The sequence below is a fragment of the Zalophus californianus genome, chromosome 3, assembly GCF_009762305.2.
Source record: "Zalophus californianus isolate mZalCal1 chromosome 3, mZalCal1.pri.v2, whole genome shotgun sequence".
Lineage (NCBI taxonomy): Eukaryota > Metazoa > Chordata > Mammalia > Carnivora > Otariidae > Zalophus > Zalophus californianus.
Genome location: NC_045597.1, coordinates 145,093,881 through 145,165,969, shown reverse-complemented (window position 1 = coordinate 145,165,969; position 72,089 = coordinate 145,093,881). Strand labels below are relative to the sequence as shown.

At 39.3% G+C, this 72,089-nt stretch overlaps 1 protein-coding gene across 2 annotated transcripts; it reads left to right on the top strand.

Annotated features, from left to right (window-relative positions):
* Positions 1-17,968: 17,968 nt before the first annotated feature.
* Positions 17,969-49,734, top strand: FRZB (frizzled related protein). Of its 2 annotated transcripts, XM_027591289.1 has the most exons (7): positions 17,969-18,011; positions 18,737-19,498; positions 25,694-25,741; positions 41,167-41,232; positions 45,489-45,693; positions 46,075-46,138; positions 49,330-49,734. In XM_027591289.1, the coding sequence occupies exons 2-7, from the start codon at positions 19,021-19,023 to the stop codon at positions 49,444-49,446; spliced, it is 978 nt and encodes a 325-aa protein (XP_027447090.1). In that variant the 5' UTR covers positions 17,969-18,011; positions 18,737-19,020; the 3' UTR covers positions 49,447-49,734. The 2 variants fall into 2 exon arrangements, with proteins under 2 accessions (XP_027447090.1, XP_027447089.1); XM_027591288.1 differs by lacking the exon at positions 17,969-18,011 and having other exon boundaries at positions 18,604-19,498.
* Positions 49,735-72,089: the final 22,355 nt, after the last annotated feature.

The window sequence follows — 72,089 nt, the reverse complement described above, 5'->3', positions numbered from 1 at the left end:
TCAAAACTACAACTTACAAATTTATACTGTTTTAATATACACTATCTTATTTCACCCTCAAAATTGCTTTTTGATAAAGAGTGAGAAAGGACTATTAGGCTCATTTTACAGATGAGGACACTGAGGGTCAGAGAAGTTCAATGACTTAGACAAGGTCAAGATATTAGTATGAGATGGAACCAGGACTAAAACCAAATATGCCTTGCTAGACTTTATATTCAGTAAGGTTATTATAATGAATAACTCCTCAATGTTGTTCTTTTCTAGAACAATCAGCAAAGATTCTTTTTCACACTCATTCATTAATCCATGCAACAAATATGTTTTGAGTATCTACTAGATGCCTGGTTCTGTTGTAGGCACTAGAATAAAATGGTCAAATTACTATCCTTGTGAGCTTACATTCTAGACAATAAAATAGACACATATATAATATTGTTTATTACAAGGTGCTAACAGTTATGGAGAAAAATAAAGCAGTACAAGAGGGATAAAGAGGGCCATGGGGTTGAGCATTTACCTTTTTAAATAGGGTTGTCAGGGAAGTCTTCATTAAGAAGTTAACATTTGAACTTAGAGAACTTCAGACAGAGAAATCCACCAATCAGGAGCATTTCCATTCCCAGCATGTTCAAGAAACAGCAAGGAAATATATGTGGCAGGGTGGAGTGAATGTGGCTAAGAGTAGTAGGAGATTAAGCCAGAAAGGAAAGGGAAAGTTAGATCCCATAGAGTCTGGGTGGCCACTCTAAAGACTTTGATGTCTGCTTTAAGTGAAAACGAAGGCCATTGGAAAAGTAACATGATCTAACTTCTATTCTTCATGTATCACCCTGACTGTGGTGTCAGGATTAGACAGTAAGGAGCTGACAGTGGAAGCAGGGAGACGAGTCATGAGGCTCTATGAATAATCTAGACTTGCCCCACTATGCTAACAGTTGAGGTGATGAGAAGTGGTCAGATTCCTTATATATTTTGAAGGCAGGACCGAAAAAAAGAATGGCCCCAAGGATTTTGGACTGAATTACCTGGAAAGATGGAGCTGTCATTAACTGAGATTGGAAAGATTGTGAATGAGCCAACTTTTTAATTTTTTATTATTTTATTTTTTGTGAGGGTTGTTGGTGGTGAAAGATCAGGTGGTGAATATCAGGAGCATAGTTTGGGACATGCTAAATTTGGGATGTGTATTACGTATCCAAGTGGAAATGTTGAATAGGAAGTTGAGTGGAATTCATGGCCAAACTTGGGCTAAGAGACATAAACCTGGCAGTCATCAGTTTCTAGATAAAACATAAAAAGCCATGAGATTGGGTGAGATCACCAAGGGAGTGAATACAGGGAAAAGAATAGAATCAAAGACTGAGCTCTCAGGCTCCCCAACATTACTAAATGAGGGAGATGAGGATTTCTTCTAGGTAGAGAACATAACAAGACTCTCCTACATGTACAAATAGTCTGCCGCCACCACCACCACCACCACCATCATCATTATTATTACTTCCATGACCACATAGCTGTTATGTGATGCTGGTTAGGTGCACTAGATCGCCCATTCATGGTGCTTTGCACAGCAAGAGTGACCTCTTTGCATATCCATGAGAGTGGTGAAATTGCTGAGTGGGGAAATTCCTTAGCCAACTTTCATATGATAACGGATGCCTTTTATTCTACTACTATAGAATATTGATTCACAAAGGGCTTTGCTCTGGATTAACATGCCATGATTAAAGAAGCTACATAAGGTAATTCTAGAGAAAAAAAAAGAATCTGTTCTCATTTAGGTTGCAATACTAACCAGGTACTATGGGAACAGCACACTGGGAAGTATCATGAGATATACAACAGAGTTACAATATAGCTCTCAACCTTGAGGCCTCACAAATTGTTACATGCCTCTATAGCAAGGGGTAATCTGATTAAGTGATATGGTTGTGAATGAGTCACTTCCAGCGGCCAGGGTTGGGGAAGAGTTCATGAAGGTCATGCTTATACAACAGCCTTCCTGGAACAGAGCATATGGATTGAAAGGCAGCTCTGTGTTGACTTGGAGAGAGGAGTAGGTAAGATCTAAGTAAGGGGCATGAAGAGACTGGGACCAAGGAAGTCTTGGGGTGGTGGTAGTTTGGAGGGGAGCATGGCCTAAGCAGTGGGAGAGGTGAGGGGTCTGGCCATCCTGGGCCAAGTGTCTAAAGGGTTTTGATTAAAACTTCAAAGGGTAAGTCTCTAACCACTTACACTGCTTTAAAGACACATGGGTTTGGGAAAGCCAGGACATCGGGACTCTGGGCACTTTCTCATACTGGGCATGGAGGCTGAACAGCCTCACTGACCTTCTGGGTCCTTCCTAAATCTCAGCACGTGAGGGGCACAGGAGTGACTTCCAAAGATTGCTTTCTCTCTTCCCTTCACCCCCACTAGTGTTAGGTTTAATTTCACTAGGAAAATGTGTTGTGAAATTTTTAAAAACATGATTTTTTTTACATGAAAACATTCTTAAAGAACAGAAAGTTGCTATACCAGACAAAAGTGACACATATTCTTTTGTCTATTTTTTCATTCCCTCTCTGCTTTCACAGTCTACATTTATTGAACATGTATATAAGACATCATGCTGAGGACATAAAATGGATGGAGCCTAATTTCTGCCTTCTGTGGAGGTTCTGGCCTGTGCTCACATCATATTATGTTATAGTTGGAATACTTTCTGGTAGAAAAAAAGTCATTCAAGCATGTGCCCCATCACATCCACTCTTCATAACCTCAAATAGTGGGTTTAGTTTAATTTTGCACCTGTGTGCCTCAAAGGAGAAAGTAATGACCAAGCATTTTGTTAAATAAAGCCAAACTGTTCTTTTAGCTGCAGTCATCGTGTGCTCTCCTTGAAGGTTAAGAGCCTACAGAAAAACCTAGTGCTAAAATTATTGAGTTTTATAATTTTATTCCACTAACAATTGATGGTTTTCACTAAGCAGGAAAGAGGCATAAGGCATTTAGTGGGATAGGTGGTTTCAAGACTTTCCTAGTCAAAGGATTTTTATTTCATATTAACAACATCAGATTTTCTCTGAAAGCTTTCTTTTGGAAAGACCATATTGAACCTCAGAATGTATTTTAAGTGCCTTAATCACTGTAATAAAAAAAGATAAACACTGTGGCTGTTTTCATAAATTTCAATGTTCATTTTATGTCTTTGCTGCAGAAGAAAGTCAAGAGGGAAAAAATGAACTCCAGCACTTTGGTATAGTTCATCTAAAATTTGTTTTATTTTTGTTTGTTTCCTTAACAGTTAGGGCTATATTTACCATTTGGGACTGGGTAGATTGCAGCAACAATGACTTTGGCAGAAACTTTTTTTTTTAAAAGAAACTGAGAATTTTGGAACATTTCCAAAACATTACACTAAGGAACCTTTAATTGGTAGCTGTAAAGTTTTGTTTAAGCTTAGCCACTTGGTATTTTATGCTTGTCTGAAAAAAGTTGCCTAGTATGAGGCTGCCAAAGAGCATACAATACACACAATAAGTTAAATTTGTAGTTCAGTATGCCATCTTGAAACAAAATGGTGACCGAGGAGAATTTTCAAATCAATGTAAAATTTTATGGGTTTCTGGGAAATATTTAATGTAAATTATTGTAGTCTTCTATTTTAGATTAGCAAATTAATCAAACTGTAATGGAAAGTCTCATTCTAAAGTTTTTCTAGTTCGTTTGCTTTAAATCAATGGATTTAAAATTTGTTGGTGGATATTCATAAGTTGGAAGAGCTCTATAAATTAAAAATTGAAAATCTTATTCTTTAGAATAGAATGGAATGCCTTTCCAAAGAGTTGTATTTTTCTCGTGTTTAATCCAATTTCAAAGACTCCTGTCTTCTTATCAAGCTGAGCTGCACAGATAAAGGCTATGGGCAGATCTCGGCTACAGTTGACAGCGTTATCACTAGTGTAGACTGTCTTGTCTTTGCTAGATGCCCTAATAATGAGACACTGAATCTAATTCTAACCTATGGTGCTTCATTTGTCAAATCAAGGCCATCTAAATCAGAGCTGGAAAGAGGGAAAGAGGTGGTGTTGAGAAATCTCTGAAGAAACTGGCTCAGAAGGCTCTCCTCTCCCTCTTCCTGCAAACTGATTCTGAACCCTAGATATTTTCTCTGCATATCTCAATGATCTGGGTTTTTTCTCCTTCCTCTTTCTCCCCTAAATTATCATTATCAATAAAATAATTAGTATGTGCTGCTGATCTAACAGAAGGATTTAAGTTACATAAATTTAATTGAATTTTCTTATCATTGAAAAAAGGATTAAAAAGCCCCAACCCCACCAACAACCAGATAATTCGAATTTCAATTATATTCAATCTGGCTTTTTGTTCTTAATTAGTCAAATTTGTTTGTTAATATATAGATTCAATCATAGGGATGGGTAAATTGTTTCTGTTTTTCTATGTGCTTAAAATGTAGGCATAACATTGATCTAAAAATAAAATCAAGTAGGGGCGCCTGGGTGGCTCAGATGGTTAAGCATCTCCCTTCGGGTCAGGTCATGATCCCAGGGTCCTGGGATTGAGCCCCGCATCGGGCTCCCTGCTCAGTGGGGAGCCTGCTTCTCCCTCTCCCTCTGCCATTCCTTCCACTTGTGCTCTCTGGCTCTCTCTATCTCTCTGTCAAATAAATAAATAAAATCTTTAAAAAAATAAAAAATAAAATCAAGTATATAGATATAGTACATATGTGTATGTATAATGCAAGAAAGAAAAAGGAGGGAAGTGGGAGAGAAAGGAAGGGAGAGAGGGAGGGGGTAGAAGGGGAGAGATCTCGAGGGAGAGAGAGACAGAACTTTTGGTTTGGTAAGGGAATGGGGTTTGAAGGTCACAAGGTGGAGAAGTTAAGCATTCTATGGAATATTTGCAAATATAAAAAGTTCCTAGACCCTGTCTGCTCTTAAGTACAGAGATACATTTTGAAGTTTTTTTTTTTTTAAGATTTGATTTATTTATTTGAGAGTGAAAGAAAGACAGAGAGAGGGAGCACAAGCAGGGGGAGTGGCAGAGGGAGAGGGAGAAGCAGGCACCTCAGTAGGGAGCCTGACGCGGGGCTCAATCCCTGGACCCCATGATCCCAGGATCATGATCTGAGTGGAAGGCAGACGCTTAACCGACTGAGCCACCCAGGTGCCCCCATTTTGAAGTTTTTCATTTCATTTTTCTTCTCTGCCACTCCTGTGTTTTCCCCTTTATTAGTTTGAAAGTTACATTTGTAGTGGTTACCTTAGATACTTTGAAGGACAAATTTAACCTAATACAATCTAACGTTAATAATTAGACAATCAAATAATCCTTCCAAACAATAAAGGATTTTAAAATGCTTTAGCACTAATCAGTACACCTTTGGAATTACATGTGTTGTTACCCAGTAAATAGGTACCTATGTGTGGACATTCCTTAAAAAAAAAAAAAACAAAGAAAGAAAGAAAAAGAAATTGGGACACATCAGTTAAGGGGTCAACAGATGTAAATTTTTATAAATAATTTATAAACTAATTAATAATGGAAATGTACAGGAATTTTTTATCCCTAAGACACCCATAGTTTGTAACCATTCCATATCATGGCGGAACATATTTATGTTCTGACTTGAGTCTTTGTTCACAGGCTCCTGTGAACATACTCATTGATTATTTCTATCAATGAAGGGTTGCAAATAAAATAAGCAGGAGAATCTTGGTGACAGGACATGATAAAGCTGGTAGGTTATATGGTAAATTACAAGCAGATTACACAGAAGCTCAGTGGTTTTCATGGATCTTGCCTCAGAAACTTATACTATTTTATGGCTTTAGCTACAGTACAGATCAGATTCCTGAACAGTACTCATATTATAAAAAGGTACGACATAATTTTGGCCTTATAGAAACATACAATATGCTAAAAGCACCTTCAGTCCTGGGTTTTCTGGGGAGGGGGGAAGTGTTATTGAGCACACCATCTGTTCCGTCTTATATTTATATAATGCTTCATCCCCAGGGCATTTCTGTTTATAGATAGGCAAAGAACAGGCAACATGAGAGAAAAGTTAGTGGGAGGGTCATGGCAAACATGAGAAAAATAAAAATGGTGAGAGTTGAAGGATTGGTAAACAGTATATTTTTCATCTGTGACCTATTTATTCTTTATAATCCTATTTATAAAATTAAACAGTAATATTAATAAGAGTAGTACTTTGGCATCAAAACATCTTTTTGGAATCGTACCCTTTTTGGTGGTGTATTGCTGAGGGACCACACAGAGGTCCCATTACCATCCATATTATAGGGGAACTAGATTCCAGTGGCATACAGTTGTCCCTTTGGCTGATGGGGTGAAATTATACTTCTGGTACATCTTGAAGGAGTCCAATAAACAAATCCCTCTCTTACCAATTCAAATTAGGAACCAGTTGGAAAATACATTCTAGCAGAGAAACTAATGGATGTTATTACCAACAAAGTTGATTGGGGAATGTGGCTTTAGGTATATGGCTAACAGGACTTGCTAATTTTTGACTCCCGGTTTAGTAAGAATTAAGTACCCATTCACAGTAGTGCTGGACCACCTGAGGCGAAGTCTCCCTGCAATGGCTGAGCCACCCCTAGCAGTGACCACACGGGGCACCAGAGAGAGTGGAAGAGCGCCCAAGGGGAGGGGGGAAGCCTGAAGCATCCTTTGCTCAAATTCACAGGTCAGAAAAACTACTCCTTGTCCAGGTTCCTCCCATGATTTTCCAGCCTGGAGAGAAGAGTGGACATCTCCTCCTCTCTGTCGAAGTATCTTCTTGTCTCGCTGCTAGTATTAAGTTCGTCCCCTGCATCCTTCCATCTTGTCCTCCTGTGCTTTCCTTTGTTCTCATTAACCTCCCTGGGGTGAGTAGGGTAGTTGCCTGCTGTATTGATCCTGCACAGCCATCAGACATTTTTTTCTGCATTTTCTCCTAATCACTTATTTCAATCATGTATTGTAGCCTTAAGGCTATAGTATTAACATTAGTTATATCCATTTAAGATGCAAACATGGGAACACGTATTTTATGTATTTTGAGATCTCTATACGAAATGACACAAATCTTAATTATCTATATTCAGGAGAGAAAAATTAACTTTTTACTTTGGTTAAAAACATGGAATGTGTGAATGCCTAAGGAACATTACATTTGTTAAAACTATAGAATAAGTTTATTTACATACAGAACCTAGATGTTTGTTTCCCTAGAGGTAGCAATAGCTAGATAGAAGCCATTGATTGGCTATCTATTTGGGTAATTTTTTCTTTTCTAAATGTGATTGAATTCTGTTCTATGTAAAGTAGTTTCTTGATTGCCTTTGGTTCCTTTGTTATAATCTTACTAGGAATTACGTGCTACAGTTTTTTTTTTTTTAAAGATTTTATTTATTTTATTTGAGAGACAGAGAAAACAAGAGATAGAAAGCACAAGAGGGAAGAGGGTCAGAGGGAGAAGCAGACTCCCTGCCGAGCAGGAAACCCGATGTGGGACTCGATCCCGGGACTCCAGGATCATGACCTGAGCCGAAGGCAGTCGCTTAACCAACTGAGCCACCCAGGCGCCCTAAGTGCTACAGTTTTTGTGGTTTTCTGTTTGGTTCTTCTTAAATACTTTAGGGAAAATCTTAGCCTTTTCTTGACCACAATCCTCAGAGAAAAACAAGTTCTAAAACAAAATGCATCAAAGTTGCTGCAAAGTTTCCCATCTAATCTTTTACTATAAATGATATTTGTAACACTAGGCAGCACACACTGACTTATTGATGTGGTGCTGGGTGACTGAGGGTTCCTCGTGGCTTATGCAAACCTGGCAATTAGAGTCTTACAGATACTTCTGTGAACATTTTTTATATCTAGATGAGAAAATGCAGTTTCTTGCAAAAACAAAACAAACAAACAAAAAAACAACCAACCAAAAAAAAACCCCCAAACATATCCACAGATAATGTAGGAAAAGAAACAAAAATAAAAAGAATATATGGACTTTTAATTTGGTGAAATGAAACATTAAATGTCACCTGCAGGACAAATAATCATCTCCAGTGTACACCCTTAGGGTATTATAATATGCAAGGTGACTAAATAAATAGATACACCAACATGACAACATGTCAGTGAAATGTAAGCAGTTTTTCAAAAGCTGTTTATGTGCACTATCAAAAATGCCTAATCATTTTCAACCTGCTAGTTCTTTCTAAACCTCACCTCCCACTCCTTCTGTCTTCCACATTAAGCAAAGGACCTGTCTGAAGATGAGGAAAATTTGTGGCTTGGTTTGCAGGTGGAGTCATCTATACTCTTGGAAGGGAAAGATATTCTGTCTTTCAATAGTAACAATTTTTAAGGGAACTCTTTCAGGACTTCACCAACCTCTACCTTGAACATTCTTTAGATCTATTGTAACTCTTTCTTGCTGTAACATAATGTTGTAACTGAGTCTTTCCTCAGTTAAGATATAGGGCTGACCATTTACGTTCCATTTTGTAGAGAAAAATTTTATCAGAATGCACATTTTATGATGGCCCTGACTTTGCTTTGTTTATTGTGCTCTTTATTCCACCTAAAACTATCTGGAACCTAACAAGCCAGCAGTAAGTGTTTAGTAAATGAATGGATGAATTTTCTTCTTCAGAACAACAATGTTCTTTTAAACTTTTTCCAGAGATTACATTCCATCCCTGCTCCCCAAAGAAGATGTTTCATATTTCCTCTGTATCTTGTCCAGTTTGGTGCTTTTGGACACAGATTTCTAGACTTTAATAGCTATGTTGTCATTGTGTTAATCACCATCTTCATCACTGTAATAAAAAACATGAAAACATTTATATTGTTTATAAAACAGTGTAAGTGGATGCCAATGGACATTCCCCTCCAAGGCCCTCTTGAAGATCTATAAACTGTTTTCATTTAAAGGAGATTATATTATGCTTACAAATTAAAATCACTTTAGTTTCAAAATTGGTGAGAAAGAAAATCTAAGAAAAGAGGTACTGTGGCTTACTCTTGCAAGATATTTAAAGAATTCAAAATGTTTTTGTTCGGCAGTTACTAGTGAAAAGTCAAAATCTGAACTTCCATCAAGACAGGAGGTAGATTTATAGAAATTCTGTACTTAGAAAGTATCTGGATGGCCTTAACTGATCTTCATGTGTGTTGTTGTTTTCATAACTTTGCAGGTTTTTATTTTTGGCAGGCCAAGAGGAAGGATGGCTGATTTTTTGGTCCCCATTTCCCTTTTCACCTCAGATGGAATAATTGATGTTAACTCCGTATAACATCTTTCCCTAATTCTCACTGGGAAACTTTCCCATGTACCCTGCTGCCTTTCAGAGGACATGTAACTAGGGGGAAAATATGGTTTCGCAGAAGACCTGTGTGCAAAGTCCTATCAAATCCTAAACCTCATCGGGTCAAGCAAGGAATTGGAGAGACTCTTACTTTTCTGTTCCTTTAATAATGTACATGATCAGACTGACAGCCAATATTGAGGATCAAAATAAGTATTACTTATTATGAATTGTAATTATTAAATATATTCTAAGTAAGCTTAGAATCTATTTCTTATAAAGGATATAAGTAAAAACAAATTTTTATCTAGATAGAAGGTATAGAAGAGATAGAAAGTATTATTCTCCCCTAGAAGTATTTTGGAGGCGGTCATGTATCATAATGTTATAAGTAATGGGCTTAACCAGATGTTTTTCCTCTGGGTTCAAAAAATTACTTGCTACTGTGTTCAATTAATAATATTGTATTAATAACATATCAGTCATATATTCAGGATAGGATTTGAAAATTATAATCTTCCTGTCTTGCTTTATTATTTCTGAGAGATTGCTCAAAGAAGACAAGTTTTACCAAACAAATTTCCTAAGATAAAACCAATCTTGGTGTTAAGGTCTTTGCTACTTATCATCAGAATGAATCAGGATATCAAGAGAATCAGTGGAATAGAATTGAGAATCCAGAAACACCCTTTACATTTATGTTCACTTGATTCTTGACAGAGATGTCAAAACAATGAAATGGGGAAGGAATAATCTTTTCTACAAATAGTGCTGAGACAACTAGATAGGCACATGCAAAAGAATGGAGTTGGACCCCTTCCTCACACCACGCACAAAAACAAGCTAAAAATGGATGATAGCCCTAAATGCAAGAGTTGAAACTATAACATTTTTAGAACAAAGCAGAAGAGTAAATCTCGTGATCTTGGGTTACTCAAAGCCTTCTTAGATATAACACTAAAAAGCACAAGAGACAAAAGAAAAAGGTAGATAAATTGAACTTCACCAATATTAAAAACTTTTGTGCTTCAAAGAACACTATTAAGCACATGAAAAGACAAACCATAGGCTGAGGAAAGGTATTTGTAAATGATATATCTGATAAGGGACTTGTGTCTAGACTATGTAAAGAATCCTTACAACTCAAAACAAAACAAAACAAGAACAAATCATCAATGACAAACAACCCAATTAAAAAATGCAAAGGGTCTGAATTGAGATTTCTCTGAAAATGATACATAAGTAGCAAATAGGACTTGAAAAGATGCTCAATATAACTAGTGGTTAAGAAAATACACATCCAAACCACAACGAGATGTCATTTCACACTCATTAGGATGGCTATAATAAAAAAGACAGACATTTATAGTAAATGATTACGAGGATGTGGAGAAATTGGAACGCTTACACATTGCTGGTAGGAATGCAAAATGGTATAGTTAATTGGAAAAGAGTTTGGCAGTCCCTCAAAAGGTTAAAAATGAAGTTACTATGTGATCCAGCAAATTCACTCCTGAGGATATACCCAATAGAAATGAAAACATATGTCCACACACAAAAAATGTGTGCACAAATGTTATAGCAGCATTATTCATTATAGCCCCAAAGTGGAAAAAAACAGGTGCCCATCAGCTGATGGGTATTTGGTTTTTTTCCACTTTTTGGCTACAACATAGGTTAACCTAAAAACAATACAGGAGGTGAAAGAAGCCAGTCACAAAGAACCCATATTGTATGATTCCATTTATAGGAATATGCACATATATGTTTAAAATAGGCAAATCTGTAGAGATAGAATGTAGATTAGTTGTTATCTAGCGCTGAAGGGATTAAGGGGGAAATGAGAAGTGACTGGTAATGGGTTTGGGTTTCTTTTTTGGGGTGATGAAAATGTTCTAAAATTGATAGTGATGATTGTTACATAACTCTGTGAATAAGCTAAGGACCACTGTATTGTATGCTTTAAAAGAGTGAACTTTATAAATTTTATGTGAATTATATCTCAATACAGCTGTTATTAAAAAAAGATATCTGAGGAATGGCATGCAATTTAGTAGGTTGAGTATTTACATTATATTAAAGCTTCCCAAACTGCTCCTTGTGGGCATTGTGCCTAGGGGAGGAGTAGCTTCTCATGCAAAGGACTGTCTGAATTGGAATCCTGATATGACCTTTTGTTAAGTCATGGGATCTTAGGAAAATGATTCATTCTGTGGCACAGCTTCTTCATTCATAAAATGGGAATAATAATGCTGCTATGGTATAGAGTTGTTGTGATGCTTAAATGAGTGAGATGCTTTAATAGTGCTGGGCATGTAGTAAATCAGTCAGTGCTGTGTAAGCACTTGTTATTATGATAGAGTCTACAAAATTCAAAATTTCGTCCTCTGGTGCTGACTGAATTCCAGCTTGTCCTGTTTCCAGCTTAGGGAATAAATACATTGAAAAAGGAGCCCAACTTTGAGTAAGGAAAATAGATTTCCTGGGACAAATTTCAGACAGATAGCAAAACAAGATATGGAGGAAGAATAAAATAACATCTGCATTTGCCTCCTCATGATCCAGTTCTTTATGATGGAAAAATGGGGAGAATGATTGAGAGAGTATCAGCCAGAGGTAGAGTTATTAGCTAGTGATGGGACGAGTAAAGTAGCTGAGGGGACCTTGAGGGTCAAGGGCATCAGTTAGAAAGGATCGGGGGAAAAACTGAATAGGATGATTAGTATTCTTGGGGTAGCAAGAAGGTCAGCAGGCCAGGATCCCGACATGGGGTAATTTAGCTTATTGGTGAAATAAGGGTAATAAACCTAATCCCAGGAACGGTTCTGTTAACACTAGGAGGATCCCTGTTAAGATTTAGGCCTTAACATTGGCTAAATTATTTTTGAAATGCCTCATTTTGACCCTAGAAATTTTTCAGTCGCCATTTCTGATATTCTGATGAACATTGACTCTTCAAGACCGAGGAAACAAAAATTGACTTAAAAAAATTCATTGGCTTTAGTAACTGATATATTTGCCAAGTTGGCAGATTCATGTTCTCATTATTTATATATCCATGGAAGAGAACAATTCATCTTCCAGGTTAAAGATGAGATGTACGACTCACATTTAACAATCCACAGGTGACTGAGGACTAGCTGGGTTATTGCTTCTTATTGATTGCTTTGCAGGATTTCTAATATTGTGGGGATTATTTTAAGGCTTTTCTGACTTGGCCTTGATGGTCACAGTCAGTTGCTCAGTTGTTCAGCCATAAGCCTAGAGCCCACGTTGGAATGACCTGTGTGCCTCTTGATCTCCCTTCACCAACAGAGGGGGAACTAGGGAGGAAATCAAAGACTTTTAAAGGTATAAAATGTAAGATGTAGCAAAACACGTAGGTCTATTGTAGAGTAAGATGGCAAAAGGGCATTCTAGAAATCATCTGTAATTACATATTGTCAAAGGGAGATTAGAAAGAAATTCAGGATCACCTGAGTTTCAAGTGTTGTTAGATGGGGGTTCACTACAGTCTGGGGTCCACTCGGATGTGTCCCATACCTCTCCTTCTGGAGCCCCAAATCCATTTGGGCTATTTGGAAGATTTGGATGATTTTATGTGATTATGAAAATGCAATATCATTATGTTTAATTATCGTACATATTGTATATAGGCGTTGGTGCTTCCAAATGAAAGAAAAACACACACTTCCAACGAAGAAGGATGGTGTAAATAGAAAGACCACTGAATTGAGCACCCATTAACTGCCATTAGCTGACTCCATGATTTTGCAGAAGTGATTTTTCATCTCTGAGTTTTTTTCAAAATTAGGTTAGGGAAGGCTGGGAGGTTAGAGAGGGGAGGAACAGGTGGGTGGGCCAGACTGCTGAGGTTCATTCCATTACTAAGATACTCTGGTTACTCCTGGAACTTCTTTGAAGCTGGATCTATTGTTCTTTTGTTGTCAGTGGGGGTGGAGTGGTGCTATTTTCCTTTAGGAAAGTACGTGAGGGTCAGATTGCCAGCTGGTTTTATCGTCAAGTCTCACTGGGGCTCTGAGGTTTGCCTTTGAGTAACTAGCAGAGAAATCTAGTCCTCTTTCCCTCCCTAGACCCCCTTGAGAGTGTCATTTAGCTGGTAGACTGCTTTATTGAAATTTTGTTTCTAAATTCCTCCTAAGAAAAGATCACCCGGAGATAAAATAATGGAATCTTTATAGTACGCAAAGTTTACTAAGGGTAAATCAGGGCTTCATCTCTTGTTCAAAAGAGTGATTCTCAAAGTGTTGTCCCTGGACAGCAATACCAGATCACCTGGGAACATATGAGAAATGCCAAATCTCAGGCCCCACCCCAGACCTACTCTACCAGAAACTGCATGGGGCCCAGCCATCCACGTTTCCCCAAGCCCTGCAGGGGATTTTGCTGCACGCCACAGGTTGAGGGCCCCTGCCCTGATGCTGATGAAGCTCACCAGCCGGAAGCTTTTATTGGATTGTTTGCAGACTGGAAAGGTAATACCTTCCTAAAGTGGAACTTGAGGAATTATAAGGTCCGCAGAATAGTTTGAATGAGGCCACAAAGCAATAAGATCTCCTCCTCCGAAGAGTAAGGCTTCACATTCTGTTCCTGGGAAGGCAAAGCCAGTGTCTGACAACCAGTGTGGACAGGGTTCAGGCCAAAACCTAGGTCCACAGAGAGCCCTGGTCCATCCTGGTCCCAAATCCTCTCTGCCTAGGAAGAAATGTGATTGTCGGAGTTGGGAAAGGAGCATGGATTCAAGTCCCACCTCCGACGGGTCCTATTCTAGTCGAGAGAACTTTGGGAAATTCCTCCATTCCTCTGAGCCTCGGTTTCTTTGTCTTTGCAACTAATACCTCCTGCAAAGCATCGAATGGCTTAGGTGGCTCACAGATAGTAGGTACTCAATAAACACTAGTTCACTTGCTCCCTGGGTATGTAAGGCTGATCCCCAGTTGGTGCAGAATGGGACTAGCCTCAGTCATTCAGACTGATCCATGCCCATGCTGTACTAGTTGATAATTATTTCACAGATCAGCCCTGCCTGTAGAAATATAAGCACATTTTCTTAAGGGACAGATGTCGATCCTCTTTTAAACGCAAACCCAGGGTAAGTTTAAAGTGTGCTTAAACAGATGAAAAAGAATGTTGGACACTTAAATTATTGTCAAAAACAAGACATTACAAATTCTTTTTTTTTATTGGTCAAATTTAAATTTTGGAAAGATGGCTATTTCACAGTGAAAACCTCTAGGAAGATCTTTTTTTTTTCTGTTTGGTATTTTATTTTTTATCTCATTTTATTTTTAAAAAGAGATTATTTACTTATTTATTTGGGAGAGAGAGAGAGATTCAGAGATAGCGAGAAAGAGGAGAGGGAGAACCAGGCTCCGCATTGAGCAGGGAGTCCGACTCGGGGCCATGACCTGAGCCTGAGGCAGATGCTTAACTGGCTGAGCCACCCAGGCATCCCTGGTATTTTATTTTTATCTTCTTAAATTTTTTTTTAAAGATTTTATTTATTTATTTGACAGAGAGAGACACAGTGAGAGAGGGAACACAAGCAGGGGGGAGTGGGAGAGGGAGAAGCAGGCCTCCCAGCTGAGCAGGGAGCCCGATGTGGGGCTCGATCCCAGGACCCTGAGATCATGACCTGAGCCGAAGGCAGATGCTTAACAACTGAGCCACCCAGATGCCCCATCTTTTTAAATTTTAATTCCAGTGTTGTTAACAGCCAATGTTCTATCAGTTTCAGGTGTACAATATAGTGATTCAACAATTCTATATAGGAAGATCTTTTCTTGAAGTCACTACTGGAACCCTTGTTAGGAAATTAGATGAAATGCCAATGACCATAGTGCCATGATGCATTCTGAGAAAGCTTATTGGCCATGCATAGGTCTGGGGGCAGTTCCTAAGCAGCTGAGAGCCCAGAATTGACTCACAGCCCAAGTAGGTGCTGGGGGCGGGTGCTATGCTCTCAGAGAGTCAGGGGCCACACACACGAGGTTACTTTGAAGTGCCCTCATCCCCTGAAGAGGCACTGGATATGCTTTGGCGGGGGTGGGGGGGTGGGGAGCCTTTTAAGGTCCTGGAATCTGGCTTCATAGATGTTTTTCAGTATGGTCTTGGTTCATTAATAATTTGCATTTGCCACCTTGACAACTTTCTCAAATGTAAAATCCACTGCAAAAATCTTTGATTTTCCTCCTTAGTTCTAAAAAGTGAGTTTTAAAAGATCCCTATTGCTGTGCCCATCAGAATATCACTTAAAAAGCTTCAATTCTCCAGCCACTTATGTGTTGCCTGCAAATTCTTTAAGCTTTCTTCGGCAGATCTGGGGAGATGTCTAAAGCAGTCCACTGCTTTCATGCAGCCCAGTCCCACTGTTACAGAAGGATTCAGTCAGCTCAACACCGGTTAAATAAAACCGTGCAAAAATAACATCAGAGAAATAAATGACCTATGACCTATTTCCTCTGAGGAACCAGGTTTCAACCTTCCCTTAATTTTCTCTAACTGTGGGGCTGTTGGAAGGGCATTAATTCTTAGGGGTATGGCTCATCCACTAGTGGAGACTGTTTGTCATATCTAATTGGTGTTTCCTTCAGGATCACATGGCCTATTGTTCAAACTTCGCTATCACTATTTGTTCAAATTGTATTTTATTTCTCTTTCAGATGTTTATTATTTTTTACTTTTTAGACATTTATACTTTAATATTTAAAATATTGCATTCTAAGTATACCAGTTCACATTTCTCAAATGTCTGTTTAAAAAAAAGAGAAGATGAATTCTCTTCTTGAAAAAAATCACATGTGCCATTTAGGAAGGCAGAGCACACCCAGATGAAATAATAAAAGAAAAAAATTTTTTTTTAAAGATTTTATTTATTTATTTGACAGAGAGAGACACAGTGAGAGAGGGAATACAAGCAGGGGGAATGGGAGAGGGAGAATCAGGCTTCCTGTGGAGCAAGGAGCCCGATGTGGGGCTCGATCCCAGGACCCTGGGATCATGACCTGAGCCGAAGGCAGACGCTTAATGACTAAGCCACCCAGGTGCCCCAGAGAAAAAATTTTAAAGCAGTAAATTGACAGGTGCTAAAGAACAATTTGCAAAAATGAACAAAGTTCAAGAGGAACTAGTTAGAAAAATGAACAGACCCAGGCAGTGTACTCAAAAAGGCTTCTGGGAGGCAGTGAAATTTATTTTGGGTTTTAATAAAGACACATCTGGATTAGAGAAAACTTGTGGGGGGACGTTAGACAAAATGGATAAGTAACTTCTGTGAAGGGGAAGGAAAGCAGCTTTTATTTCAGATAGTTGTGGAACCATAAAAACAATTAGCTTGTTTCTTCTTACATTGTAAGACTTAGGATGAACAGGAGAACATATATATAGCAAACAATCTATTACAGCTACTCTTCGTTTTTTCCAATTTATTGAAAATCCCAGCCACATTTTTAGATGCAGATTAGCCCGCAAATGCTCTAATATTGACTGTTTTCAATTTTCTTCTGGCAAATTGTACTTGCTATATCATTTTTCATCTAATTCATGTCTATAAGTTTTGGCTTTGTTCTCTTACATGACATTAAATGACTGTAGACCAGGCAAAGTTTGTATACTAACTCAATGACTCCCTACCTACCATCTGTTTTGTTCTTTTTTCCCCCTAAGTGGAACAAACTTTCTTCTGCAAAAATTTAACTTTAGTCACAAACTGGTGTTTATGGTCATTTTAGAGATAAAATTTCATAAACCCAAGTGAGCACTGCTGTTTTGTTAGTGCCATCAGGTCAATGCTGGCGAGTGGAAACCAGCATCTCCCTGTGTGCTCTGAAGTGGGGGCATCTTTTTTTTCGGCTTCTCACTGACTGTGAGAAATGGCTGGATTAAAGCAGCAAAATATTTCAATGATGCAGAGCAAAGGTGACTTCCTGTTTTGTTTTAGGGTTTGTTTCCTTCTCTTCTCAATGAAGGCTGTGTTTTCTGATGGGTCTGCAATCCTTTTGCTGGGTGAAAGGGCAGGGTGCAGGGCCTCTGTAGGTCATTCCATTTACAATATGCCCTGAGAAGGCAGAGGGGGAGAGGAAGGAAAAGGGGCGGCTCATTAGTGGAAGGAGCAGAACAGGAGGGGATCTGTTTTCCATTTTCTTCTCTAGATTGAGTTAATTTGGATGGAAAGGGTTTTATTGTTGTCATCATCATGATTATTATTACCTGTATGTAATTTTCCTACGTGGTTCTCTCAAGTGTTAGGTGAAATTGTTGGTGACCAGAGATAGTGTCACGTTATTGTAGTGAGTAAAATCAGAATAAAAAAATCTAAATACTTCAAAGCAGGTAGTTTTTTACTCTTAACCTTAAGAAGCAAAACTCAAAAATTCTAATTCTGCAGGGCAAAGAAAAAAAATTTAAACCCGTTTCTTGCTTCTGGTGGCCCACTTGTAATTATGAACAACATTTCTTTTCTTTCTTTTTTTTGAAAGGCAGTCTCCCCCCCCTCCCACTTTGTTATTCATAATGGAGACTCGCGTAGACCTGACCTCTGGGTTGATAAGCCTCCACTGCTGCATGCAGGGCGCTGTGCCTTCTGTGACTTAGACATGTAAAGCGACATTACTGCAGTCCATCCTCCTCAGGTCTGACTTTGCGCAGAGCTGGTGATCCGCAGAGGTAAAGCTTAAAGAGCCACCTCCAGGGAGCGAGGGTGCTTGGGCGGGCTCCCAAGTGGGGAACTTGGGGTACTCCTCCATGAGGGATTGTGGTTGGCTTTCAGCGAGGGGCTGGGGGCTCTTCTTTGGAGCCAGTGTGGGCATGGGGAAGGGATGCACGTCTCAAGTCAGCGCCGTGTGGGGTTGTAGCGTCCGGGCTGCTTCTCCAGGCTGCCCTCCCCTCTGCCTCCAACCCGCAGACCTTCTCTCCTCCATCCCCGCTCCCTTCCCGGGAAAAGGAGCCGGCGTTGGAGGGCTGGGACTGCACCCGGCGCGGGGGGCGGGCAGAGCTGCCTCTCTGGCCAGGAGGTGGGAAAATGAAGAGCACCGGGTCCGAGGCATAGACCTCGCGTCGGGGCTCCTGCGGCGGCCGGGTCCTTCCAGCCTGCGGCGGTCGCTGCAGCCGCGGCAGCTCCTACCAAGAGCTGGATCTTTTTGCTCAGTCTACAAGACTTGAAAACTCTTACTGCACCCTCCTCCCCCATTTAGAGTCTTTTCCCTCTGGTTTCCCCCTCCATCCCCCGCACCCCTCCCCCCTTGGAGAATTTCCTGCTTCTGTTAACACCTTTTTCGTAATCCAGGGGACGTGACAGTCCAGAGCTCCAAGTGCCTCAGCTGAATTCTACTTTTGTTTTTATTTCTCCCTCGCTTCCTCTTGTTTTCCTCTAATCTGATTCATCTGCGAAGTCTGACGCTTCTGCCAGAGGGAGCAAGGAATAAAGAGATGCTGCTGCCCCAGAAGGCTTAGACGTCGGGAAAGAAGAGCCAGAGCGGCAGGGGCGGCGGCGGCAGGAGATCGGCGGAGCTCGTGGGACCCCATTGGGGGAATTTGATCCAAGGAAACTGAGATCGTCGGGGGAGGAGAAGCTCCCAGATCATTGTGTCCATTTGCAGGGGGGGAAGAGGGGACCGCGGAGCGGGCCTCTCGGCGTGCTCGGCACTACTCCACCCTGCCCCGTCCTGCCGGGATCATGGTCTGCGGCAGTCCAGGAGGGATGCTGCTGCTGCGGGCCGGGCTGCTCGCTCTGGCTGCGCTTTGCCTGCTCTGGGTGCCCGAAGCTCGGGCTGCAGCCTGTGAGCCCGTCCGCATCCCCCTGTGCAAGTCCCTGCCCTGGAACATGACCAAGATGCCCAACCACCTGCACCACAGCACCCAGGCCAACGCCATCCTGGCCATCGAGCAGTTCGAAGGTCTGCTGGGCACCCACTGCAGTCCCGATCTGCTCTTCTTCCTCTGTGCCATGTACGCGCCCATCTGCACCATTGACTTCCAGCACGAGCCCATCAAGCCCTGCAAGTCTGTGTGCGAGCGGGCCCGGCAGGGCTGCGAGCCCATCCTCATCAAGTACCGCCACTCGTGGCCCGAGAGTCTGGCCTGCGAGGAGCTGCCTGTTTATGACCGTGGCGTGTGCATCTCTCCCGAGGCTATCGTCACCGCGGACGGAGCTGGTGAGTCCTGACCTGGCCCGGCCTCTCTGCTGACCTCCAGCCACCCCGCTTCTCGCTTCTGGGAGTTTTTGTTACTCGCCTTTTACTTTCTAATTCTGCCTTTTTTTCTTGGGATCGCTTCTCTGAATCACTCCTCTGTGGGGCACCACTTCTTTCTTCTCTCTTCCAGACTGATGCACTCCGTGCCAGTAGGTAATCTGTCTTTCTACAACACGCATTTCTTTCCACTCCGGTCACACTTGTTGTCAACACTGACCTTGCACTTTTCATCCTTTACATGTCTGCGCAGCCTCATCTTGTATGAGTGATGCTCCCTTCTTACTGTCTTAATTTGTTTACAGTCATTGCACTTTCTTCCCGGATTCTCTTGCATTCTCAAGCATCCGTTTTCCATAGCTTTGCTGTTTTAGCCGCTTGTCAAGATTGTGTGGTGAAAACAAAACCGAAGCACCCTTTTCTTCAAATCATTAGAAATGCCTAGATAATTCCAGTAACCTTACTCCAACCCACAGATGTTAGTGGTATGTGTTTGCTCAAAGTCCAATTTGAGCAATTACCTTCACCTTAAATTTCCCCCTCCTTTCAATGAGATAAATTGTTCTTCCATTCCGGACTGAAACAGCTGTGAAACATTGCTATGCACTGCTAATTGGCTTCTGTGACTTGCTCCCAGCCACAGAGCTGGCGAAGTGAAATTGCTGGGCTCTTTTCACATTCCCACATGCCTTCAAGTCCTTTTGTAAGTGACATATGGATGAAAGGAGTTATATTTAAGGCGTGTTATCATCGTTCACTCATGTAATGTTATTTTGAATCTCAGCCCTTATCCCATTGTTAGGATCTGCAAGTATGTCTTTAATATCTTATTTCATGCCCTTTGTTCTGTGTGTGCATCAACCATACATTCATCTTAATCTTTCCTTACCGGAAAGCTGGATTGCTGTTCTACATTTAATGGAATCAATCACAAGTTGTTTTCTCACTAGTGTTTGGTTTAATTTTGACACTCCTAACTCTGAAGATCTCAGCTAGACCTAGTTCATTATGGTTCATTTAATTCTTACTAAATGTCACTCTTACCAGTTACCCCTGAACTCAAATTTCACCCTCATAGAATTTCATATTTTTTATGGTTGGTCCTTTTTCATACCCCCCCGCCCCCACACCAAGGAATTCTGTTATTAGATGTGATGACTTGATTGCCTCTTCTGTTCATTTCCTGGGCATCAGTTTTTTTCCTCCTTCTGCCTCTCCACTTGCTCAGCCTATGCTCATGGCCTTAGTCCATTTCTAGGTAATAGTTCTTGGTTTCAGAGAAATGACGTGGGGAAAATTGCTTTCTGTGCACATTGACCTGCTTAACAGAAAGTGAGTGAAGAGGCAAAAAGTACAAATAGCTGCAAAACCAGCACTGAACAGAAAGATTCCAGAAGCTTAGAAGCTTTTCCATCGTCCTCTCACTTAGCGAATTGGTCTTATATAGACCTATTGTCTTCTTGATTTTAATCAAGAGCTAAGAACTGGTTGTATACTATAAGCAGAAAGGAATGTACTTCCTATTAATCTTTGGGCTAAAAGAACACTCTTGAGCCTTTGTACTCACTAACGTCACAGGCTGCATAGAATCTGGAAGAGCTTGGTCAGTTGCTGCCCTGGTTTGCCAGGCACTTAGAATCAGTTAAATGCTGGCGCTTCGCTCAGGCCAAGGACTAGGAATGAGGTGGCTGTGGTTCACTCTGAAATGCTTTCCTCCCCTTAAAGGAAAAGACTTGCTCTGAAACCTCTCTTGGAGATGGACCTCAAATGAGAGAGGCTTGGCAAGGGTAACAGCTTTCAAAAGCCATGGTCAATATGGATGGGAAGCAGTTTCCTTAAGTGTCCCTGAATTACCTATCATTGGGGACCGAATGCAGAACAGTTGCCTCATTGAAGCACTCAAATAGGCCATCATGGAAACAATTTGTCAGTACGTGGGACCTGGTTTCTGAGCTGCTTTAAAATGCCATAATATCTGCTTTGTTGACAGCATCCTTGCTAGAAAAATAGGGAGGGTTAGGTGGCAGTGGGAACCATATTTTTTGTGACAGTCTCCCTTTACCACAACCTTCAGTGTGAGTCTGAGAGACACCAGCGGCAGGAGGCAGCTGCAGGGGAGGTGGGGATGGGGAACGGAGAAGGTGGAGTCTACCCCCAAGGGTCTCCTGGCTTCCCAGGCCAGCTTGCTGAAAATTGCATTCCCTATCCTGGGTCAAACTGTCAGGCACCTGGAATTACTTAGTAACTACCATATGTGGCCAGTTTAATTTACGATGCAATATACTCTTTGGTTCAGTGGGATATGATAGTTCACGAAGCCCCTTTTTTCCCCTTCCTTTACGTATAAACAGAATTATGTTTTATGATTAGAAACCAGTGGAATACAAAAATGAGGTCTCCCTGAATAAAAGGGGCCACCTTTCACAATCCTTCAATGCCAAGAGGATTTTTAAATCCTACCATTCACAGGGGTCTGTTATCTCCACAGACAAGTTTAGGCCCATTTACAAAGCAAAGTCTTATTGAAATGGAGTAGTGCTTCAAACTATGTTTTGCTTTCAAAATACTAAGGGCCAGCATACATTAAAAAAAAAAAAAAAAACAAAAACCTCCTATCCTGACCATTACCAACAAATTCCTATGACATTTGTTCTTTTTCCACATTGTCTATTTACTATGGAGCTGTGGCTTCATGTACAACTGCTTCATCTGAGAATTCATTTCGGCCAGTTCAGACCTCGAGTCCAGGCTTCAGGATCGTGTGGCAAGTCAGGAGTGTGGGCTGGGAGCCCGGCAGACCAGGCACTGGCGCTGAATCTGGACTCTGCCTCCTCTTGAGTGTTATTATGGGGAAATTCTGTAAGCTCTCTGATTGAAAGTTTCTGATCTGTACCATGGAGACAGCCCACCTTTACATCCCCCCGGGGCCTGGTGAAGATGAAATGAAGCAGCATCGTACCTGGGACGTAGTCCCTGGCAGATTGTGCAGCTGCTCTGCTCTTTTCACCACTTTTGCTCGTTCTAGCAAAGTGAGGTGTTCTTTTTTGAAGTGGTATGCTGGTCAACGCAGATACAGCTTAGAAGTTTGATCACTTCAGCTCTGGAAACCAAGCTCTACGCCGGGACCCAACTGGAAAAGTGGATCTTCCTTCTGAACACATAAGCTTAACATTGCATTTTCCACAAATGGACCTGGACCTCGGGCTCAAGAATAAATCCCTTTTGGGAGCACCAGGAAGAAGGAATGAGTCTGAGGGATGTCGGTCAGTTACAAGTGGTTTATCTTGGAAATGTAGCGATCAAGAATTTAAGAAAACTTATGGTATGATATTTACCAGCTATTTATTCAACACCCATGGTTTGCCATGCCAAGGGCTTTATAATCATTCCTCAGTCACCACTGCTTTCCGCGGCTGTGTTAGCTCGTCACCCCAGCTAACACGTCTCCACATCTCTCTCCCCTGCCTGTGCCGCGCCAGCTTTCGGGTGCAGGCACCGCTGTGCAGTCATTTCTCCATGCTCTGAGGAACAGGCAGCCTTTTCTTTAAGCCCTGGTCTGCAAATATTTGAGGGGCCGAATACCAAGAAGGAAGAATTATTTAGTGTGATAGGAAGGCAAATGGAGTGGAAAGGAGAAATGGAAATTTTAGATTAAGGCTGGAGAAAACCCAGTTCTAAGGATCCCTCACTCCATAAAATATTGAAAGGCACTCTGGACGGGGTAGGGAAGAGGGTGTCTCCGCGAGTTCTGGTATTTCATTATAGCTAACCTAATTAGTGGTGATAGAATCTTGCATAGTCCCCAAATCCTATTTTAATAACTTCTTTTCTATTTCATTCCTACTACCAAACTTCCAAATCGTTGTTGCTATAAATAGCAAAATCGACTCCGTTCTGTTTGGCCTTTGTCTTTCCATGAGGTGTATAGAAAGAAGAGCTACAGTTTTGAATAATTAAGAATTGGTTCTGTTTCTGCAGTTTCACAGTTTTAGAGGTAGGTGCCCTAAGTTGGAATTCCAGTTTTGCCATTAATGTTAGACCTTGAGCAAGTCATTTGAGATTGACTTTGGGAATAGAGAAGAACAAAAGAACTCTTCATGTGAAGTGACTGACAAATGGCCAAGCAGAGTGTGAGTGTTTAGCAACAACAGTATGCCCTCTCAGGAGAGGGATCTTGGGCAGCAACAGAATGTACCAACATTGTCTGTCTGCTGTTTTAAGTGTGTTATGCATATCGACTTATTATAATAACTCCGTGGTAGGTATTTTGAAGAAAAGGAAGCTGAGGCGTACAAGTGACTTGTGCAAGTTCATAAAGCTATTAAGAGAAAAGATTCAAGCCAGAAGCCGTTCTCCACTACACTTCCTGTCTCATGAAGAGAGAGGTGATTCATAACTTTAGAAAGAATCGGCATCTTTTGACTGTCAGATTGCAGTTAAAGGATCAAATTTTGTCCATCGTATTTTGAAAGCCCACTTATATGTAGCTTAAGAGAATAAAAGACAGCCCTGGACAGGGATTCCAAGAGATTAGGGATAACTACCTCACTGCCCTTTTGAGATAACAGAGTGCATTCCAGACTCTCACATCTAACCCAGAGCCCTTCCATCTCATCATGCCACAAAGTGCACTCTTCATTTCCTTATCCTCATCGACCTATACTCTTCTAGTATCTTTTCTATGGCTATGAGGCCCCAGCATACCCATGCTCCAGGCCTGGGAGTCAACCTTGATTTTTACCCTATTTTTTTTTTAAGATTTTATTTATTAGAGAGAGAACATGAGCAGGGGGGAGGGGCAGAGAAGGAGAAGGAGAAGCAGACTCCCTGCTGAGCAGGGAACCCAACACGCAGCTTAATCCCAGGACCTGAGATCATGACCTGAGCCAAAATCAAGAGTTGGATGCTTAACAGACTGAGCCCCCCCAGGCGCCCCCAGAGAGATCATTTTTGTATAGATCATATGTGTGTTATGATTATTGGACATATTAAGGAATAAAACAATTGGCATGTTACTTTAACACTTGGATACATTTATCATGAATAAAGGCTTTGAATAGGATAAAAGTCATTAAATTAATAGCATATGACTGAGTTGAACTAATGTTTTAGAATCAAGTTATTTGTTGCCTATTTATTTGGTGGTTACTATCTTTCCTTGTGTATAGCTTTTTAAATACCAGATGAATAAAAATGAAAGATAAAAAAAGATCAAATCCCAGATGATGATTACTAAGCCTGTGAAAGTAATTCATTAATTGTAATTTTGAGTGCTATTGTCCTAAAATGGTATTCAGCCACTCCTTTTTAATTTATTCATGATACATCCTATAAGGAAAAAGGACAGGGGAAGAATGTTATTTTCTGTTAGGATAAACAGATATTAAACTCATTTAACAAAGTGTTAATACAAAATTAAAACTTATATAAAAGTTTGGAGTTCAAGTATCAATAAAAATAGATAGCGAGGTGCAGCAAGTCTCAGCATGCTATTTTGCTGAGGCACTCTTATTCACTAGAGGCTACGTTCTTAAATAGAACACAGAAGAATATGTAAGTACTATTTACTGTGTATCACTACCATTTTCTGGGATTATGGTAGAGTCATTGGCAATTTCCAGTTATTACCATGTCTATCGCACTGGCTTGAGTGGTCCTTGCATGGTATGCTTGCTTTCTGCTGAAGAACTGTTTAGTTTACAGGTAACAAAGGGCGTGAGAATGTGTTCTGAATGCTTTCCTGACGCACTAAGAATTTAAATATATGCTAGTCATGTGTGATACGTCTATTTATTGAAGAGATGTGTTTGCTTCTTTAGTTAAGACACAAGCGTTAGGTGAATGCTTAATATGTACGTGGACTTTATTGTGTCAGAAATTGCATGAGACTCAAAAACTTATTAAATCCTGAAATTTTATGTGCAGTTGATGAGGATTCAAGAAAGTGTATCATCTCTCAATCACATGAAAGAATAGATCTTGTCCTTATTTGACCTAGAAGTAATAGAGTGCCAAGCTCAGGGCACTAATAAGAATCCACTTCCTTGAGACTCTTGGGTTCTTACCCAAATTAAATTCATGACTGAGTTGGATTTTTATATGGGAACTTTTGAAATAACAATGACTAAAGTATAATTCTTTTATTCTATCACCTTTCAGATTTCCCTATGGATTCTAGTAATGGAAACTGTAGAGGGGCCAGCAGTGGTGAGTATATCACTATCTTCCCCTAATTTTCATTTGTTTTCAAATTAGTCTTTGTAACCTAGATACTCAACTCTTATATGGGTACGTTTGTGCCCTATGTTTTAAAAGTAAACTTAAAAAATGATATTTTATTTTAAAAATTAGCATATAATAAAATTGACCTTTTCTCTTGGTCTTTAAAAACTGTGTGGATTTTATGAGTTCTGTGGATTGTAATGCATGGATAGACTTGTGTAACCACTACCACGATAAAGATACAGAATAGCTGTAACACCTCAGAAGGAACTTCCTCATGCTCTCTCTCCATAATCTTCTCTCACCCTTAACCACTGGTCATCACTGATGTATTCCCCACTCCAGCTTTGTCTTTTTGAGATGATCTTATAAATGGAATGGTAGAGTATGTAACCTTTTGAGATTGGCTTGTTTCACTTACCATAATGTCTTTGAGCTTCGTCCAAGTTGTTGCTGCACGTAGCAGTATCGATTCATTTTAATTGCCAAATATCTTATGACTTGAGTCTATTACCATTTGTTTAGCCATTCGTGTCTTGAAGGATTATTGGTCTGTTTCTAGTTTTTGTCAGTCATGGGTAGATCTACTATAAATATTTGTGTAAAGGTTTTTGTATAAACATAATTCTTCATTTCTCTAGGGTAGATATCTAGGAATAGACTTACTGTGGTTATATGGTAAGGGTATGTTTAACTTTGTAAAAAGCTGCCAAACTGTTTCCAAAATGGCTGTTCAATTTTACACTAGCAATGTGTTAGAGTTCCAGTTGTTGTGCATCCCTTCTGGCGTGTGGCATTTTCAGGTTTTTATTTTTTTAATCCTAGCTATTTTAATAGGTTTGGAGTGATAGCTTACGCCTATGAAAGTAGTGCTGTATTCTGGGTATAAAGAACCGTGTTTTGGTTCCATTGATTTTTCTCTTATTGTTTCTCTGTTTTCAATTTTATTGATTTCTGCTCAGTATTGCTTTCCTCTGCTTGCATAGGATTTATTTTGCTGTCTTTTTTTCCCCCCTTAAACTGGAAGCTTAGATTATGATTTGAGACTTTTCTTCTTTTCTAGTATAGTAATTTAATGCTATAAGTATCCATCTAAGGATGGCTTTGTTTGCTTCTCACAGAGTTTGATAGGTTTTATTTTAATTTTTCTTCTGTTTAAAATTTTATAATTTCTCTTGAGACTACCTCTTTGACTCATGAATTACCTGTGCTGTTAAATTTGCTGCTATTTGGAGATTTTTCTCTTTATGTTGTTATATTTTATTCTAATTCTGCTATGATTAGAGAATATACTTTGTATAATCTTGATTTTTTTAAATTTGTTAAGGTTTATTCTGTGACCCAGGATATGATTTATCTTGGTGAATGTTTTATTTGCACTTGGGGAAAAATATGTATATTCTGCAGTTGTTGGGTAGAATGTTCTTTATTTACTTGAGAGAGAGAGAGAGAGAGACGGAGATAGTGAGAGAGAGCACAAGCAGGGAGGAGAGGGAGAAGCAGGCTCCCCGCTGAGCAAGGAGCCCAGTGCAGGGCTTGATCCCAGAGCCCTGGGATCATGACCTGAGCCAATGGCAGACACTTAAACGACTGAGTCACCCAGGCGTCCCGGGTAGAATGTTCTTTAAATGTCAATTAGATTAGTTAATACTGTTGTTTAGTACTTTTATATTCTTGCCCATTATCTGTGTGCTACATCTATTGATCACTTTGAGATTAATATTTAAGTCTCCAAATATTGTAGACTTTTCTATTTCTCTTTTCAGGGCTGTCAGTTTTCTTTCATGTATTCTGAAACTCTGTTATTTGGTGCATTCACAGTATTTTTATGTCTAATTGGGGAATTGACCCTTCATCAAGTAATGTCCCTCTTTATCTCGTAATTTTCTCTGCTCTGAAGTCTATTTTCTTTGATATTAATATATAGCTTCTTCAATTTTCTTTTGATCTGTATTTGCAAGGTAATCTTTATCCTTTTATTTTTAACATAACTATATTATTATGTTTTAAATAAATTTCTTGTAGACCTGTATAATTGGGTCATTCTTTTGTTGGTATTGTTTTTTGTCCATTTTACCAATCTTTGTCTTTTGATTGGTGTGTTGAGACCATTTACATCTAATGTGATTATTGATATGTTTGTATTTAGATCTACCATTTTATTTGTTTTCCGTTTGTTCCTTCTCTTTTTCATTCCTGTTTTCTATTTCCTAACTTATTTTAGATTATGTGAATGTTTCTCTCTCACACACACACGTATATATCTGTGTTATATATAATTTTTTTTCACATGATACATGTATCATGAGAATATGTATCTATACTTTTTCTTTCAGACATAAAAAGTGTTTCTTTTAAAGATTTATTTATTTATTTTGGGGGGAGGGGCAGAGGGAGAGTGAGAGACAGAATCTCAAGCAGACTCTGTGCTGAGTGTGGAGCCTGATATGGGGCTTGATCTCATGACCCTGAGATCATGACCTGAAACCAAGAGTCAGATGCTTAACCGATTGAGTCACCCAGGCACCCTGACATTAAAAATGTTTTAAACAACTCAATAGGAGAATAGCCTACTGTGTTGACACAGATATTTTTAATTTCTATCATTTTTCCCGATTTCTAGTATTCCTTCTACTTGAAGAGCATCCTTCAACACTTCTTTTTAGAACAATTCTGGTGGCAACAAATTCTCTTAGTTTTCCTTTATCTGAAAATGTCTACCTTTCACCTTTATTCCTGAAGGACATTTTCACTGGATATAGAATTTTGGGTTGGCAGTTCATTCAGGCTTAAAAAAGTTATTCCATTTACTCTGTCCTCAGTGTTTCTCATGGGACACTGGTAGTTATTCAAATCATTGTTCCCCTATATAATGCATCAGTTTTCTCTGGTTGATTTCAAGAATTTTTCTTGGTGTTTAGTTTTCAGGAGTTGGATTATGCTATGTCTGAAATTTGATTTCTTTGGGCTTATCCTGTTTAAGGTTAACTGAGTTTCTTGAGTCTATAAGTTTTTGCATTTGTCAAATTTGGGAGGCTTTCCGCAACCATTTCTTCAAATATTTATTTTTATAGCACATTCTCTTCTACTTCCAAATCTATGATGATGTGAATGTTAGAGCTTTTGTTATTGTCCCACAGGTCCCAGAGGCTCCGTTCATTCCCCTCCCGATCTTTTCTGTTTCTTCAGATTAGATAATTTCTTTTGGTTTGTCTTCAAGTTCATTGACTCTTTTCCTTGATCATGTCTGTTCTGGTGTTGAGCCCATCCAGTGAATTTTTTTACTTCAGTTATTGCAATTTTCCACGTTCAAAATTTCCACTTGGTTCTTCATTGTATCTTCTATTTCTTTCTTGAGACTTTCTATCTTTCCATTCATTTCAAGGGTGTTCACTATAACTTTTGGGGGAATTTTTATAAAAGCTGCCTTGAAACTGTTGGGTAGCTTTAACATTTGTGTCATCCGATTTTTTTTTTCCTGTACATATTGAGATTTTTCTGATTCTTCATCTGTAGAGTAATTTATTGCATCCTGGTCATTTTGATTATTATGTTCTAAGAATTTGGGTCTTATTTAAAGTTCTATGAAAAATGTTGATATTTTTATTTTAGCAGGAGTCAATCTTGCTGGGTTAAAGTAGCAAATTCTGACTTGTCTTCTGTGGGTTGTGCTTTCAGTATCCGTTTCATTGTCAGTCTTTGCAATGCCTTTCAGATCCATTCCATGTGTATCCTACCCAGTGGCCAGTGTGAGATCAGGGCAATGATCTATCCCATAATTTAGTTTTCAAAGTCTATGGTATACTGCTTAGTGTCAGATTCATATATATACCCACAGGTGAACCTACCAGTTCATAAACAATTTTATGGAATTTTTTCTAAGTTCCTCCCTCTCTGTGGTCATCTCAGTACTTTTCAGTTTGTTGGGGGCTCCCCAGCTTTGGGCTTTTGGCCAGAAAGCTGGAGCCTTATTTATCCCACTTTCTGATGTACTTCCTGTGACTGACTCTGCATCAAGGCCACATGGTGGGAGGACAAAGCAATGGGACTTTGCCCCAATCTCTTGACACTACATGTCCAATCAGAAAAAAAGTTCTTTAACATCGCAGTTTAGGCTTCTGAGGGCCTCCCTTGGTGCAGCTATTGTCAGTACTGCCCCAGGATTTCTTGAGGGATACAAGAGAATGGAGTGTTAGAAGACCCTTTCCTACTTCTTGAGTCAGAACTAGAGGGCTTCTCCTGAAGAACTCTGTCTGCATAATGCCCACTTACAGGCTATGGGCTGTGTTGAAACTAGGCTGGAGGGTACCAGAGGGGAAAATTTGATTATCCTACTACCAGTTTGATAGTACTGGTTTTCTTTCCCAATCTTCCTGCTACTATTTACTTTTTGGAGCCCTTAAGTAGTTGCTTCATGCATTCTCTGTGTTCAGTGAGAGAGACAGGGTGGAGGCTAGTTACTCCATCTTACTATAAAATAAGCATTCAAATGAAGTATGATGTATATGAAAAAAGCACAAATCATAAGCATGCAGCTCAGTGACTTGTCACAAAGTAAACACTCTTGTGTAGCCACTGCACAGATTAGGATATATACCATTACCAGAGCTTCAGAAGCCTCCTTGTGCCACTTCCAAATTTCTCCTTCCACCCTTCTTTCCAAAGGTAACTACTAGCAGAAATTCCAATAGCATATATTAATTTTGCCTAATTTTGATCTTTTATGAATATATATATAGTGTGTGTGTGTGTGTGTGTGTGTGTGTGTGGCTTCCTCTGCTTCTTATTATGCTGTGTATAGTAGTACTTCTGAATTTTCATTGCTGTGTAGTATTTTATCATATGAATATACCACACATTATTCTAATGTTCTTGGATATTTGGGTTTCTAGTTTTTATTTCTATGATTAATGCTGTATTTGCTCTTACAACATTATAACTACAATTAATTACCATATACCTTTTCTATTTCACTTTCCTCTAGGAATTTGCACTGGTCTGGGTCTGTGTGTCCTGCCTTGTAAGGTGTCTTTTCTTTATTTTTAAAAGATTTTTTATTTTTTTTTATTAGAGAGAGAGAGGTGTCATTCCCCTCCACAGCCTTGAGATTAGTGGGAAGTTCTTTTCTACATTTGTTTTCATTTCTGATTTAGCCTCCACAGCCCACACATTCTTTCCTTTTGGACTGGACAAGCTTCGCTGAGCACATCCTTTCCTTCTTTATAGCCCCTTGAGTTCTCAACACCCACCATTCAAAGTAGAAACAACAAATAACGGTTGCACTTTACCCCCCCCAGAAAAAAAACCCAGCTTTAGTTGTCTTTCAATGTGTTGAATCCCTGTCATAATAAAAATATTTAATGAAAGAAAAGCAGGAGGAGTTAGGTTTTCTTTCTTGGCTGTGGGGGATGCTGGTGGTGGGAAGGCTTAAGGGAAGATCTAAGAATGGGAAACAGGACTTCCCAGTGGAAAGTAGCCAATCTGGTTTTATTTGTGGTAATCAGTCAACATTCAACTTTGAATTCCAACTTTCTTCCTGACTTTGTTAAATACTATTAACTCTATACTTCTCTCCAAATTCAAGGGAAAATGGAAACTTAGAGGGAAAATACCATTCCTTTTCTATTGAGAATCCTGTATCTTTAAACTATTAATGTCAGAACAAAACAAACTATTAATACCAAAAGAATTATTTTAGTTGTTAATTTACCTGCTTATCCTCTATAAGAACCATTCCACTGAAATGACCTGAGATCATGACCTGAGCCAAAATCAAGAGTCGGATGCTTAACCGACTGAGCCACCCAGGTGCCTCTGCCTTGTAAGGTGACTTATATGTGGAAGTGGAATATTTATTTTATTGAGTTGTAAATAAGTTTAAGATATGAATTTTCATTAGACTGCAGCAGTTTTCACTGTTGATTTCCATTGAATCTTGTCAGAGTGACAAGGGTTTGGCCAGAGGCAATGTCTGCCAAAGGTGCCCAACAAACATTTATCTTGTGAAAAAACATAAGTGAATGAAAATGACTTATTTAGAATTATTTCATTACCTTGATGCAATTGAGAATGTTTTGGCAGTGTCATAAAATCAGCTGGAAATTATTGGTGTGTAGCCCTGGTTCTATTTTAATGATCACTCCTACTCTATATTTGATCAAAACAAACCACAAGGCTCATTTGTATAGTATAATTGGTAAGTCAACATTTTTGGCCAAGTGCAGGCATGTGCTATCAAATTGTCCAGAAGTTATGGTTAGAATAATATAGCACTTCAATGTGTCAACAAAAGAAGATGGCATAAATAATATACAAAAACAGTTCAATGTGTAAAACTACCTGGAATGAATGTCATTTCCTGGGTTTAGTGTTTACTGTTCCTCCTTTATAAATGTTTCCCTGTTCCCTGGTATAATGGGAACGATGAAAACCAACCAACAAACAGGCAAAACCAAGATCATTCTGCTTGCAAAAAAAATGCACTGACGTAGTCACATGTTCTGTAAAGAAAATATAAATTATTCACACTCAAAATTTTATGTTTTGGAAAAATGGAGCAGCCGAGGTTGATAAAACGGGGAATGAGGAAGGTACAAAAACATTGTAACCCACATAACCTCACTTTAAATAGTGTCAAGCTGTTTCTGCCCAGAATTTGGAAAAGAAACTCCAGTTAATTTATCCTTTGTCTGGAAGTTTAACAATTCTTTTCTTTTCTTTTTTCTCTCTTTTCTCTGTTCTCTTATAGAAGCATAACCAAATTACTTTTCTGATTTGTTTCCAAATACAAAATCAGGCTGTATTGACCTCTGAGTTTCCATCGGATGTATTTTCGAATCACGGAAACATTAGCAGTATCCCCAGTGTAAGTTGGGTGCTCTACAAAGTTTTCACTAACATCTTCCTGCCCCTATCTCAGAGGTGCTTCAGAGAAACTCTTCTGGGGGGCTGAGGGGCAGCTGCTGAGTAACTGGATTCCTGATTGCCTGCACCTGCCAGGTCTGCCCCAGCTACCCCTCTTTTGGGGATGGCCTAGGCCTGGCTTGGGTAGTATAGATTCATTCTCTCTCTCTCTCTCCTTCTCCAAACTTCTTTCCTCCCCTTTCACTTCCTCCTAATTTAGAGAAGGAATTTGTTTTTTTTCCTTTGGTGCAAATGTTTATTGACTATAGCAGCTGAATTAACTTGGGGGCAACTTCTGCCCTTTGCTGGAAAAAAATTAGGGTAGATAAAAAGTAGTATATTTACAATTTTACAGTAGCTTACAAGTATATGCGTCCTTTATTTTATTACTTTGCAATATTTGACACTTTTGACTCCTTTTTATTCATAAACATTCTCCTTCTCCAGCTGTTACCCAAATCTCCTGGTGCTTCTCCTGCCCCCCCCGCCCCGCCCCTGGCAATGGGCATTCCCTTAGGCTCTGTGCTTGGCCTCTGTCCCTATCTCTCTGCAGTGGTTTCTTCTCACTGGAGTGCAGCCAGCTCCATGGGCTTAGTTATCACTCTCGTGACTCCAGGTTTTATCACTGCCACGGGGAGAGCACCACATTTCTCCTTTAGTAAACACTTCTATCCGGGCCACCTAGTTGTACTTCAAATACAACCTAGTTAATAATTAAAGCTATCTTTGTATCACAGATTTCTTCCTTGCAACTTTCTTTTTTAGTATGTGGCACCGTTGTTTTCTCAGGTCCCCAGTATCGAAACTTCATAGTCCGCTTATTGGTCCATCCACCCCACTGTTCTTTAGAAATGTCATGGCTGCCTCTTCTTGCCAGGCATACTGTATGCCCGGGACATGGGGTGAGGGAGTGAGCAGTGACCGCACCTCCCTTTTCTGCCCTCTTTTCTATGTGCTTGAGAGGGCTAGATAGATACCTGATTTTTTTTTTTTTTTTAAGATTTTATTTAAGAGAGCAAGCACGCGAGAGAGCCCAGGTGGGGGAGGGGCAGGGAGAGGTGCCTGGGAGAAGCAGGCTCCCCAGTGAGCAGGGAGCCCAGATGCAGGGCTCCATCCCAGGACTCTGAGATCCCAGGGTCCTGGGATCATGACCTGAGCCAAAGGCAGACGCTTAACTGACTGAGCCACCCAGGTGCCCTGATACATGATGTTCTAAAAGACTGTGAAGCCCACTTAGCTTTTGTTAATTGAGCTCTTTAGTGTATATCGCTGAACATGATACTTCAGCTCTCACAGGAGAAAATGGGCAAATCTCATTGATTATATTTTGTATATCCTGAATGACCCTTGGATCCAGAAATGTTGTGAAGGACAGTTTATTTAAAAATTTCCAAAGACCTAAATCCTAAAGAATAAACTAAATTTCCTTTTCTTATTAATACAGTGTTAGTCCTCTCAATCTTAAACAGTTCCCTTTTACAAAGTACAAATTACTATGAATAGAGACCTTTATTACAATATTTGAGATTTGTTTTTTAAGCTAAACTGAGCAAATGTTATTTTTGCTTTTTAAAGCCTTATTACCTATGTTCACCAATCAACTGCATTGCATTTTCCACATACTGCTCTTATCCAAAATAAAATCTAATAGATTCTTAGCCTTATGCTTATGATTGGGAAATAAATATTATTTTAAACATGTAATGAACAGCTGCTAAGTCATGGCACACTTCAGTTTATGGAAAAATGAAAGGAATGTCTTATGAATTTTTATGTTATTGGTACTTTATCGATGTATAATTCACTTACAGTAAAAGGCATAATTAAGTGTATGCCACACTGAATTTTGGCAAATGTATACATCTGTGTAGCTATCACTCAGATCAAAATAAAGACATTTCCATCATCCGTGAGAATTCCCTTGGGCCCAATCACCCACCCCACTGTGAGGCAAGCACAGATGTTATTTTTATCACCATAGATTAATGTCTGTTTTTCAGATTCATGTAAATGGAATCATATAGTACAATATTCTTTTGTGACTGGCTACTTTTGTTTTTGTGTAACGTTTTTGAGATTTATCCATTTCTGTGAATCACTTCATTCTTTTTTGTGAAACAGTATACCCTTGTGGGAGCATAATACAGATGTGATTTCTCAATTCTATTTTTTTTATATAGTTCTCCCCCCAAACTAAATGTAATATATATAAAAGTTTCTATCTCTAGGAAAAAATTTAGTCAATTTTTATCTTTAAACTTAAACCTTTAAGTATAAACTTTAAACTTTAATTTTTAAATCAACTTGCAGATGATTTTTGGTTAGAAAATCATCTGTTTCATCATCTGCTCTTGAATTTGCATAAAATATCTTCAGATCTTTTTGTTTATATATTACTGCTAAGAGCTAACATTCAGTGAATGATTTACTAAGTAATAGGCTTTGTGCCAAATTCTTTAAGTGAATTATTCTTTAAATTCTTAACAATAACCCTATGAAGTAGACAGTATTAGTTTAGAAATAGGTTTTGCTGAAGGTAACTTGCCCAAGGTCACACAACTGGGAAGTAATGGAGCTGGGATTCAAACCCATGTGCCCTTAATCATTTTGTCATATTCTCTTGCATTCTAATACTTATTAGAATGGTCATATATGTGATCATTTTGGCTTGCTAAGTTTGATTCTTCCAATTTTGAATATGTACATGACAATTCAAATGGACTCCTTACATCAGGACAGAAATTAGCTTGGTCTGCCTGAATCAAAATAGCAGAATCTGGTACTGTTGAAAAGCCTGATTGCTTAATTTTGGTGGGCACCACAGTTCTGTAGGTGGCAAGGAACCTTGGACAAATAGTCCTTCTCTTATTCATTAGGTGGTCTTTATATATAATGGATTAAAAATCCCAGTGAATCTTGATTAAATCTGACATTTATGAGGCAGGTATACCAGGTACTGTGGTAAGTATTTTATGTGTATTCCCTCATTTATTTCTCCCAGTAATTCTATAAAATATAAGTCCAAATTATACCTAAGGGTGTACTTATCAACACCTCTTATAGGTGAGAGCTGGATCTCAGTAAAGAAGTCATAGTTAAGAATATAGAGGTTCAAATTGTAAAAATTTATTTTTTATGTCTGTTTTAAAATTTGTGGTTTCCTCTTGTTTCTTAAAATGGAGGGAAGAGGGCAAGTGGGCTTATAGGGTCAAATGCCAAGATATAAAACATATAATACATTTGGTACAAATTAAAATTACTTAAACTCTAATTTGATTAGAATGAGTCAATCTTGAAAGAATTACAGTGGAAATTGTAAAACAAATAGAATTATATTTTCTTTAATCCCCACATACTTTTTGACAATAGATCCTGCACATAGATATAAGATGTCTTCTCCTAGAAAAAGCAGAAAAATACTAATTCATAGATAGTAGTATTCCAAAGTCATGGTACCTGAAAAGCTATAGGGGTTTTAGAATCCAGCAAAGGAAGTCAGTTATAGTCTTATGGCTCTGGATAGGGCCCAGCAGTAGTGAATCTCAAGCAAAGGTCAAGAATAGAAAATTGTATCACCCTTAAGCATGAACTTGAACAGATTGCATTAAGTAGTGAAGGTCCACCAAGAATCAAATTTCATAGTTTTATCAGGTACTTATAATTCTTTAGATCTTATGAAACCATATGACTCTAAAAATACTATTATCATTGTTTTCAATAAATGAGCCCATTTTTATGAACAAAAATTCGAATAAAGGAGGATGTGATTACTTTCCTCTCTGAACTATCTTTATAAGAAGCCTCATTGTTGAGACAGTGCATGGTGGGTGTGCGGAAGGGGGGGTATCTCCTCTGAGTGGCAAACCAGATTCCGTGGAGCTCAGGTATGTTAATTTCACAAACTAATGTTTGCATGAGGGTGATAAACTCATGTTTGTATGAGGATGATAAACAGTCTTTAGTTTCATTAGCAGAGAAGTAGGAAATCATTGATTCTAGGAGAGTGCCTGAGAGAACCAAGCAAAAACGTGAAGGAGAGCTGCCAGAGGTGGTTTCATGATGGAGGCCCATGGATGCTTGTGGGATATAGGACGCCATGCTGTTCTGCAATTCAGGATGTTATATTTGATCCTAGATGTTGAGGCGAATGAATTATTAATATAAAACCTCCCCCACATTTGAAGAATTTTTTTGTCTCTTATTTTTGTTGCAGCCAGCTCCTTTAACTTGTTCATGTATTTTTTTTTCCTGAGATAAAAACACCAAGGCAGTTCCTTTACAACCTTTTCTTCTCAACCAAATCAATATCTAATGGTTTTTGGAATGCAACCAGATCAATATCTAATGGTTTTTGTGCAAAGCTCAGTAAATAATAGATTTTATTTTGCCACTGTAGAAACCAAAATTTAAGAACCTTGTGCAGTTGGGAAGCTGGGAGAGGGACACTACTAGCAACATTATTAATAAATTAAAGTAGAAATGATGATAATATTACTGGCTCCATAAAAAGTCTGAGAAATCAACTATTTATAGTAAAAGAAGAAAAAAAAGGCTGTTACTCTGATTTAGGGTGGCAGGTACAAAAAAACATAATGAATAATGCATGTACTATATCCCTCCATGATTCTTTGCAATTTCTCAGTTCTTGGGCCTTCAGGGATAAAATGTAGATGTGAGTAAAAGTACTTTAGAGGAAGAAGAATCAATCTAAGATATATTTTTCATGAATACACTCTCATATAAATATGTTTGGTTTGAGTTAGCATAAATAAGTGAAAGGAAGTCCTTCCATATTTGAGACTTATAAATTTCCACTTCTCCTTTTATTCTGTTGTTTTATTGAGCTATTAGTTCAACCAGGCAGATGTTTGTTGCAAGAGCTACACACTGAAGCTGACAAGGGTCACATTTATGGCATGGCCTTGCCAACTCTGAGGCTAACAGAGATACGTGCTCTATAGATGAATCAAATCTAGTCCCAAGAATAAATTGCTTTGCTCCTTAGCTATTAGGAAATGGTCGAGCTATGTATATGTAGTTGTGTATATATAGGTATGTAAATATCTACTTGAAATCTTCCTAAATCACTTTATGATTTAATTTTTGAAAAATCTCTGCTTGGGAAGGTTATGGAATCTTTGTTTATGCTTCAAGCAAAGTTGTATGCTAACAACATCCTATTAGACTCAATTCAGTGATGGTTGGTATAGTTTTGCCAAGAATTATTATTAGAGTATGAGCAAATTTCTAAAGAATTATAAATATATAGATAATTTATGTACATGCATTATGTTTGAGAAATATCTATTTTTAAATGCTAGAAAAGCACAAGTACCTATGTGTATATCAGTGAGGATAATTTGTAAATCAAAGACAATAGCAGTTATTTCTTCAGAAATGGTCTCATCTCAAGAATATTTCTCCTTGGGGCACCTGGGTGGCTCAGTCATTAAGTGTCTGCCTTCGGCTCAGGTCATGGTCCCAGGGTCCTGGGATCGAGTCCCACATCAGGCTCCCTGCTGGGGGGGTGGGGAAGCCTGCTTCTCCCTCTCCCACTCCCCCTGCTTGTGTTCCCTCTCTCTCTGTGTCTCTCTCTGTCAAATAAATAAAATCTTAAAAAAAAATCTCTCATTTTTTTAAAAGATTTTATTTATTTATTTGAGAGAGAGTGAGATAGAGAGCATGAGAAGGGGGAGGGTCAGAGGGAGAAGCAGACTCCCCACTGAGCAGGGAGCCCGATGTGGGACTCCATCCCGGGACTCCAGGATCATGACCTGAACTGAAGGCAGTTGCTTAACCCACTGAGCCACCCAGGCGCCCAAAAACATCTCTCCTTAAAAAGGAACCCTTGTGAGGGGCACCTGGGTGGCTCAGTTGGTTAAGCGACTGCCTTCGGCTCAGGTCATGATCCAGGAGTCCCTGGATCGAGTCCCTGGATCGAGTGCCGCATCTGCTTCTCCCTCTGACCCTCCCCCCTCTCATGTGCTCTCTTTCTCTCTCTCTCATTCTCTCTGTCTCAAATAAATAAATAAAAAAACAAAAACACAAAAAAAGGAACCCTTGTGAACTGTTCATGGGAAAGTAAATTGGTATAGCCACTGTGGAAAATAGTATGGAGGCTCCTCAAAAAATTAAAAATAGAGGGACGCCTAGCTGGCTCAGTCAATATAACATGCAACTCCTAATCTCAGGGTTGTGAGTTCAAGCCCCACACTGGGTGTAGAGCTTACTTAAAAACAATTAAAAATAGAAACCCCATATGACCCAGTAATTCCATTACTGGGTATTTACCCAAAGAAAACAAATACACTAATTCAAAAGATATATGCACCCCCTTTTTTATTGCAGCATTATTCATAACAGCCAAATAAGGAGGCAACCTAAGGTTCCATTGATAGATGAATGGATAAAGATGTGGTATGTACACACACACACACACACACACACACACACACACCCAAACACACTGGAATATTACTGGACCAAAAAAAGAATGAGATCTTGCCATTTGTGACAACATGAATGGACCTAGAGGGTATTATGCTAAGTGAAATAAGTCAAACTGAGAAAGACAAATACCATACGATTTTACTTATATGCGGGATCTAAAAAACAAAACAAATGAACAAAGCAGAAATGGATCCATAAATACAGATAACGAACTGGTTATTGCCAGAAGGGATGGGGTAGGCAGGATGGGCAAAAGGAATGAAAGGGAGTGGGAGGTATAGGCTTCCAGTTATGGGATGAGTAAGTTACAGGGATACAAGGCACAACATAGGGAATATGGTCAACATATCCCAACATAACACAGGGATAAAAGGCATAACAGGGAATATGGTATTCTAATAGTGATGTATGGTGACAGATGGTAGCCACAATTTTGGTGAGCATGGCATAATGTATAGACTTGTTGAATTACGGTGTTGTACTCCTGGGACTAATGTAACATTCTGTGTCAACAATATTTCAGCAAAAAAAAAGAATATCTCCTTAAAAAATTTGTAACATTTCAGTACAAAATAAAGCAACAATACAATAGAACTAGATAACTTTCCTTTTTTGACAAATAGGAATATAAATGTTTTGCAAATAAGAAAGTTATTATTGGAGTGGCCTTCTTTAGAATAGCAACCAATGCTGGAATTACCCATAATTTATTGATTTGAGATCTTTATTCCATGGAAATTGTGTGTTAAAAATTATCTGCAGAACAAGGGAAGTGCTGTGTGTAGTGTGAGAAAATTCTCAACTCTTTCATGGATGAGAATAATGTTGCCACTACTGCTTTGTAGAATAGCACCGATCCCCAGTAATGGTGATTTCTAGAACTTAAACGCTGCTAGGAAGGGTGCTTGCCACTCTTCTTGGGATGCTACTTTAAAGCATGTTATCCATAAGTTCAACTGGAAGTAAAATTTATTTTGATTAGAAAATATCAGCTGGTCATCAAAATCTTCTGCCTTTTATTGGTCTATACTAATATAAAACATTTCTTAAAATACTTCTGTTGGCTTTCTTTCTGTGATTCATGTGTTCTTTTTTCCTTTTTCTGTGTCAAAGCATAAACAGATGCCATTTATCCTTAATGAAGCTTTCTCAGGGACACTAGTTTAAAGAAATCTTCACATGAATTAAATGCTTCCTGAGATAATTATGTATTTTCTATTTTTATGTTGGCTTTAATGACTAACAACTTACAGTTATGATACATATGTGACCTATATTTGTTAGCTAAGTAATCTATAAACAGTATAGTAATCCACTTTCCAAGATGTTAAGTGATTTATCCTATATATGAAACATTTTGAGACAATTCAAATTTTAATTACATATACTTGTCTTATATGTAAAAATGTATTCTTGTCACTACTCACCAGATTTGAAAAACATGGAACTTCTCATTTCAAATTATGTATTAGTAATTTCTTCCAATAACCTTAAAAATACCATTGAGTTAAATAGCGGTTACTCAACCTCTAGATGGGACTTGTGGCTGCTCTTCATTAAGTTCACTGGGTTGTAATCATACCTGCTTGTCTCATTGAGTTGCTTCTTTTAGATCAGGAACTAGGATTTGGAAAAGTGTCATGTGATCTGTAAGGCATATATGAATGCAGGTGGCACCCCACAGAGGTAAACCAGTTACCTGAGCATCAGCAGGAAATTGCCTTTCAGTAGGCATTGATTCTACTTCCATAGGCACTAAACATGCCTCTTTCGGGATTCGGGGTTCATGCTTTCTTCATGCGTGGTGGTGAACAGGGTTTCCTCAGGATTCAGGTGGTTTGTTGAAGACTAGGAGCTTATGAGCATATTAACATTAAATAAGAGTCTGGGTAAATAGAATAAACGTGAATGTAGTCCCAGGAGAAAGAGATTAGACACAGAATTATGAAGAGCCACCTCACCACCAAATTTGGATCGAATCTTACCAACAAATGTGAATGAATAAAAGAAAGCTCATGTTGAATTTTTGCTTATAGTTAAAATGTTGTATTTTTCAGAACGCTGCAAATGTAAGCCTATTAGAGCTACACAGAAGACCTATTTCCGAAACAATTACAACTATGGTAAGGATAACTTCATGGTTGACCTATAAACTGCTGTGCTAAGAAAGGGGTGTGTGTGTGTATGTGTTTGTGCGCATGTGCCCGTGCATGTGTGAATTCGTAGAACAGTTTAAAAATAAGGCTTAAAACCAAACAAGGACAACTTTTAAGCACAAGTGCCCTGTTCCTCCTCAACAATTAAAATATCTCATGGGCAAAATTCTTTTTTTCTTTTTTCTCATGGGCAGAACTCTTAACAAATGCTTGGTTTTGCAGCATCTTGGGCAGCACTCCTGCTGTCTTAGCACCATGTAATTAAGTAAGTACCCAGAGCTGTGTTTCAAATGAGATGGGAGGGACTCTTCCTCCCCTGACGTGCTAAAGAGGGTTTGAGCTTGAATGTTTGGAGCTGCCCGGGTTTTCAGTCGTGCTTCAAAATCCCCTTCACTGGGGTAAATGGAGGAGCGCTTTGACACATCAGGGAGGGATGGGTAATAGAGTACAGCTTGGTTTCTCCAATGAGTCCATCTCATAGAACACATTGGCAGAGTTGGAAGATAACATTGACAGAAGTTGTTAGTATTTCAATTAAGGAAATGTTTTTTGTCTAGCTTGACCAAGAAAAGTGACATTCTGTTAAAATATTGATTGAAGAACCACCACTCCAAATGTAGCTGGCAGACTTAACTGCAGGAGGAAAAGCCTCCTGTCTGTACCAGGTACTGTGCTGGGTGGTTCCTATACACTCTCCTTTATAGTTTTCTCAACTTCTCCAGGAGATGTATTGTTATGCTATTTTTATCAGTGGTTATTGAACCCAGATTGTCCTTTCTTAAATTATTTAGAATGTATTTTTGGGTACTGGCATGCTTGAGAGTCACAGATATCAATTACTATTATATTTGGAAGGCTCAGTTAGAATTTTTGAGCTGATAAAATAAGGGACAAATCAACATCTGTTGTAATCCATAGGCATTTTATTGTGATTTTTTTTCCTAGCATCTATGAGATTAATAAAGGTCGTGTGACTATCTCTGAAGAAGATTGTTGATGCTGAGTCAATGAATAAAAACATGACATAGAGGGGCACCTGGGTGGCTCAGTTGGTTAAGCTACTGCCTTTGGCTCAGGTCATGATCCTGGAGTCCCGGGATCCAGTTCCGCATCTGGCTCCCTGCTCAGCAGGGAGTCTGCTTCTCTCTCTGCCCCTCCCCCCTCTTATGTAATCTCTCTCACATTCTCTCTCCCAAATAAATAAATAAAATCTTTAAAAAAAAACAAAAAAAATGACATAGATTTTTAAAGGAAACTTTATTATTAAAATGAGAATTTTATTTAATTTATGTGCCTTATTTTAGAGGACAGAGGACATATAGCATAGATTTATTTTAATTCTATACTGTTGGGAATTGGAAGGAGAGAAATTGGTAAGACTCTGTAAGAGTAATCTTTGATATCTATGAAAATACTCTGTATTAAAGGCATAAAGTAGAAAATTCTCAGTGTAAATAAATTTCTTTGAAATAAATGTACTAGTTTCCCAAGTTTTTCTTCAATGGAATCAATTTTTATTTTTTGCTTAAAACTCATCTTAGGAGGAATCTAATTTCTCTTAGCCGGTGGTGGATGCACTTTCCAAGGTTGAAAGGTCATGTTTTTCTGAGAAGTCAAATGCCGGGCTGCTCATCTGAGAACCCATTCCTCTAAAAACTGATGTGAAAAATCACAGGGAAATGGAGGTCTTGATTTTTAGGAGATTAGGTTTTTCAAGATTGAAAAATGTTATGTGAACTTTTAAGTATAGGTATCCTAAAAATGAAATCATAATAAAAATGTTATTTCAAGGAAATTTAGTTGACTTCATATTTATTTTACTTCTATTATAATCAATTTTTACTTTATCTCACTTTTTTAGTGCTGTGACGGTTGGTGCTGCTATTTTGGTTAAGAGTTAAAATACAAGTGGTTATAAATCCGAGTGAATATTATAACGTAAAATGGAATACAGGTCACAATTAGTGGGAAGGAGATAATTTCTTCCTCATAGCCAAACAATAACCAGGTTGCCCGTAGTTGAAGGATTTCATGTATCTGTTGCCTACTTAGAGCTTCTTTGGGGGGAAAGCAGGCACTCAAATGATTAAATAGAAGGAAGAACTCTGAAAGGAAAATGCAACTTAAAGTATAAAATATGTTGATTTTTATCACTAGTCTCTGCCTGTGTCTCATGAGAAAACAAAGTGGGAGTGAGGGTAAATGATAATAAGATGAAGCAGAGGTTGCTTCATTCAGATTAATTCAGTAAAAGCTCTTGAGCTTTAACAGAATTACTTGAATAATAAAGTAAGTCTTGTAGAGAGATATTTATTTTGGAGTGGGTACATGTGCTAAAAATTTCTAATGAAAATAGTAGACACACTGGGTAAATAAATCATTAGTTTGAGAACATTTGCACAGTTTGCTAATCTCGAAGAGTTGATGGATGCTCTGAGGCACATTTACATAAACCAGGACACACAAAAAATGTCTGCTAGCTGGGCTTGTCAATTTATCAACTGAATCTCCCAAACGACATTTCAAAAAGGCAATCTTATTTTTTTTTAAAATCAGACTTGAGAGAACACGAAGAAGGGATTCCTTTGCTCACAAGTTGCACCAAGCAGGGACAGCTGGGTTGTTCTTTCATTCACGGTAGTCCTCACACTTTCTCCGAAAATTGAAGTACCTGTGGAGCGAAAATGAGGTTTTGTCCTAAAGCTTTTAGAACCAGGAAGTTAATTTCTATCATCCATATGTCCTACTGGTGGAATGTTATTGAACGTTTCTGTATGAAGTTGGGGCATTGATAGGAGGAATGGTTTATCAGCTGGCTTTATGTTTTCATGGGTTACTTTTTTCTATTCCTTTGTAGTCCAGAAGACCCTAAAATCCATGGGAAGGGACTCAGACCAAAGTGGTTTGCAGATATGTGCCTAAGAGGCTTTCAAAAAGTGGATTCATTTGGATACATTGTGTCTTCCTCTCTGTAACGTCCCTGGATATTGGACTAGGAAGCTGGGCCAAAAGCCACTGGCTTCTTGCTAATTGACATTTTTTACTTCTTTGCAGGCTTTTTCAAACCCCTCCTTAAAAAAAAAAAAAAAAAAAAAGACAAGCTCATTTATCAAAAGGAGGAATCTAAAACATTTGGCTCTTCCAGAGGACAGAATATACAGATTAGAAGCAGAACTGTACTTTGTAGATTCTGAGTCAAATACTTTGACTTTGCAGCTGAATTGGTTACTTTAAAGCAGTTCATCTTCATACTGAGAAGTGAAGCTGGCTTTTGTGAGCTACATTGTGTGCCAGTATTTCCACTGAGAGAGGTACATCATGCAGCGAACATAGTAGACCGTGTTCCATAGCACATGAGCGGAGGGAATGTTGGAGGGTCTGTCTTCAAAGCACATGGAGGAAACAAGGTCTCATGGTAGCAGTTCTTTTTTTTTTTTTTTAAGATTTTATTTATTTATTTGACGGAGAGAGACACAGCGAGAGAGAGAGAGCACAAGCAGGGGGGAGTGGGAGAGGGAGAAGCAGGCTTCCCGTGGAGCAGGGAGCCCGATGCGGGGCTCGATCCCAGGACCCTGGGACCACGACCTGAGCCGAAGGCAGACGCTTAACGACTGAGCTGGAGCCACCCAGGCACCCCAGCAGTTCTTATTCAATAAGAAAATGTAGTATACCTATAGGAGAATACAAAAGATAATCTGTACTGAGACGAAGGAAGAAAGAAGCTGTTGTCTGAACAGTCCCTAAGACGAGCAAGATGGAGAGATCGCAGAAGCAGCTGGGGAACCCTGTAGAAGAGATTTTAAAACACTGAAGGGGCTCCGACCCTTTAGAAAATCCGTTAATACATCTGATAGAAAGAAACAAGGCATATTAAATACCAGGTCTTTACATAAGAGTGAAATTAATAACTGAAACCACATATGTACACATTCAAAATAAAATTTTGGAGGAAAATCCCATCAGATTCATTCAGCCTTTGATTAAGTGGATTTCTCACATACACACAAATACACAAATATGTATGTGTACACGAATTGGAAGGGGATCAGGGCTGAAGAGTAAAGGGGCAGGTGTGTTGTGTAGTGTGTCATTCACTACCATCTAAGGCAAAAGTATCTGGCTGACTTCTACGAATTGACTAGAAAGGAGCCTACTTGTCTTTTTTGAATGGGGCATCTATTGTGTTTCATATTACCACATCAACTTTATTTTCTTTTATCCAGTCATTCGGGCTAAAGTTAAAGAAGTAAAGACCAAGTGCCATGATGTGACTGTAGTAGTTGAAGTGAAGGAGATTCTAAAGTCTTCTCTGGTAAACATTCCACGGGACACCATTAACCTTTACACCAGCTCTGGCTGCCTGTGTCCTCCACTTAATGTTAACGAGGAGTATATCATCATGGGCTATGAAGATGAGGAACGTTCCAGGTAATTCACTCCCTAAGGATTCAGAACAATTGCTGTGCCTATCCTTTATTGCATTTCTCTAGACCTCTTACTCTGGGTTTCTTACCTGGGGCTCTGTCTACCTTCTAGGGGCTTATAGTTAGATTTTTGTTGGGTCCCTCAATATCGTGTATCGGATAGAAAAGTGTGTGCAATTTGTGGGCGTGCATTTTTCTGGGGAGAGGGATCATAACATTTCTTCTTAAATGAGTCCATGACTCCCAAATTATTAAGAATTACTGTTCTAAAACTTGGCTGTGCTAGTCTAGAGTAAATAGTAAATCTTTCTTGACAATGATTCCTTGTGTTTTTCAGTAATATGTTTTTATTTTTCAAAAATTGTTGCTTCTTTAAAAAATACAGATTACTGTTGGTGGAAGGTTCTATTGCTGAGAAATGGAAGGATCGACTTGGTAAAAAAGTTAAGGTAAGCCTGTATTCTATGTTCAAAGTGCTACATAAAAGTAAAAGTAGGAAACCAGCCATTTGTCATTTAAACGAAGAGTTGCCCTTAAGAGCATGAGAAATACTTAAACCTGAGATGTGTGTGTCTGTCTGACTGTGTCTCAAATTCTAAGGATGGAGTTTGTTTTTAATGTCAATTTAAGAAGTGAATTCTCTCTCTGTAAGTGCATCAGAGATACAACCGTAGTTGCCTCACTTCGCACAATGAGAAATCTGGGGTGGCTCCACATTATCATTAGGGCTCCAGGATCCTCCTAGCTTCCTGTTCTGTCTACCTCCAGCATCACACCTGTATTTCAGGGAGAAAGAAAGGGAGGTAAAAAGGGCTTTCCAAGGGGCGCCTGGGTGGCTCGGATGGTTAAGCGTTTGCCTTCGGCTCAGGTCATGATCCCAGGGTCCTGGGATCGAGCCCCAGGGAGCCCGCTTCTCCCTCTCCCTCTGCCTACTGCTTCCCCTGTTTGTGCGCACTCGCTGTCAAAAATAAATAAAAATCTTTAAAAAGAAAAGGGCTTTCCAAGTGCCCCCATCTGTCAATTTACACTTAGGTTTTAGTCTCCCATCCATCCCTAGCTGTAAGAGAAGCTGATAAGTATAGTATTTTAGCTGGACATGTTGCTTCCTTGAACAAACTGTAGTTCTGTGAGTCAAAGAAGAAGGGGAGAGCAAATGATGGGCAGAAAACTGCCGATGTTGCCCCGGTTCATAGACACCGATTCCTCTGTACAGGATGCAGCCACATTCATCTGTACGTAAGAGATCTGACCGAATCGGGTCCTTTAGAGCAGTAATGGAGCTTTATTTTTAAGCCAATGATTCTTAGATTCTGGAAATGTTGCATTTTTAAAAAGCACAGTAAATGACCTTATTATAGAAAGTTAGAAGGTTTCATTTCTTCTTACTCTACTAAACAAATCTGTTTCAAAGAAAGGAATGTGTGCATAGAATGACAAAGAATTGAAAAAGGTGTGTGTGTGTAGTGGGCAGGGAGGGAGAAAGAAAGAGTGGGAATTGTACCAAACATAATACATGCCCTTCCTTCTGTGAGTTTGAAGGCTTGGGAAACATTTACAGGGTAAGTTAAATACCCCTGGGCAGTTTATCTTCTACATCTGGCACTTGACAGAGCAGACACATTTGAGTTTAAGTGACCTACAAAAATGTAAAGGGCATTATTTTGGAGAGAGAAACTACCCTTTGGTGGTTCTTTTTTCCCCTAGTATATTTGTCAAAAGTGAGATGTATTTCAAGTTCAGACTTGTGGGAATTCTCCATTTGTATCTCTTTTCAATTACTTTGGTGTTTATTAAAGAGTGTCTCTTCTTCAGGAAATTGGAACCTCTTACTGTCCTTTTAATTTGGTTTTCTGCTTGCTAATGCAGAACAGGAATTTGTCCTAAATTCCTGTACCAGTTGGAAGAGCTTACAACATCCCTGCTACAAAGCATGTAACAAGGTTTGCTGCTTCTCTTTTGGTACCAAAACAATGACCATCATGTAAAGACCCAGGACACACGGCTTGTTTATCCTATTTCTCAGGCAAATGTATTTTCCATTTTCTACAGGAGACTCACAGAGTTACTGTGAAATCTTTTATATTCTCAGTCTGGATTTAAACATGGTAAAGGGAAGAATTAAATCAATAACGTGAACAATTTTTAATTCATATGCAGATACTCATGGCTAAAGATCTTGGATAGAAAAATCTCTTTTGGCTAGAATTATTGAGGTTCTTACTTTAGTTTTCCAGTCAATGTGAGGATGTAAAAAAGAGTTTTATGGAGGATGCCAGTTTTGTTTTTTTTTTTTTTTCAAATAAGAGTTGCCCTTTTTAGCTGATTTTTTTTCTTTTTGCTCAGTGAATAGAATAAGAAATAAAGAACTTCTTATGGTTTTGCCATACAAATGGTTGTTTACCTAAGTCTCTGATATAGCAGGTTGTTCAAATCAAAATATTTGGTCTGCCTTGGGCAGCTGAGAATCAGACTATTTTTTAACAGGAAAAACAGTAAGACTGTGGAGTAAAGTATGCTAAAATGAAGAATTATTCACAGTAATTGAAAAATGATTATTAATGTACTAAGCCCTTTATGTATTTTTATTTATCTTCAGAACCGTCTTGTAAGTATGTTCTATTATTAATTCCAATGTGTTAATGATGAAAATGAGATTTAATAAGTTCAAGAAACTGTGCACAGTAACTGATGGAATTAGAATTTGAACTTGGGCCATCTGACCTTAGTTCCTTGCTGCTCAAAGTGTGGTCTCCGGACCAGCAACATTGGCATCACAGGGAAGCTTACTAAGTATGAAAATCTTGGGCCCCATCCCAGACCTACTGAATGAGAATCTGTAGTTTTAACAGTATCTCCAGGTTATTTCTATCTTTATTGAAATTTGAGAAGTGCTGCAGTAGTCCTTATTCACTACCTATAATACCTGAAATGGAACTTCCTTTTAATTTATCATTTTACATGTAGACACTCTTGGCATTGTTAATATGAAATATTAGTGAGCTTGATTGTGGTTATGAGAAACATTGGTAATGTCTGCTTTGTCCAACTTTGAGTGCAGAACCTTGTCTGTTGTGATTGTTGCACTTGGTAGAGATTACTTGGAAATATATTTTTAAGAGATCCCATTTGCCCCCCAAATTTCCATTTTTTTCACTGCTTAAATCACATATGTTTTAAAAGGCTATGTTCTGATGTGTCGTCAGAGAAGAAGATGAAAAATAGCCCTTTGAATTCTGTGTGTAAATCTTCCATTTGTTGATCACCAGGGGCATGCCGGACTGTGTATGTTACCTCCAGAAATACCCACAGATTTGGAGAGATATTTGTGTCACCATTAGACATGGAAATTTTAAGTTTGAGGTTTGCTATGAAAACATGACTGACATATTCTAGGTGGCCACTGTTGTGCTTTTTATGATCAGAGAATTATGTCCATATAAACATCATCTGATGACAAAATTTTATACTTTTTTATGATCAGAGAATTATGTCCATATAGCATCACAGGATAACAAAATGTTATACTTTTGGAAAATGCTTTTGAGATCTGACTTTGTGGTCTCACTAAGTTGTTAGAATAATAGAAATGATGACCTTGGCGATATGTGCATGCAACCATTTTCTGTTTTAAATTTCACAGCGCTGGGATGTGAAGCTCCGTCATCTTGGACTGAATAAAAGTGATTCTAGCCATAGTGATTCCACTCAGAGTCAGAAGTCTGGCCGGAACTCCAGCCCCCAGCAAGCACGCAACTAAATCCTGAAATGCAGAAAGAACATCAGTGGACTTCCTATTAAGACTTGCGTTGCTGGACCAGCAAAGGAAAATTGCACTATTGCACGCCATATTCTATTTTTTACCACAAAAATCATGTGGTAACTGATATTACTTCTATTTTCTCTCTTGTCTTCTATTTTTCTCTTCCCTCCCCCCACCTCCTTTTTTTGTGGTCTGAGTGCAGATCCTTAAATATATGTATTCTGTTTCACTAATCCTGGGAAAACTGTTCTTTGCAATAATAATAAATTAAACATGTTGATACCAGGGCCTCTTTGCTGGAGTAAATGTTAATTTGCTGTTCTGCACCCAGATTGGGAATGCAATATTGGATGCAAAGAGAGCTTTCTGGTATCCACAGAAAGCTAGATATGCCATAAAACATAGTCTGCTCATCTAATTACCATTGCCTCATTTTCACATGCCTTTTGGGCATTCTCCTCATGCTTAAAAGTTCTGAATGTTTATAAAGGTAAAATGGCAGTTTGAAATCAAATGCCATACAGGCAAAGCAATCAAGCACCAGGAAGCATTTATGAGGAAACGACACACAAGATTAATTATTTGCAAGATTGGCAGGAAGCAAAATAAATAGTGGTAGGAGCTGGGGAAAGAACATTTCGCCTGATTGAGAAGCACCACTGAAACCAGTGGCTATTGGGGTGTAAACAGTAACATTTTTCTTTGGGCAATACATTTGATTTGTTTATGAATATATTAATCAGCATTAGGGAAGTGAATTATAACTAGACATCTGCTGTTATCAGTGTGGCTCTGTTCAATTTGCTTCCCTTTAAATAAACCCATTGGTGTAAGTCTTTTTTTCCCCATCTTTTAAAATAAATCTTGACTTGCTGCATCGACCAGGGAAAGAAAGTATGTATGCATGTGCACCGGGGTATTATTTTTAAAAGATACATAGCTCTATAAAGTGCTGTAGTTTGCAGGATGGCAAAATGTGCGAGGGTGTGTGTGTGTGTGTGTGTGCACGCGCGTGTGTGCACTCACACCCAAGCTGTACTGAATTACAGGCCTGTACTTTATCATTTGGATTTGTGCTGTTTAATGCTCAGTAAAATATGCCTAATAAAAGGAATTCTGGTTGTCAGGAGAGAGGTTTTTCTGACTTTTGAACCAAATGCACAATCTCACTAGCCCAGCTGCAGTATCCCCAGGGACCTTGGGGGAACAACGGATACTTTTCCTTCCTTCCTCCCGAGGGGTTCTTCCCTTCAATTTACATATTTGATATGAGCAGAATCAAATTTCTAAGCTATGGTATGCTGAAAATAAAACATTTATGAAGCAAAATGGTGCTGTGCCTCCTTCTACAAGGGTAGTCGTGCCAGAATGAAATTCATTCTGGAACAAACATTTCCCCAGTAGTAAATAATTCCTCTAAATTCTCCCTTCTGAAGGTAAAAGAACATCCTGACTTTCCAGCTGATGCCCGAGCCCTTGCGGTTTCTGGAATTCCAGAAGAGTTCCCACCTTTGCCTCCGTGAAGACTGCATGCTCTTTTGAGCTGCCCGATGGTTGTTATTGGATAATTTGGCCACCTGTCCTTTGGGCTTTATTCTCAAATGGCTAGAGCAGGTGCATCTCTTTTTGATGCTGCTGTCATAGCCTTAAAATGGTGAGTTTGGGTGTCACAGGGTAGTCGTGAAGTGGTACAAGGGAAGAACTGCACCTTGGGATCTCTCATCGTGATATTGATGCCTCAACTTGAGCTTCAAGGATTGAAGACTAGAAAGTTGTGCCGCTTGTCCTGTTTCTCTATGCGTTTTTCATGTTCACTATGGGCAGAAGGGCAAGAACGGACCGTAGGAGATTGCAAAGAATCGGTTTCTCAAATCCACAAAATGTCATCATCTCTTCCAAAACATAGTAAAGAAGACATTTTTTGAGAGAGAGAGAGAGTGAGAATGGGGGAGGGGTAAAGGGAGCGGGAGAGTGAGAATCTTAAGCAGGCTCCATGCCCAGCGCGGAGCTGGACACAGGGATCGATCTCACACCCCTGAGATCACGACCTGAGCCAAAATCAAGAGTTGGTCACTTAACCAACTGAGCCACCCAGGCGCCCCCCAGCCCCATAGTAAGAGGAGTCTTAAGTGATGAAATATTTTGATGTACAACGAAAGACCCAGATGGGTCCAGCCCCTGCAGTATTTTCTCGGGGCTGGGAGGTAGCGGTGGCGGTAGTATTTAGTTTCCGTGTAGAGATGTGACACAGTTTATGCTCAGAACATACACAGTTGTATTTATAAACAAAAGAGCACTCCATTTTTGGATTCAGCTGTGATCTTTGCCACCTTCCCTTTAGTGGTCTCTACTGGTAATGCTTGATTTTGCTTATCTGTGTGGGATTCTGTCAGTTAAAGTTTCCAGTGGCATGAGGTCCATGAATAAGATGCTTTTGGTATTTCAGTTTGATAGTTGCAATACCTTCATTAATAAATTATGTGCAGTCCTCTTTTGGGAGATAACATGATTTTCATCATGATGGTCGTGTTTCTAATCAGACTGCAAAATCATTTCTACTCTGCAATTGCCATAATACAAATGCATCTTATTAGTGCCTCTGTACAGGCTTTTCTGACAGGTACTCACTTTCAAAGCCACTAAAAATTCAATATATATGCACCCTTGTTGGTAAGCTTGAGACTTAGAGTTAATTTAAAATTTCTTTGAAAAATTTTGTTCACCTTCAGGATTTTAATTTCTCCAGCCAAGTAACAACACCCAAATATTAGGTGTGTGCTGAATAGACTAGCACAAATTAAATAACAACAAATTTGGATTCTCTGTACAGATATGTGAGTATTTACTGTGTCACATATAGAGTGTAATCTGGTTCAGTTCCATATGTTGCACTGAGCATTTGGGGGTGGGGTGGGACAAATCCATGGCGTTCCACATCTGTTCTGTATTAAGAAGGCAAATACAAAAATTACAATCACTGTGAGTAAATACCATTACTTATTGCCTTCTGTAAGAAATCACTTGCTATTTTTTTCAGCAAGTAAAATGACAAGTATTTCAAGATCGGTGTTTGTTCAGACTGTAATCTTTAATATTTAAATAATATAAGCATTCAAGAAGATGGTAAAAATGAGATAGAGCAGAGATTTCTAATACTGTTCCGGAAATCCAACTGATAGAATTTTTGAATATGGTTCCCAGCTGTATCAATAAGAAAAAATGGTAGAATCAGACCTTTCTTTAGTTATCTCTTCGGGTGATAATATCTAACAGTGGCTAGAGCTTTATAGAAAACACCTGTATGTGTATTACCTCATGTAATCCTTGAAAGTCTGTGAAGTAAGTATTATTTCCATTTTACAAATGCAGAAATCAAGGCCTCAGAACTCCAAGTTTTGTAAGTAGCAGAGCTGGGCCTCAGAACCTCTTATTTTATTTCCCAAGTTATATGTTTTCCACCATTGCAAATGCTGATAAAAAGATCAATGCATCCTGACATTGTAAAAAAGCATAGGGTCAGGCATGGAGTGGGCTACTAATGTTTTTTCTTAAACTGAGTTCTCCTGACTGCATGCCAGAAAGCACATATAATATAGTTCCAATTCTGATCCCAAGTACTGTCGTTTTTGCTTTTCAGTTTTCCTTGCCTACCAAATTAAAGTTTCAGTGGAATGATTTTTATAGATGGCAAGCAGATAAATGAACAATTAAAGTGATTCTTTTGGTATTAATAGTTTGGTTTGTTTTGACGTTAATAGTTTAAAGATATGTGATTCTCAGTAGAAAAAAAATGGCATTTTCCCTCTAAGTTTCCGTTTTCCCTTGAATTTGGAGAGAAGTGTGGAGTTAATAGTATTTATTTATTTATTTATTTTTATTTTTATTTTTTTTTTTTAAAGATTTTATTTATTTATTTGAGAGAAAGAATGAGAGAGAGAGCACATGAGAGGGGGGAGGGTCAGAGGGAGAAGCAGAACTCCCTGCTGAGCAGGGAGCCTGATGCGGGACTCGATCCCGGGACTCCAGGATCATGACCTGAGCCGAAGGCAGTCGCTTAACCAACTGAGCCACCCAGGCGCCCGGAGTTAATAGTATTTAACAAGGTCAGGAGGAAAGTTGAAATTCAAAGATGATTGTTGACTGGTTACCACAAATAAAACCAGATTGGCTACTTTCCACTGGAAAGTCTTGTTTCTCATTCTCAGATCTTCCCACCACCAGCGTCCTCCACAGCCAAGAAAGAAAACCTAATTCGTCTTGTTTTTCTTTCATTAAATATTTTTATTGTGACAGGGATTCAACAGTTGAAAGACAACTAAAGCTGGTTTTTTTTGGGGGGGTTGGATAAAGTGCAACAGTTATTTGTTGTTTCTACTTTGAATGGCAGGTCTTGAGAACTGGAGGAACTATAAAGAAGGAAAAGACGTGCTCAGGGAAGCTTGTCCAGTCCAAAAGGAAAGGATATGTGGACTGTGGAGGCTAAATCATAAATGAAAGCAAATGTAGAAGAGAACTTCCCACTAATCTCGAGGCTGTGGAGGGGAATGACACCTCTTGGTAGCAGAGTGGTGCTGGGGCTGCCCTTCCAAACAGCACACCTCTGCACACACTTAACATCGCGAAATGGGATTGAATGGGCTTGTAGTGTTGGATCTTAGGAAAATTTAGGGCATCAGCAAGTGTAGGTTGGGGTGATACATGAAGCTTAGGATAGCTCTGAGATGGTAAATAGTCTGTGAAACAGAACAAAGTATTTCTTGTCTATACTGGATGGCAAATAAAGCTAATAACGTTGATGTGGTTCACTCTAATTTTATTCTACATTATTTTGGTGACTCTGGTGGGGGGGGATCAGGGCTTCTCTAAGATAGGATCCCTATATACTATTAAGAAGAGAATTTGTAAATACTTATGACTTAACTGGACAAAAGAATAGAAGAATATAAACAAAATCTCTACTGCAGAACTCTTTCCCTGTGACTTATAACTCAAATGATCTATCAAAGCTTTAAAAAGAAGCATGGGGCACAGAAATATTATACCCACAGAGATTGCATTGTCCTGTCTGCGTACATTTATCTCTTTCCTCTTGTTCATTCTCCCCTATTCTGCTTCTCCTCATATTGCTCTGCTCATTAAATGAAATACAGGCCTGTAGGAAGTAAATGCAGAATTGCTAGAAAATCAAGCATGAAACAAACAGAAGAGATTGACATTCTTTAAGCCCATTGATCAATATCCATGAAGCTCATCTGAATTTCTTTCAAATTACTAGTTCAGGCAGTCTTGTCTTTAGCTTCTCTTATATACCCAATACCAATGGTCTGAAACTAGAGGTGTCAGCACTCCTTCCTTAGAAACATTCGATCATTCAAAATGGCCCCCTTATCACACCCTGAAAAGAGCTTTGAAGTTAGGGCACCTGGATCCAAATTCTTGCTTTGCAACTTACTGGCTGTTTAGCCTGCTCTCCAAGTTCTAAGATCAGGTGAGTGGAGGTGGGCAGTGCCTGTTGAGCAGTGCCTGGAGCACGGTAGGTGTTTAATAAATATCAGAATTATTCCACATTTTACTCTTGAATTCTCTCTGTAAGGTCCACAGTTCTCAAACAGGGCTCTACTGAGGGCTTAACCCGCTGAGAAGAAAAAGTGGCTTCCAAGAGATCTTACACCCTGCCCTGCTCTCACTCCACCATCTTTAAGATGCCAAACTCAAAAAATTCCCTTCATTTATTCGCAAGTTGAAGATTGAAATCCTCTTTCTTTTCTTCTTCTTCCTAAGCAGATGTGCTTAGACAGTGGCATGGTCAGGAGACAGGATGAACACTCATTCAATTAAGAAAGATACGATTCTGGAAAAACCACAATACTCAATTCTACAAATACTTCTGTAACTGATAAATATTTGTTTTCTTCCAAATATGATTTACTTTGGAAATAAAAAAACCAAGATGCTTCTCGAATCACTTTTATTTTTTTATTATTTTTTTTTGTAATTTTCTTTTTTTTAAATTTTTTTATTGTTATGTTAATCACCATATATTACATCATTAGTTTTTGATGCAGTGTTCCATGATTCATTGTTTGTTCATAACACCCAGTGCTCCATGCAGAACGTGCCCTCCTCAATACCCATCACCAGGCCAACCCCCTCCCCTCTAGAACCCTCAGTTTGTTTTTCAGAGTCCATCATCTCTCATGGTTCGTCTCCCCCTCTGACATACTCCCCTTTTCTTCCTCTCCTGTTATCTTCTTCTTTTTCTTTTTTCTTAAAATATGTTGCATTATTTGTTTCAGAAGTACACTTTTAAATACAGAGGATGGTAAACTAATGGGAAGCTTAACAGCTTTATGTTGGTTATCTCTATGGAGAAGCCAACTTCCAGACTGATTCACTTAATCTTCCAGCTTTGGAAGTGGGTTTTTATGCTTTGCTGTTATTCATTGTAATAGATTATTTCACATAGAGGAACAAAACAAGTAAACCAATGTTTTTCTTAATGTTATTGGTAAAATCTTGGTCCCCGAGAACGGTTATTGTTCACTGTTTAGGTGAGCAAGAAGACATCTCTTGCAAAGATATGTGTTCTCATTGTGAGCTGAATTTTGTCAGAGGAGCTCTTGGTGTTTTTCATTTCCTAGAGAGTTCCAGAAGTACTAAAATTATATCAAGACAAAGTGTTTATGTTTCAAAAGAGCAGGTTCTGCATTCCAGGCTACACACTGAGGGTTCTCAAAACAGAGGCGGCTTTAACTGAAATTTGGGAAATAAGGATAACTCCTAAGGGCTTGGACTAGTACATATTGGAAAAAATAGAAGAGAACCTATCAGCCAGCTGAAAAAGGAAACAACCTGATTCCAGGGATTGGCATGCCTTTCTGTACAGATTTGCATAGTAAATACTTAAGGCTTTGCCTGGGCCATAGAGCCTCTGCTGCAAGCTCTGCCCTTGAGGCTTACCAGCAGACATTGACAATACAAACATGAATGAACATGGTGGTGTTCTAATAAACCTTTATTTACAAAAACAGGAGGTAGGGTGGATTTGGTTTTTGGGCTGTAGTTTGCCTACTTTGTGGGTCATCTAATCAAATGTTCACTAACTAGTTTGAATGATTTTATCATTTTTTAGACTTAATGAAATAGTTTTGGTGGCGTAGAGAATTAACTACTGAGAAAGGTTAGGCTTGTGCTTAAATAGGACTTTGCCTAGCATTTTGCCATTAGAGTGTGAATCTATTGGGTAGAACATTGTTCTCTTCAGGAATAAAATGCGAGGGCTTGGGAAATATATCAAATTACCATTTCCTTTGTATCAGTTTAGTAACTAGGGCTGAAAGAGGCTCTAGAAGTTGCAGGGGAATACATGGTACCTGGCCTAGGGAATAAGGGAGTGAAAGAAGCCAGGAAAGGGAGATGTAAGTCGCCCCCTTTAAGCAATTATTCACAGGACTCATTTGACCACCCAGTAATATTTTGTTGTTTTCCTGCAAAGGCTCATTCTTTAGGATGATCCAGCAGGGAAAATCCATACATAATAGAAGATGGTAGAACCTACAAAAGAAATAAGAACAAAAGGTAATTCTTTTAAAATCCCTCAAACTGCTGCTCTCATTTCTCTCTCACCTCCCATTCATTCTAGTTTGGTGTATTGAAATGTGTTCCTACTGCTAATTATCCCCTCTTTTTAAAGCTGGCAGGCCTATAGTAATGAAAAACTATAAATATGGTTTGTAGTTGGCATTTTAAAAAATGTTATTTACTCTTTGCTGTTTCCTTAACATTTCCATTTAAGTTGCTAAAAATAAAAAAAAAAGAAGAAAGAAAGAAAGAAAGAAAAGGAAAGGAAAAAGAAAAAGAAAAAAAAAGATACTAGGAAGTGTTGCCCATGCATTAAAAACTCTGTTGTGTGTTTAACCCATTCACCATAAGCTTGATTTACAACTGCTTTCCCTGCCTGATGAATCCCACATGCCCCATAATTTAAACATCTTAATGTGCCTCTCACTGGAGTCCCTTTTTATTTGAATGTAAATTGATTCTGAAACTGCTCCCAGTCAGAAGTTTGTGTTTGAAATACTGTAGCTTAGAGTCGAATATGGTCATACTAAGGTTCAGTCTGCGAGGTATAGAAATGAGGTTCAATTGCCGGCATAATTAACCTACCTCGGGTTAATTTAACCATAAAATATACACTCCAGCTAACTGTTGAACCTGCCATAAATAAATAAATGACAGAGATCCTGAGCCATTCAACAAATGGACTGCAGTTTGTTCGTATAAATACAAAAGAATCTTGAGTTCCTTTCTGGATTTGTGCAGTTTATTCTTTTTTTTTTTTGGAGGACTTTTAGGGATTTTCAATGGAAGGCAGACATGATTCTTGTAGCATTCTAGACCTGAGAGCAAGCCCACTAATTCTTATCTAGTCCAGGTAAAAACCAAATATAATCTATGTAAGACAGTGGCTTATCTATCATCTATCTCATTCAAAAAAGAGTATTCTGGAAGACATTTAATGATCTCCTTTTGTAGATAATTCTGGAATTTAATAATAATTCCTGGTATTGGCAAGTTCCACCACAGGTTTTAGCACAAGAAAATGTCAAATTACATGAAATATTTAGTGACAATTATAAATGTTATACTTTTTTAAAAGTACTTGTTCAATACCTTACATTTACATAGCCAGATCTGTAAGTATTTTGGACTTAGGCTGGATATTCTCTTAATAAGTCTTGGTAACATTTCAAGTCCTACTGTTCTCCTTCAAGCTCAGGAAGGAATGTGTTAGCTTCAAATATGCCTGGGTTCAGCTGTAGCTGTCTTTGGAGACAAACCACAGACCCTTGACCTGATCCCCTTCTCAGAGCCATAGCCTGGGGAGTGGGAAAACGTCTTGTGTGATGAGGCCACCAACTAAACAACAACAACAACAACAGAACATGAATAAATGAGGCAGTAGGCACACAAATGTATCCAAGATAGGCTTGAGCCTAGAAAATGTCCAGAGTTCCACCGAGAAGGCTAATACCCTGACCCTAGTCTAGTGTCAAACAGTCAGAAGCCGTGTTGAAGCAGAGATCTGCCTCCAAAACACAGAGGATGGTGATTTTGACCCAGGGAACCAACCTCTTGGACAACTGCTTTTTTTTTTTTTTTTTTGTCTCAGGAAATTAGGTTGTGGTCTTAAAAATTCCTGAGGCTTGGAGCAGATAGAAAGGACGTAACAATTGCACCAGGAATTATGCTAGACTATAAACTTCTTCTTTCCTTAGAAAGCGAAAGAAAACAAACCTGCTTTAATAACATGCAAACTTAAGTTGTAAAATAGCTCTTTACATTGATCCGGCGTTGTTTATCTTAAAGGACACTTGGACACTTCCTCATTCAAGGGCAAGTTTTTACTGCGTGTTACTGTGGCAGATGCTGTGTTCTTGCATGGTGCCTGCCCTGCTGTAACTTACAGTGTGATGTGGGAAGCAGACAAGGCAAATGACATACTGTGAGAAGTGCTAAGAAGGATAAATAAGATGCAATGATATTGGGGGTGGAGGTGGAGAGGGAGGTGGCAGGGAGCAGGTGACTACCTGCTGAACAAGGGGAGTCATCAAAGTAGAATCTCTGTGAAGCTGATGAGACTAAGCTTTGGTGTCCTTCACTTGTCCTGGCCTCTTCCAAGGTCCTGAGGCATCCCATGATCATGTGTTTTGTGATGTTTGCAAATTTAAGATTTAAAAAAAATTATTTTTCCATAAAAAAGATTCCCCCAAATTGCATAAATTTTAGGGCTCAAAAAGTCTGAGTTCAGGCTTGGTGGTTGGGGAAGATTTCTCTGTGGAAGAAATATTGTAATTGATTCCAACAGGATAAGAAGGAACCTGCCATGCTTGATGTGGGGATAGTGGTCCAGGTAGGTTGCAGGACCATTTGGAAATTCTGAAGCTGGAAATTGCCTTGCCAGATGGAGGACCTGTGGAATGAGTAGAATGGGGAATGGAGAGAGAGGTGGGAGATAAGGTTGGAGATGTGAGCAGGGGCAAACATGGAGGGCCATGGTGGCCACATTATGTAGTTTGGTTTATGTCAATGTGATATGTAAAACCACTAGCATGTTTGAAGCAGGAGAATAACATTATCAGATTTATGTTTTTTAAAAGATGATTCAGGGGCACCTGGGTGGCTAAGTCGGTTAAGCATCCAACTCTTGGTTTCAGCTCAGGTCATGATCTCAGGGTTGTGAGATTGAGCCCTGTGTGGGGCTCTGTGCGTAGCACAGAGTCTGCTTGAGATTCTTTCTCCTCCTCTCTCCCTGCCCCCACTCTCCTTCTGCTCCTTCCCCCGGTCGCACACATGCTCTCGCTCTCTCTCAAATAAATAAATAAATTCTTTTTTTTAAGATTTTATTTATTTATTTGAGAGAGAGAGAATGAGAGACAGAGAACCTGAGAGGGAGGAGGGTCAGAGGGAGAAGCAGACTCCCTGCAGGGAGCCCGATGCGGGACTCGATCCCGGGACTCCAGGATCATGACCTGAGCCAAAGGCAGTCTCTTATCCAACTGAGCCACCCAGGTGCACCAACAAACAAATAAAATCTTAAAAGATGACTCAGATTTTATAAGAACGTTTGATATGAGGTTGGCAACATGCTCAGAGAAAGGAGGCTGTTGCAATATTCCAGGTGAAAGATATTGGTGGTTTGGATTAGGGTGGTTATGGAGGGAAGTAGGCTTAAGATGCACATCAGATTTTGGAGTCATAGGACTACCTGATGGGTTGGATGTACAGCGCTGGGAAGAGGCAAGAGTCAAAGGTGACAAGTGATTTTCTGACTTGAGCCACTGGGCGGATGGTAGTGTTACTTACTAGGATGAGGAGGGCCTAGGAAGAGGGAAAAATTGGGTGGATGTGTCGTGGGGAAATAAGAGTTCTGATTTGGTTGCATTAAGTTTGAGATACTTATTACTCAACAGGAAGATACTGAATAGGTGGTAAGATACATAGTCTGGAACTTAGAAGAAAGCTATAGGTACAAATTTAGGCGTCACCAACATATATATGATGAATAGCATATTTCCAAACTATGTAAACTTCCTATTTCTGCTCTTTTTTAGCAGTTCTTCATTCCATAATTTAATTAAATGAGGCAGGACAGTTTCTAAACAAGATTAAGTAGAAATGCTCAGTTGAAGAGTTACTTTATGTGGAACTACAGGATTCTTATACAAAGATGCTGGAGTCTGGAGTACAGCTGGAAGGTTGCAATAATCACAAGAAGTTGTATTAGGAATATCTCAAAGGGCATTTATTATTATTATAATGGATATGGATTTGTAAGTGTAAATATGTCAATGTTGACATCTCTTTGAAGGTGATATACAAGCAGGATTATGGAGTTAGACGTGGCTTGGCGTTATTTAATCCCACTCGAGTGTGCAGGAATGAATTGGGTATGTGAAATATGTACACCGTCTTAATAAATCAGACTTTAACTTTGTTATCAGAGTAAGTTTACATTTCTTAGTGGCCTGGGAGAAACAATTATGTGACTACCAGTGAATCATTCCAATCAATGAACAGACCAGGCTTTTAAAGCATATGTGAAATGTGGCCAACATTGTGTTTGCCTGTGGATTAGGACCTTGACTTTAGGTTTCAGTTAGGCGATGTTTTTCCAGAGTTAAATACACATTTTTGCAAATAAGCAAGGAATAGGAATACTGGCTAATCTGGATGAAAAGTTTTAAATGTCAACTATAATTAAACACAATGTGAGGGTTTAGGATCCTGACAAAACCATATTTGTACATGGTGTAACATTAGAGACAATTTCAAAGAGCTGCGAGACAGAGATACTGTCTAGAAGGGGAAAGTAATTAGTTAAGCTGGTCTTTAAAAATTCTTACCTTTTCCTTATGGAATATAGATTAGTATACATAATCAGTACTTGCAAATGCAATGCAAGTTGTGTTATTCTTAAACAATTTCATTCTTTCATTCATTTGTTCAGCTTTTAAAAAAATACACAGGTATTGAGGTAACTTTGGAATTCAGGAAGGAGATTATTAGGCTACAAAGTAAGATTTGTAGGGATGACCTCTGTTTAACTATGAAATGTGAAGAATGCCAGAGTCAACTCAACATTCGACTCCATAAGAAATTTTCCCCGAGCGGATTCTGTATGAATGAGTTTCTATCTTATTACAGACCCCTTTCTTGAGATTCCTCTCTGTTTTTGATGAGAGTTGGGGACCTAGAAGTTTTTGTATCTTATCTTTGTGGGTTTTCTGTCCTCTACTACCCTCATACACTTAATTCCTGAAATACTTATTTTGAAGTTTAGCAGTATTTGAATTAAAATCTAATCTAGAAAAAATAAAGATAGGTGTGAGGAAGGTAGCGGAAAGGAATAAGCAGAAGAGACAAGCCGACACGAGTGCTTTCAAGGCGAAAATCGTACTTTTTCGGTTGCTTGACATTAGTGTTAAACCCTAAAGAAGGACACATTAATGATAAGATAAAAACATTTTAGAGACGAGTAGGATAGGAGGCAAAGACCCTGCTAGGGTTATAATGGAACAATTGAAGAGACCTTGCTGATAGCGCTGGAAAGAAGAGCAATGCAGTTGCCAATTCTGCTCCTTGTAAACTTTTTGGTAGGTAAACGAAACAGGGCAGGTCGAACGGTCACCCTAAGCTGTTTGCTTGTGAAATCTGCCTCCAACGCAAACTTTCTGGAGTCATCAGCCAATAGCGATGTCCAAAGTCAAACCTAAGTCGTTAAGAAGTGTTAACACGTGGGAGGTGCCCAGTGCCGAGCGTGACCTCCGCAAAGTGAGCCCTCCCTCCTTCTGGCCGGGACACGCCAAGGGGCTGCTCAACAGACCCATCCATGGCGCTGTGGCGCATCTCCCTGCCCAGCTCCCGGAGACGTCCTGGTGATCTCTGAGCTCGAGCAGGCGACTCAGGGAACTGGTGCCAAACGGCTCCAGGGAAGGACTGTGCCAGTGGGACGCGGAGCCTCTGCGCGGGCACTGCCCCTGGATCTTTCTTACAGAGCCAGAGTCCCCCCCAGGAGCTCCTCACACTCTGCCTTCCGAGCCCCATCAGCTTACCTGTGTGGTTGTCGCTGTTCACACAGCCCGGATTATCTCTCACCAGTTACATTTGAACAACCATGAGCCGCTAAACAAGGCGGTATGCTGAGGCCACCCAAATACCAGTGTTGACTGCATCACCCCTAAAATACCCTTATTCCATACTTGACTTTGTTTGCCTGCCTTTGGTTAAAAAAAGATCACTTTTGAAAGAGAAGAAAACCTTGAATGAATATGAGGTCTTTATTTTATTGTTGCCAAGCATGGCTTTTGTTACAGTTTGAAGAGTTGAGAAAATGGATAACTTTTCATCAGCTACTAATGGAAAAAAAAAATCGCTTAAACATGTGACTTTCCCGACGATTAACTTAAATTTGGGAAAACTGGCTAGACTTTCCCCATCCCTCGTGTTCTGCAGTAAGTCCACGAGACAAATGCGCGTCGCAGCTAAGTTTGCCCTTGTTTTGTATACTGAGAAAATGAGTTGCGTGTGCAGTTTGGGTGACCCTGCCTTCGACAGCCCGGAGCTGCTTTGGCATGCTAGTTGAATTGTCGACAATAAACACAGGAAAGGAGGCCCTTAAGCTACCATTTCCACTTAAAGGCTGCCCGCTGTTTCCTCCAACTATGCATGAAAAGCAATTAAGCAAAGTCTTGTATAACTGTAGTCGGCTAAGTGAAGGCTAAGCTGCACGCTGGAACTAACAAAAGACACACAAAATGCTTACAAATCTTCTCAGAACCAAACTGTGTGCAGCGGTGCTTGTAAGAATGTGTGGCCCAATTAATGGCAAAACACTTAACTAAAAGTTAAATTGCCCCATTGCCTTTTGCCCTATAAATTGGTGTCTAGCCTTAAGCACGAGAACCCTAGCTGCATGCTTATTTTACCAAGGCAGAAACACAATGAACCAAGATATGAACCAGTCTAATAACTTTACCAGTCCTGGGCCAACGATTAATGCTAAGAATTTTCACTGAATGAATACATACCTCTTTGTTATTTCTAATTGTGGCGGTGCAAAGGTTACTAAGTTCCCACATGGGATGGTACAAAAGACACTGTACCAACACAGCGACTCTATTCCATGCCATGGAAGGAAGGGACTGCCGGCCTGGAAGCGGAGTTAAAAAAATAAAATAGAGTAAAGGTGGCATTTGCAGGCAAGTGGTTGTGACACTAAGTTACCAGCTTTTCAATCTGTGTGAAGTTATTCTCTTGTTACTAATGGCTTACGATTTTGACATATAGTGTACCACTAAAAATGACTCATAAATTTTTTAAGCTCCCAATGACATCTCAGCTTGAAGTTATTAAAATCATCCCTGGGATAAAATACCTATAAGATTCTTTTAGACCTAAAGCCATTCTCTGGTGGTATAGTGTGTGTAAAAGGGTGTGACGTCCACTTTAATCCAGGAGTGGGCCCCCCCCAAAATGGGCCCATAGAATCTGGAGGCATATTTAAAGCCATTGGTCAACATTTTATTAAAAGTAAGATTTTGAAAATAAAGTAAAAGCTCAAAGGCTGCTAATATAGAATAGTTCACCTTACAACATTGTTCCACATGAAAACAGACATTGTAAGCCTACATTTTAAAATGGAAAGTAAAAATTAATGGAAATATATACAAACTTTAAAAATCGTGATTTATCAGTTTTAAAATTAACATTAGAGCAAGCACGAGTTTGTGGGAAGTATATATGAATGTGTATGTGTGTGTGTTCATATATGTATATGGCTATTGGAAGTGAAAATATTTTCATCAGCTGATTCCAATTGGCCCTTAATTATGTTTTTAAGTTAGGGTATGACAGACTGTAGTAATTTAATTGTTAAGGATTATTTTTGTTATTTCAAGTGTGGACAGTAAGTGCCTTTACTGTAGACAGCAACATCCTTTGTTCTGTCAAGTAAAAGGCAGCTGTAATAAGACTGGGTTCTTTGCTTCTGTCTCTATTTTTAGTAAATCAAGGATATGTCCTAGAAAATATTTCCTCTGATCATTTTTTCCCCTTTTCCTGACAGTGCCCAATGGAAACTAATCATCTTTAGAAAATTAAAGTCTAAATCATACAACATGTTGATTCAAAATCTGTGGATTATGAGGCTAGCATGGATTTGACATTTCAAATAACAAAACTATTGCAACTAAGAGTGCAGAATGGATAAACATGATATTAATAATGCTGCATCACACTCACACTCACTCATGGAACTTGACCTAAGTTCACTTAGGTAAAATAGAGTGACTCTCAGGAAGAGGTTGTAAACCTAAGAGGTAAGAAAAGTTTTTCTTTCTTTTTTGGCTCTTCTCATTTTTCTTTCATTCTGGTTTGTAAGAATCTTGTGGCAAGAATTACTGGTATTCAAAACATCTACTCTGACATGACTGTCCTTGCTTATTGATTTGAAGCAGTGCAAAACCTTGAGGGGATCAAATGAGTTTCCAATTTCCATAGGCATTTAGAAATGCCTGTGATATATCCCACATGATCAGGATTGTTTTGTGTTCTTGGAACAAAGCTTGTTGGGTTCCTGGGTTCTCCTTGGGCCTCAGTGAAGGCTTTGCCATTCCTGTGTGTACTTTTGAAAATATTCGGATACCAAAGGAAAAGTTAGCAAAGAAGAGAAAGTTAGTCGTCATGAGACGCTGCCCCTAAATGTTTGCCGTCAATTAAAGCCCTGTTCAAGGTTAGGCTGGCGTTCCTCCAGCTGTGGTGTTCCCTGTAAAATAAAATATTGCCAGGTGTGGTCAATTATTTGATTTCCCTCTGAAACTCGAGAAACATGTAATCACTGTTAAAATGGTAAAAACTGATCAAGTGTGACATGCCATATAGTTCACTGATTGCAATAGCCTTGTAGGTACCAACTCTGAGCGGTACCCACTGATTAGTTTCTAGATCTCTAGAGCTGAAGCAAGAGTTGAATTAACTTTTAGATTTCACATTAAGCTTTAGTCACATGATGGAGAATTGGTTAAAAGATCTATGGTTTATCTACCTGAGAGAACAGAATCAACTATTAAATGTTTTTGTGTGTTTAATAATGTAAGAAATGCTTATGATAATCTGAATGAATAAAGCAGGACTCAAAGTTGTATATGTAATGATTACAGTTGCATAAAAAAATCTGGGGTTAAAAAAGTCTAGAACATCAAAACAGCTTTTTTTCTGGTTTCCCTTTCTACTGGGAAAAACATTTTGATTCAAAAAGTACAATTGGCAGTCTGCATATGATTTGGGGGAAATGCAGAGGCAAAAATAAAGGAAAAAATAAAGCACTAAAAGCACCAAAATTGTAAAGAACCCAAACAAACAAAAAACCCCAAAAACAAAAAAGTGAAAAATAGAGGAATCTGAGGGCCCAGACATACACTTTCACCACTTGTGCCGAGAAGTTGAGTCCCATACTTCGTGTGCTTTGGTGATAAATTCTTGGAGATCTTAATATGCTGGATTATCTTTGGAGGAGGTAATAATGACGAGGCCATATAATTCTGTATAATTATACATAGAGTCTATATAAGAGGGTGAGTTCAGGAGCTAGTCGTAAATTCAGCATCAAGTCTGTCAGATTTCAGCCTTCTCACCTACAGTGGGGGACCAGTAGGGTTACCTACCCCGAAGGACTACTAGTCAACCAAGTAAGATGATGCACAGAAAATATTTAACATGCTGCCTTGTCACTGGTAAAAGTTCAGTGTTATCTATTTTAATGAGTTTCAAAATGTCCTCATTTGTATTTTCCAACTTATAAACTACAATCTGTAGGTTTTTTTCTTAGTAGATTTTACTTATTTACGAGAGAGAGCACACAAGCAGGGGGGAGGGGCAGAGGGAGAAACAGTCTCCCCACTGAGCAGGAGCCCAACGTGGGGCTCGATCCCAGGACCCCAGGATCACAACCTGAGTTGAAGGCAGACGCTTAACTGCCTAAGCCACCCAGGCGCCCTGCAGCGTTTTTGATTTTTGGGGTGGGATGTGGACACAATATGTAATCAGCATTAAAAACTCTTTTCATGGGCACAAAATATTTTTAAATCTCCCTGATGAATGGGACGCGTGGGTGGATGAGTCGGTTAAGCGCTGACTCTTGATTTCGGCTCAGGTCATCATCTCAGGGTCGTGGGATCAAGCCCCACGTTGGGCTCCGTGCTCAGCATGGAGTCTGCTGGTTCCTTTCCCTCTACTCGTCCCCCTGTTTGCGAGCTTCTCTCTAAAATAAATAAATAAAATCTTAAAAAATCTCTCCGATGGAGATTCGAGGGTATTGCCTGTTGCTGCCTCTCTGGGTCTAAGCAATCCTATCCTTTGTTAACTTGACGAGTTTACATACATCTTTCGGGATTCGCTCCAGCGTTGCCTTCTCCGTGTTCTACTTTTGGCCCTTAAATTCTACCAAAATTTATAAAATCACTTTTTGTATTCAACAATCATGTAATTTTGGAGCAGAAAAAGTCCAGTTTTAACTTTGGCTCAATATATCCGACTAATCAGCAGACGAGAGAGACAATGGCCAAGGACTAGAGCCGAAGTTCATGTTTCAAATTCTGGGGGTCACAGTGTCATCTAACTTGAGTATAGGCTCTTGAAATCCCATCCCTTTTGTTTTATGGTATTATGTTTTATTTACTGAGGTGGAATTGACATGCAATATCAGAGGAGTTTCAGGTGTTCTGCATAAAGATACACTGAGAAGTGATCATTACAAGAAGTCTAGTGACCATCTGTCACCTTATGAAGTTAATTCAGTGTTGACTATATTTTCCAGCCTCTGCATGACCTGTTTATTCTGTAATTAGAAGTGTGTATTCCTTAATCCCTTTCACTTGCACTCCCCCATCCCCTGTGAGAACCAGCAATCTGCTGCTGTATCTCTGAGTCGGAAGCCCATCATTATTTTAAATTCCAATTTTGACTATTTTGTAGCTCCTTAGAGTTATGATTTTATTAGTAATAATGACTCAAAAGGGGAGTAGGGAGCACAAAGTCTTTGAGTTTCCTGTGTGCATTGGTCCATTTAAAGAAACCAAACTAAACATCTCCATCACAGTTCAAAGGCCCTTTGGTCATGCCTCAGAAGAGTGGCTAGGGCAAACTGGCCAGCTGTGGTGGCTTTTACCTAAGGAAGGTCACCACCTTGGTGCTACCTCAACCAAGAGGGTTCCTCACGAAGGTTATATCTCTGGGTCAAGTCAAGGACTGGAACCGACCACCACCATGGCCTAGAAACTTTCTCTCCCTTTGATGCCTGGGCTAGGTGCAGTGGCCATGCTCCCCATCTGGTCTCTCTACCACCACAGGGTGTGTTTTATTTCCTACTCCTGGGCCTTTGGTCAAGTCCTCCCGGGTCCTCTGACAGGTGTCAGTCACCTGCAAGCTCAGGAGGGCTTGGAATCACTGTGTGAAAATTTGTCTACTTCTTGCCTGACTGCTTTCAGGCTCTGCACATCAATAGTTTGTGGGGGTAGGTTCAAGGTGAGCACTCTAGGACATGTCTAAAAACACTGAGAACTTAGTGTGCTCTTAAAGGTGTATAATAGTATGCGTCTGACATGGACCAGTGTTCAAATCGCTTCTATGGTGTTTCCTTCCACTTTTGTTTTCCCTGAGTTTTGCAGATAACTTCAAAGACAACATTCAAAATTTTATGGAATTCTCAGCAGGTAGTTTTCGCAATGAGTATCCATTCCCAGCACTGTTAAGAATATCACGAACAAAGGAACAGATGTGTTTTCACTTGGAGGATAACCACAGTGCCCTTCTCATGTATTTCCTTTATGCTCATTTGGCCTACTGCAAACACAATAAATGTTTAACATATTTTATGGTCGTTGGGCATAGCGACAAGCTGGCACTCAAGTTCCTTATAAATACCACATACCTCTTGGTGATTTCTCCTCGACTGCAGGTTGGTAAATGTTCCTGGGGTAACCAGATAATGCTCTGGATTTTTGGCTAATTGTAATTGGTTTTCTAATCAAGGTCATTCGTGTAACCACAGATGAAAATACTGAAACTTGAATCCATTCGTCAACCTTTAAGTTTCTTTTTTTTTTAACCTTTAAGTTTCTTAAACCAAATGTTTCTACTACTTCTGACTACATGCTTTATGATTACCTAAGTTAAAGTTAAAACTCCCAAATCAAATCAGCTGATGGTAATGGAGGCGGAGTAAGTCAGAAAAGGCATAGTACCCTGGCAAAACAGTGAAATTGCCTAGAAACTCTGGGCCCCATCAGAGCCCAGCTGAAACTGATTTCTAGGGGTAGGTCCCAGGAGTCTCGACATCGTAAATGTTCCCCAGGTGATTCTGATATAAGGGAGGGTTCAGTGAGAACCATGTGGCAGTGCTTACTATTATTTGTGATAGAGATTTGTGTGATTGTGTTATTTTATCTAAACATAAACTTTACTGGTGAACCCCCAAAGCAGTGTCTCATTTCCATTGGGAACATTGCAATTGGTGTTTTTTCCATTGTCTATTTTCGTCCTTATGAAAAGAAAGTGGAAAATGGCCTGATGAGGTGACATAATGCTTAAATCCACACCCGCTCTCTAACTTTTCTCCCCACAGGGTTCAGTCTACAAAATCTCCAACACTTGCTGCTATTAATAAAAACTGAATAAAATGATGCCTTTGTCTGAAGACATTAGCAGAATTGCAGTCGTGTTCCAAAGTATTGGGGGCTGAGAGGAGGGTGTGAGGAGGCCAGTTGCCGAGGGCGCAAACCTAAAGGGCTGCTCTATTTGTTAAGGGGAAAGGCACCCAGCCAGCCAGCCATGAACCACAAGGGCTCCGTCGCCAACCTAGATGTCCATGCTGCTTGAACAGTTCTGCTTACTTTAAGCAGTTCTACCACATGTGCTCAGGGATTCTAAAGACCATTTATATATTTTATTGAAACAAGTTTTAAAAAGCTGGACAAGCAGTATTGCTCTCTGCTCATGTTAACAACTATTTTAGAGTTAAGGTTATAAAGATTAAACATTCTGGACTCAAACCAGGAAACTAGCACCATATCCTCCCTCCCCACAACACCCCAACTCCCAAACCCTCCACAATCGAAAAACTATTGTCCTATTTAGTTCTTATTTGAGGATGCTGAATGTTGTAGTACCCTGGCAAAACAGTAAAATTGCCTAGAAACTCTGGGCCCCATCAGAGCCCAACTGAAACTGATTTCTAGGGGTATGTCCCAGGAGTCTCGACATCGTAAATGTTCCCCAGGTGATTCTGATATAAGGGAGGGTTCAGTGAGAACCACGTGGCAGTGCTTACTATTACACCCTCAAAGTTTAGCTCACATCAGAAACACCTGAAGAGCTCGTGAAACCCAGCTCACTGAGCCCTCCTCCTGGAGTTTCTGACTAAGTCTGGGGTGAGTCCTGAGAATTTCCCTTCTATCATGTTCCAATGCTCATCAACGCTGCTCCAGGGATCACACTTTGAGAACCGCTGCACGGATATGAATCCTGACTCATTCTGGAAAACATCCAGAAGTGCTATTGTTGTTCATGATGGAGTTTTGGAGAAGGAGATAGAGTCAGTGCCACAGAGCAAAGGTGGAGGAAAAGGACTTTAAGAAAAATGGTGAGAATGTTATAAAAATTGAACAGAGGGAGGTTTGAATTTGAAAAGTACTTCCTGGGCAGAGGAGTTTTATTAGAGAAGTTTGAGGGGAGAGAAGTTTGAGAGGAAGCTATAATGGATGTGAAAGGATTTAAAGGAGGGGTGCCTGGGTAGCTCAGTCTGTTAAGTGTCTGACTCTTGATTTTGGCTTGGGTCATGATCTTAGGGTGATGAGATTGAGCCCCGCCTCAAGCTCCATGCTCCGTGCGGAGTCTGAGATTCTCTCTCTCCCTCTACCCTTGCTGCCTACCGCCTCCACTCTCTCTCAAAATAAATAAGTAAATCTTTAAAAAAAAAAAAAGATTAAAAGGAAATTCTTAAAAAGTATGTTGGGGTCTTCCTTTATCTCTGGATGTGCCCAGAAATGCAAGCACAGGAGGGTTTGTGGTTGTGCCGCCTATCACTGGGGCCACCCTCTTTGGGGTGACCCATGGGTCACGTGTTTATAAGCATTGCATTCACCACACTTTTCCTTCTTCATTCCCACCTCTAGAAAACAACAACAAGCTAACATCAACAACTCCCTAGGAAACAAAAATTAGAAGGAATGGGGTTTCAAAGACTCAAAAGACTGAATTCTTGGGCCTTGAGCAAAAAGAAATTTGCTTGAGTCTAGGAGAGACTGTGTTCTGGGCCAAGATGGGGGTGAAAGAAAATGTAGAAAAATTTATCCAGTGGTTCTCATCACCCTTTGGTCAAAAGATATCCCAGGCTGTGACAGCCCACTGCACTTCAGTTATGTGTGTGTGTTTGGGGGTGGGGTGGGAATGAAGAGGTGCCCAGGAAGGCCCCACAGAGGCAGGCACCTCAGGTGGAGGTGAGTGTCCCAAGCACAGGTGGGCTTCGCCTGGGTAGCTGTCAGAGTTGACACAGGGCTGGGACAAGATACATCAGGGCTGAGAGGTTCTGGGCAGTGGTGCGTGCAGAAGAGGCATATGATTTGGTCAATGGAGACGGAGCATGGATGTATATATAATTAAGAGTTTTGTGGTGGGCCCATGGTACCCACCACAAAACTCTTAATTGCTCATGACAGGAATATACACATGAAATAAAAACCAGCCACACGATCCCAATAAACCATTTGTTTCACAGTTCTATCTAGATTTACTAACTCTGCAAATTCAACAGACCAAGGTAGGTTTCACCTTTGTTTATAGTGCCCATTTTCACTACAGGAAGGATTAACGAGCAATATAAAATGACCCAAAAGCAAAATTGGAACATGGGCTCTGGCTATCAATGAACAGGTTCACTGATTTCTGAATTAGTGAAAGTGGGTGCTGTTGGGAGGGGAGAGAAGTGGAATTTGAAATTTACTTTAGAAGAATCAGATGGAATTCATTATACTTTGGTATCACAGTTAATTTTTTAGCCACAAATAATAGCAAATACTTTTGGCACCCCACGGTTAGTAGGAAACCAACTGGTTTAGCAGTCAGAAAACCTGAGATCTAGTCCGAATTTTGTTGATTTTTCTAGTCTTCTTACAGAATGATGTTCTTTAAGAGCAGTCCTGACAAAGTATCCTATGAAACAGGTGAAGAATCTGATGTTATGTCCTAGTTAGGCACCTGGTTTTTCAAGCATGAGCTAAATTTGTCCTTGCCTGTCTTCAACTCAGATTCAAATTAGAGAAAACTCAGATTTGTTGTTTCCTTGGGTTAGGGGGTGAGGCCAAAATAAGGTTTAAGAGAGCACAAAGAAATCAGTAGAGCCTTGTCCTCCAGGTAGGAATGTACAGGACAAATGTTATGACAGTTCAATTTCGGTAAACAAGAAATTTGGCAACGTTAACACAACACCACAGTAGAGTTTAGTAACTTCAGTTTCTTTTTCTTTTCTGGAGGTGGAGGGGAGTTTACATCCCTCAAAGGACATTGACTAAAATAGATGAGACTTA

Bases quoted from the DNA above. Each gene is read 5' to 3' on its own strand.
- FRZB (XM_027591289.1), top strand. From the start codon at position 19,021: ATGGTCTGCGGCAGTCCAGGAGGGATGCTGCTGCTGCGGGCCGGGCTG. The intron at 19,499-25,693 runs GTGAGTCCTGAC...ATCACCTTTCAG, and splicing joins CGTCACCGCGGACGGAGCTG to ATTTCCCTATGGATTCTAGT. The intron at 41,233-45,488 runs GTAAGGATAACT...TCTTTTATCCAG, and splicing joins CCGAAACAATTACAACTATG to TCATTCGGGCTAAAGTTAAA.